We start from the raw sequence: 72089 nt of genomic DNA on the forward strand, positions 1-72089 counted from the left end.
TTATTCTCTATGGGACCTTCCATTGGAATTTTTCGGAAAATTTCTTCGTACCATGTCACTATCTGGTCTATGTCATTGCTGGATTGGATATGTTCCAAAACTGTGAAGTCTTTGTTCTTATTGACGCACTTCAACTTCTTCATTGCAATTCGTAGTCGAAACGTCGTTGGATCTTGAGATTGTGTCAAGGTCTCAAAATTTAAGCTATTTTGGTGAAAAAGAAAATTATACCAGAACACTGAACTCTGAATTGAGGAGTCCATGTCATTTTGATCAATGACATTGTAGCATTCCATCAGAAGGGTATCAATTATTGATATGCTTTGCTTGACAAAGTCTATTCCTTGCCAATCATCTGAATATTTCATCCGCAGAAATCCCTTTATTCCTCTGTATTCCCTGAATTCAAAATGCTTCTCAACGAAATCGCAGATCTGCAATCGCACATTTATTTCCCCAACATATCCATAGCAGTTTTCGCGACCGGGGGGTGTGCACTCACGGCAAATTGAAAAGTAATGGCAGGATCTCTCCGCAAGGGGTATAAGATACTCCAACCTACTTTTGACATTCCCACTTTTTGTCTTTTTAAGAGGAACATCATCAATTGTTTGTCCAGTGTACATTGCAATTCGTTTTTGAATAATCGTTCCATACATATGGTAGATATGCATTAGGGACAATTTCCATCTTTCATCTAGATCCTCTATCTTTTTCCCCTTCGTTTGCTTATTTGCTAGATCTAACGCTTTCTGTAGACAATCTTCAGCATCTTGTTGGTCATTAGGTCTACAATATGCATAAAATCTTCCTAAATGAGCAATAAAGTTCGGATCATCGGGAAAAGCCTCTGTAAGCTTTTTCAGAACGTTCAGTCTTTCAGTGAAAAGTGGTTGTTTAGAAGTAATGTCAATTATAATTCTTGACAATCTTGGTTTTCTTCTACCTTGTTCAGCAGTCTCACTAACTTCTTTATTGTCCCGGAATATGAAAGTCCTTGCCAATATGTGTGCTACTGTTCCGCAAGTTTGTTGTTTACCTTTACTTGCATAATCAATGAATTCAATGCAAAACGATTCCAGAGATTGTCTTGCAGAAGAACTCAGATTCGGACCTCTCACGAATTTTTCATTAGGATCCCCCAAAATTTGTTGTAATGTTTCTTGTGCAATGATGTGATGACAAATTCTAACATTGCCCTTTCTTCCCTCGTTTTTATCAACAACAATAAAATCTTTGATGGGGTGCTCAAAATCTGTAATATCCACAACATCATCCTCTTTCATATGTAAAAGAGGTTGAAAAAACTGACAGGGAAGGGAAGCCTGGCCATAAAAGTAAACAAGAGACAAATATCCAAGAATTCTTTGCCAATCCTTCAATTTTCCATCAACGTTGTCATGTAGCCTTAGGTATCCTTTAACATATGCTTCCACGCCTCTGAAGTCGTGAGTAAAAGCTGTAAGTCCAAATTCATAAAGAAAATGGGGTTCCATTTGCTCAACATCCTTACTCAGCTTGTTTAAAGTTTTAATTTTTCCTTTGTCCCCCTGGCACCTGTCGCCATATTTCATAGCAAGATTTTTTGCTTCTTTTGATGAAACCGTGCTTTCAAGAAAAACTTTTGTTCTCATTGTTTCTCCATGTGGTATTTGGTATGGATACTGTTTCACATACAAAATTATTGCTATTGCTCTTGAAGTCAGTAGTCTCATCAAATGTCGAACTCGAGATTCTTCCTCACCGTCAATCATAAGAAGCACTGGTTTGTGTGATTTTTCGTGCAAGAGTTCAATCCTTCCAACTAGATCCGCCACTGGAGATGCAGTTCTGAGCTTGACATGTACACAGGGAATCTTTTGATGGAAATCCCACAAGACCCTCTGTGCAAGTGTCGTGCCTCCAGATCCAGGGGCATGATACAAATAGACAACTTCACATTTGTTGCTCTCTATTATTGTATCTAGCTTAGATATGATAGAACTTGCCAAATCTCTATCTACATCTACTCTGTCGTTTCCATATTCATACCAAGCAAACCAGTGCAAGGTTCCTCCCCTATAAAATTGATGTCTCTCTTCGGAAAGGGCATCTACGTCTCTCAATGTCTTGCAGTACGGATTATCCTGATATAACACCTCCAAATCCTCTCTCAACCAGGATGCCTCTCTTGCTGACAAAGTGCAATTGCCGTCGGACGCTGGTAGAGTGTATTCTTGCTGTCGCACTTCTTGATCACTGTTCATAACCAAATCGATTGATGTACAAATTTCCTCCAGTGAGAGTTTGAAAACGCAGATATGTTGATCCCATTCTCGCCAAAGGGTATTCAGGTAAGATCTTCCCGTTTCTGTTTTTGGTTCATTTGTCATACACAATATCAATTTTGGAGAAGGTTCAACACAATCTTCTAAGCATTGTTGTATAAATTTTTGCATAAATCCAACAAGATCTTCATTCTCTGGCCATAAAATTATTAAAGTAAGGACAGTATATCCATTAACAAACCTCTGAATTTGTTCTGCGTGCATTTGTAATCGTGTAGATACAGTCTTTGACCACATCCGAATATCATTTGGATCTCTCATTCGACTGTCTGGCTCATCTCGCCTCCCAAGTAGGAAAGTCCAAATAGTTGCATTTTCAGAAAGTCCTGGTAAAGGATCTTTCCATGTACATAACTGCAGAGATCTGTTTTCAACAATGCTATTTATGTTCCCCAAACGAAGTTGGGGAACATATTGTTTTTACTCTGTTTCTTATTATTATTATTCTTATTATTATTATTATTATTTTTCTTCCTGGGAAAATTTTGTCCACGAGTGATCTTGTAAACTACACATCCGACTTAGGTGAAACCTTTTTAGGGTAAGTAGGCATGTTATGTAGATTTGCGGAATCAAGGTCATTTTGCGCGCACGTGCTTGCAAGAGCGCGCACGTGCAAAACTTAAAATTACTAATATATAATGGATATAACCGTAACTTCTCTATTTTGTGACGAAATGTTTTGAAACTTATAATGTAAGGATATATTAGTAGTACGCACAAGATAACATGGTCAAAATAGCAAGATCGCACGCGCATGCACGTTTGCTTCGCTCTGATTGGCTAAAACTAAAGTCTCAATATTTTTTTTGTTTTTTGATAAAATCATTTGAAATTTTGAACATAGTCATACATTAGGGAGATCTACAGCCTGTAATATATCTTGTATGATAATAAGATTTTTCATGAAAGCATGTGCATGCACATGTGCTTGCAAGAGCTCGCACGTGCAACACGAGAAATGTCCAATATAATTGATACAGACGTAACTATTAAAATTATTGATGAAATGCTTTGAAACTCATTTTATAAGTATATATTAGAAGCATAGACAAAATGACATGGTCAAAAAAGTAAGATCTCACGCGCATGCACGTGCGCTTCTCTCTGATTGGCTGAAACTAAAGTCTCAATATCTTTCTTGTTTCTTGCCATAAGCCTTTGAAATTTTGAACATAGACCTACATTATGAAGATCTACAGCATGATATATAAGAATTTTCATGAAAGCATGCGCATGCCCGCGTGCTGCAATCTGATTGGCTGAAATTTTAAATGGCTATATCTACTTTGTTTTTTGACGAAATGCTTTGAAATTTAAAACATTGTCATGCATTAGGATATCCTACAATATGATATAGAAAAAAATCATGAAATCACGCGCATGCACGTGTGCTGCAATCTGATTGGCTTAAACTTGAAATGGCTATAACTCCCTTGTTTTTCAACCAAACAGGATGGGATTTAGAATATAGATAGATGTAAGGGACTCCTACAAGAAGGTATGGTCATCATGCACGTGCACGCACGTGCGTGCATTTGGAACGAGTGAAATGAAAAATACACTTGAAAGAGTGATTTTTCATACTTTTGGACTGAATGCTTTAATATATTGTATATTAAAATATGTAGATAGTGTAGACAAGATGATATGATCATAACGCACATGCATTCACATGCGCACGGATGCAATGCTAAAATTTGAATATAATTGGTATCCTTCTGAGAAAACGTTGTTAAAGTCAAAATGCACAGAGTTTGTCTTCTTTAATGAAGCTTACAGGGAATGTGGCACCAAAAAGGAGTTGGGGAGCGTTTGGGGAACATCTGTAACGGTCCCCGTTACAATTAGCACTAGTTTCATTTGCATTTAACAAGCCACGTTCTCGTCCGTAGACATCAAAATCGTACACAGAAATGAGAGGGAGCTTTGAAAATGCATTCAGGTTCTTTGCTTTGCATCGAACATCCCCTATCATGAGAGAAAAATGACCCTTTTTGAATCTTTGGACTTCATCCAAAAACTTTTCAGATGAATTGTTGAATGTCAATTCACTATTCCATGTTGACGAACTGCGAGTAGCATCTACTTCCTCTGATTTAATCGTCATTTCACTTTTTCGTTCCCCTGTGGCACCTGGTCTACATTGAAACCAACTGTATACAGTAGCAATGAAAGGATCATCCATTTCTACAAGTTTTCTCTCTGTAACGCTTCGACACCATAGTTCTTTTGGAATTGTAGGATCATCTATGCTGTGTTTGAAAACTGGCATTTTTTGATTGTGAGAAGAAGGTACCTCTAAAATCATATAGCCCTTTCCTTTAATGGTAACATCTTGATACTCAATGCATGGAAAGTAGGAAAACTTGTTTATTTGATTTGTTAAATGACATTTTAATTTTTCTACATCATCATCATCAATTTCAGACTTTGGAAATTTTACATCTTGTATGATAATAATTCCCATTTCTTCTCTAGGTGTGTTCCAAAGACTTACTATGTCGAGTGCAAGATCTAGAGGCTTATTAATACATTGTTCGATATCCCTGAAGAGTACAAACTGACTTTCACCTCTTTTCCAATGTTGCAAAAACATTTTTTCGCTTGTTTTCAAGTTTTGCTTTTTCTTCTTTTTCAAGATATTTTCGGATGATGTTATTTTCATTTGATAGTTATTCTCCTTTGGCAGGAAGTCTTTATCTCCTTCAGATTGAGATTTTTTTCGCACCATTTTTCGTCGGCGTATTGGTTCTGCAGGTGTATCAAATTCTACACGTTCACGTACAGTATCCTGTGGAGTGACTTCTTTGTCCTCGCTCTCATGTCTCGCTGTTTCATGCATTGCTTGATGGTGTCTTTCAACATCTGACGAGGCTGTTTCGTAGTCTGTTATATTTAGCTCTAAGTCAGAAAAGTCATTTGTGCAGACAGATTGTACCTCGCTTTCTGACTGTCGTTTGCCTTTGACTTTCAACGGTTTCTTTTCAACAATCTTTTTTGATAGAAGGCGTACAGTACTAGTCATGTTCATTTTCCTCTTGATCTCATGTTTTTCGTACCAATCCTTGTTTCGATCAATAAAATTTTGAATAGAATGGCCAGAAAACTCCTCAAAAGATATATGCTGACCCCGTTTCAGCAAACTGATTTGATTTTCTACTCTCTTTTGAAGTTCTTGAATGGGCATCTCAACTGGATCACCTTCGTCAGGACAGAGGATTGCATTGACAAATCCGATTGCCACTTCATTTCGAGATAACTGGAATTCTGTTTAAAATGAGGAATTTATTTTAACCATTGATAGTCTTGTTCTAAAAAAAATGACTAAATTGTTCAAATTCAATTTTCAACTCATCAGAAAACATTACCTTTTGGATGTTCAATTAGGCGTTTTGCGTCTTCTTCTGTCTTTATGACATTATGGTCACCTATTTGGAACGCACTGCTCTTTCTAATCTCGATGTATTTCTCGATCTTTATATTAAAGGTGGGAGGAGCTAAAATAAATTAAATGATAATTCATAACGATGTAAAGGTGTCTTCTAGCTATTCCCACTTTTTAAAAATCTCAATTCCACCTATTCTTACTTGCAAATAACAATAGATGTTTAGATTTATCTGTATTTTGTACATTTTAAGACAGAAAATAATGAGTACATCTATGAGAAAATATGATTTATTTCGGATTTTTGGAATAATAAAAAGATCTTACAAGAAAAAGCAACTTAATACCTAAATTCAAGAACATAGTTAATTTTTTGTTTACACAAAATTCCACCTATTCCCATATAAAATCTTACCTTTTTCTACATGATTTTCAAAAAGTGGGAATAGGTAGAATGAACCCAATGTAAATACAAAAATGTGTTTTCAACATCTATATATGAAGTCTTATGTAACAAAAAATATGCTAAAAGGCCAGTTGTGAAATTTTAAAACCGACCTAAAGACTTCTGATAAAATGTGATGTATTCAACAATACTTTTAAACTTCTGCTTGTCTACGTTACGGTCATACATGTACATTAGCTGGTCCTAAAATATATTTGTCAGGAGTGTGAAAAAATGCCATGATGCCAAAAACATTAATAATTTAAAGAGGCTATGTTAAGTAAAAAAAATAGTGTAAGACAAAAATCGATATACATGTATCATGATAAAATTAGAAGTCCTCACAAGTAGCATTGATAAAAGTGAAGTACATGTATATGTGCATATTAATTTTAGGTCAGGTGTGCAACATTTGATATTTTGCCCCCTAGCGTGGTAAAGCTAAAGCGTTCACAAGTACGATTGTTTGCTTTCCTTTTCGGAAAATAAAGATACAAGGGATATTTTTACCCCCCCCCCCCCCCCCCCCAAAAAAAAAATCAAATACGAAATGGTCGGTATCAGATTAAAATCTGTATATTTCTACAGAAATGAGTGGAGCACACTTTTAAAGATCTCAGTTCAATTATGAAAATGACTTCTAAATTCTATACAAGGTTTAGATATTATTCTTCTCACTTGGGTATTACTTTTGGCATAACGTAAGATTCTTAACTATCCGTCGTTCTTTCCTAACATTTTCGTTCATTGGCCGTCTTCCTGGATGCTGATTAGTTGAAGATAAAAAAAAAGGTATCTGACAACAGGTAACTAGGGATAAGCAAGATACTGTACAAACCGCCTTGGAATCAAATTGCAGGAGGCGGAGCTAGTAACTGCTCTTCTCCATATCGTCTACGTGTATTTATAGCCAAATTCCAAGAAATCTAAATATAGCTTTTCAATTACTTTCTACCGTCCCTAAAATGACCAAGTCACAGGACACGCCCTCCTAAAAGACGTACATTTAATTAAGAAATAAGGTATCATTTTTAAACATCTATCGGGATATAAATACGGGTCGGTCACGAGATTAAATTCCATAAAGCCCGAAGGGCTTTTATGATGAATTTAATCTCAGCGTATTTATAGCCCATATGATACCTTATTAATATTTACATTTGTGACTTATTCATACTTTATATTTACCTGATTGTGACTTTAAGCATGTGAAATGCGTTATTTTTCAAACTCAACGGCAAGTATGTAATCCACTGAACGCGCGTCGACCCTTTATGACGTCACTGAGAAATTACGTCAAACGATTATCCATACGCACATTTCCTTTGACCCCGTACCTGTATTTATACAGTTATAGATACGCATTCCTTTTGGTAGTGTTATATAAAGGAAAACATTTGCAAATGTAAATATTTGTTCATGTTAACCTGTGATTTTAACAGGGACACACATAAAAATAGTATATAGTTCAGGTACTGTAGTTTGTAGTGTAAAGTTTCCTTTGGAATAAATAGTGCAATTTTAAAATATATTTATAACTTTACGTATTTTCTGTTTTAATGCTTCGTTTGATTTAACTCCGCCCATCAACAAATCGGCGTTGAAAAGGTTGTCCACTAAGCGATGACAGTGCTTAACGACGATCGGAATGAAGCTAGAGCGAAAAAAAGCAGTTTACTGAGAACAATCCTAAAACAATTCATAGGAATCACATTTCAGGTAGTCTTTAAGGAGGAGCATCCCTCCCGGCCCCTTTTTCAAATGGAGTTTTGTATGAAAAATATTCTGAGACTTTTTATGCATTTGTCATCTCAAAATTTATATACAGTTTGATATTACAATTGAAAGATATGTTATATAAAGTTGAATTTTAAAAAAATCAAAAATGATATTTTTCTGGTCATTCATAATTATAATTTATGTCCATAAATGCGCGCTATATATATCTCTCTTTCTCTCGGTCTCACACATATACAATGTAAGGTGTATTCCGGAATACCGAATGTTATTTAGCATTGTGTTAAAGATAAATTGGTTTATTCAAATTTTAAATGGCTACACAAATACTGACCTGGTTGTCCTTTCCTTGCACGAGTTTTTCCTTTGTATTTCGTCTTCGATGCCATTTCCTAGTGACAAAAAACATACATTGTTAATATAATTAAAGAATAGTTTCTTACGTTTTCTATAAAGAAAACAGTCAATAAAGCTGTGATTTAGCTCCTTGCAAAAAAGTGACTTTTATTTGAGTTTCTTTGATCTTTTTAATAAAAGTTTCAAGATTTTTTTGGGGTACTTATTTGGATTTCTTGTGTCATTATACCAAAGCAACCCAACCCCCCCCCCCCCCCCAAATGTGTGTAAATGAAAATATCATCAAAATAAAGAAACAAATGGAAATATTTGCTAGAATAAGTTCTATGATTTATTATACTACCTAATAGTATATGATGAAGATACATCATACAATACTTCAAAGTTCATTGAATAAATAATTATGAGCTATGGTTTTTTTTTGTCTTTTCAATACTAAACCACAGTGTATATACATCTTCATGTATATATCTAGTTAAGTAAATTTTAAGTTCAGTCTTACCTATTGATATATACTCTAATCGGAATATACATCTGTCATGGTGATATAGTTTTCATGCATGGTGACGAAAACAACGTACTATAAGACGCCTCTTCATTATACATGTAAGACACTTCTTCATTATATGTATGTATTCTACAATTAAAAAGATTTTTTTTTATGCCCTCGTAATCGAAGATTCAGGGGTATATAGTTTATGTCGTGTCCGTCCCTCTCCTTGCCCACAACTTTTGATGTGGAACAGTGACTTTCATATGTGTATTTCTTGTGACAAGACTTTCTTTGGATACCACCATAGTTGACCTTTTGACCTTGACCTTGGAGTTTCAACTACTTTTAATAAAAAATTCCAAAATTTTACTTTGGCCATAAGTTGTGAACAGTATATACTAGGACTTTCTTACTTCACATATGTATTCTTTGTGACAAGACCTTCCATTGGATACCAACAACTTTGACCTTGGAGATTTATGTACTTGAATAAAAACTTTAACCTCGGTCATAACTTTTGAACGGTTAGGGCTTTCATACTTCTCATATGTAATCCTTGGTAAAGACCTTTCATGGGAGCTTTGACCCTTTGACTTTGGAGTTTGACTTTCTTAAAACTTTAACCTTGAACATAACTTTTGAACAGTTAGGGCTAGAACTTTAATTCTTCACATATTTAATCCTTGTAAAAAGGCCTTTCTTTAAAAACAAACAACTCTGGCCTTGTGCATGGTCTTGACCCTGGAGTTTGCCCTACCTTTCAATAACTTATCTTTGGCCATAACTTTTGAACAGGTGGTGCTGTAGCTTGAAATCATATTTAAGAATTGTATTTCTTGTGAAAAGACCTTGGGTACCAACATATCTAATTTGCATTAAGAAAAGTGTGATCTCCGCTATGTTTCACAAACACATCTTCGAAAATGACACTCATATACCTGTATGTAAACGCATTTAAAATAAATTAGGAATAAGCACATGTATTGCAACAAAGGTTTTGCACAATATCTTATTAAAATTAAATTCTCATTATGTTTCAAAATATTCATTAAACTCTTTCAACAAGAAGTTCCACAAAGGGCTCAATTAACACGCAAAACGAAAGTAAATAGGCCTAATAATAATAATGGATTTTTAAACTAAAGTTTGAAAAAAAATCAAACTAATTAAAGTTGTAGATTCTACAGATTTTTTTTATATTAAACATATATAGGCTAGCATCAACTCTGTGAAACTTTTTCATAAATGTGGGCATATCGACAGTTTCAGTTTCACAATTACTTAAGAAACAGAAAAAAAATCAACAATCATTTAAAGATAAAAAAACCCCTTAATTTTTACTCTTATGTGTAACTAAAATATTCATACAATCCAGGATTTACCTTTTTAACCTTTAAACCATCGCCTTTTGCATGTAAAGAATGCTTTTTCATTCGGAATAGCACTGGTTCTCTGCCCTTGATTCCAGTCGCTGCCGCTAGGAATTACAAGTTGGTTTTTTAGAGCGCTTGTGCCCGTTAACCAATGTCAGGGTACCAGTCTATCATTCGGAATAACTCCCTTCTCGGAAGTTCAAATTATGAATTTAATTTTAGCACGTAAAATTCCCTTCTAAAAATACATACATAATGTAGAATTTATGGCGAGACATTCAAGCCAAAAGAATCATTTTGTTGGGTTTTGTCTGATGTGATGCGTGCGTCATAAATTTTAAAAAATATACAATACAGGTAACATAGAGTAAGGATTAATAATTAGGCTTACATAATTACATGCACGTCAGGCCCCTAGAAAGCATTTTCAGTTGGGGGCAAAATATTTTCAGGCAGGGACACTATCAACTACCAAAAATTCCTTCCCAAGAAAAAAAAGTCATCATATCAGTCTGGACTTTTTTTAATTGAGGAGACACGAAAGTATGGTGACTATGTTTTCAATAGTATACTACAGTCGTTAGGCCAGTTCCGAATTTTGACCAGTTCCGAATAATTCTTTAATTTAAGGGTTGATAATTAATACATTCAAAGGTGTAAAAATAGATTGATACCTATGGTACGAAGGCATATTTATGAGTGTTTGAATTATGCGAAGTTTTGATTTTTTTGCCGTCAGTTCGTTTTCGTTATCGTACTTGAAACAGTCGACATACTTTTACAATGCAACAAATATGAATCATCGCGACGCGTAAGTCTGCAGAGAAACCTCTGTAGAGACACTAATTTTTCACATAAATTTAACAACTTTAAATCCAGGTATCAAAAGTAAGTTTTATATGTACTCTAACAAATACTAAAAACTTGTCTGAAATAACTATTTAAAACACTGGAAGATATCGAAATATTTTCGTGTTGTCATTTTACTAGTTCCGAATACCCATTTTAAAAACTTTTATAAATTCATTCTTCGTTGTTTTCTTCATTGTTAATGTGACTTATTAATATACCCCTCCCTCCCCCTTGAAAAGCAGTGGGAAGTGGTATATAGTGTTTGGATGTTTGTCCATCTGTCCGTCTGTACGTCCGTCTGATACGCTTTGGGGTACCCATTTCTTATCCACAACTTCTACCACTGAATGAAATTTAATTAGGCTTCTCAGAATTCAATGAGATTTTCACAGAATCTTTGGTAAATAGTGCCAAAGTACACCTTCAATTTTTAGCTCACCTGAGCCGAAGGCTCAAGTGAGCTTTTCTGATCACATTTTGTCCGGCGTCCGTCTGTCCGTCTGTCTGTCCGTCTGTCTGTCTGTCCGTAAACTTTTCACATTTTTTTTCTCAAGAACCGCTGGGCCAAATTCAACCAAACTTGCCACAAAGCATCCTTGGGTAAAGGGGATCAAGTTTTTGAAGGGCCACGCCCTTTTCCAAGGGGAGATAATTATGAATTAGAGAAAAATTAATGGCATTTTTAAAAAATCTTCTTCTCAAGAACCACTGGGCCAGGAAAGATGAAACTCATGTGGAATCATCCTCAGGTAGTGTAGATTCAAGTTTGTTCAAATCATGACCCCCGGGGCTAGGGCAAGTTTTACATAGAAATATATAGGAAAAATCTTTAAAAATCTTCTTCTCAAGAACCACTGGGCCAGGAAAGATGAAACTCATGTGGAATCATCCTCAGGTAGTGTAGATTCAAATTTGTTCAAATCATGACCCCCGGGGGTAGGATGGGGCCCAAAATGGCCGACCCAAGTTTTACATAGAAATATACAGGAAAAATCTTTAAAAATCTTCTTCTCAAGAACCACTGGGCCAGGAAAGATGAAACTCATGTGGAATCATCTTCAGGTAGTGTAGATTCAAGTTTGTTCAAATCATGACCCCCGGGGCTAGGGTCAAGTTTTACATAGAAATATACAGGAAAAATCTTTAAAAATCTTCTTCTCAAGAACCACTGGGCCAGGAAAGATACTCATGTGGAATCATCCTCAAGTAGTGTTGATTTAAGTTTGTTCAAATCATGACCCCCGCGGGGTGGGTGTGGTCAAAATGGCCGATCACAGTTTTACAAGTATGTAGGAAGAATCTTTAAAAATCTTTCTTCTCAAGAACCACTGGGCCAGGAAAGATGAAACTCAGGTGGAATCATCCTCAGGTAGTGTAGATTCAAGTTTGTTCAAATCATGACCCCCGGGGCTAGGGTGGGGCCAAATTGGGACCCAAGTTTTACATAGGAATATATAGGAAAAATCTTTAAAAAAAGAACCACTGAGAAACTCATGTGGAATCATCCTCAGGTAGTGTAGATTACAGTTTGTTCAAATCATGACCCCCGGGGCTAGGGTGGGGCCAAAATGGCCGACCAAAGTTTTACATAGGGATTTATAGGGAAACCTTTTAAAATCATCTTTTCAAGTACTTCAAAGCTATGATTAGTGATATTAATATATCACTTATAGTGTAGATTCTAATTAATCAACTTTTAAACTTTCATTTCTGATCTGATATGTGCTTTTTCCAAGCCAATGTGCTAGTATGTGGCCCCTGGGCCTCTTGTTTTTTTGACCTCGCACATAATTTGGGCTCCTTAGCTTTACATTGATACTGCCATTCTTTCTAATATTGAAGCGTATATCCATCTCTTATCCGCAATTCCTCCATTCCACTGAATAAGATTTAATGATATCTTCATTCTTTATTACATTGTGCCATTGTACATATGACCTCTTAATTCCTCTTAATATACTTTTTGACACTTATTTCGGGTCTCCCAGAGCAAAACATGGACTTTGTCATGATAATCATATAGTAGGCGTTGAATATCATTAAAGTGAGCTCAGTGCTTACAGTTCCCCTAAGTTTCTCTTTACCCTTTGGAAATAGAAATAACTTATAGGTAAGCAATTAATTAAACTTTTCTTAGGCATACCAATGGATAGTATGTGGGGCGTATATTTTTTAATTTAGGGTTGAATTGAATGGGTACTGCTAGGGTATTCGGAACTCGTCGGCTTATTCGTAACTGGTAAAATGAATACCTTTGTTAACTTGCGAAATAAATTTTTTTTGGGGGGAAGACTGAACTTTTATAAAACAATATTTAATTCCACAAGTCATTGAACTACCTTGACAAAAAACTTAGATTTTGAAATAATGCCTCGTATATTTATGTAGCACCACCAAATCCGTTTCTTATTCGGAACTGGTCAGATAACTGTAAATATCAGCAAAATTATTGGAGGGGGGAAAGGCCCCCTCCCCCCATGCCCCAGTTCCTACGGTCATGTATGTTTCCTGCATGGTAAAAAGTCGAGTATCAAGATCTACGAATGTGTATCCATTTTTTTAAAAACACGATATCAACCTAAAGATTTGTTTGTGCTTTTAAGACTAAGTGTATAATTTAAACAAAATATCAACAATAACTAACATGGAGGTCCTGACACCATGTTAAAAAAATGTAATTGTTGATGATTGTACGGAGGTGTGACCTGAGGTCATTTGATGTCTCATGACCTGAGGTCATTTGATGTCACCTAAAATTGAATATTACATGTGGTTGATAACAACTCAATCATATCAATTCATGTGTCATTTATGTCCAGAGTTACTCAAAGTACAATACATTAATTTTAATTTTTCTTCTGAAAGAAACTTAATCATTTTGATCTGGCACTGCCCGGCATATCTTATAAACAGGAAAGTCGTGATGAAGTTCGGATCGTTTAGACGTTTGGGAATCTATTTGTCTTAATATCAAAGAAATAGTCTTGTTATCTGGGCGAATTTTTATACTACTTACTTAATACCCTACAAGTGCAACAATTATGCATAAAATCGTTTAGTTGTGTAACTGACAACACGTGCCCTAGTTTTAGGATCAAGGCAACGCGAGATAACTCTTAAATACTCTAAAAATTTGATTTTTACGTAACCACAATTTTTTAGATGATAGGAGTCGACAGAAAGTTGTTGCATCAATAACAAGGGCGAGGAAAACAATATTTAACAGGTAATTTCGTTTTTATGTTTTATTTTGATCGTTTATTAGGTTGATGTTCACTTTCACTAATTACTCGCATGCATATTTTATCATTCATTGTTCATGTTGTTTATATGATAGGTACATAGTACATAGGCAGTACACAACTGAGTGCTTTTCATGCTGTTAAAAAATTGACAACATGAAAATTTTTCTTGCAAGACCACAAGATTAATTTTATTTTATAAATGTATAGAAGAACTCTCAATCCCATTCTGCAACTCACATGTAGATCGGCACCAGTCCGAAATCGACTGGCTTATATATCTGGATATATGGACAATAAGTTATTGTATTTCAAGATAATTGGTAAATGTTACTTTGGAACAAAAAAAAAAATGTAAGATCAAAATAATCGATGATATCTACTAAGCAGTTGTTTAAGAAAAAGAAGAGCCCGACGAATTCATAATGAGATTAACTAAAAATACTCGACCTTGTGGGGTATCAAAAAAAAACAAACAAAAAAAACACTATGATAATTTGTACCTCACACTTTTCTTTTGAACAAACAGTTAACTCTAAAAAATAATAGTTATTTTAAGAATCTTTAAATGTTACTTTAAATAACACAAATAATTAAAAACATCTTTTTATATCTTTATTAGCGTGGGATTTTCTATATTACATTTATCAATTGTTTCAAGTAGGTCATATCTGTTAAAATAGAAATGAAAGAGACGGGCGAATTCATGATGGGTTTCTTTCTTCAGCTTTTCACATGCTTGACTTTGACGTGTGGTGTCAAAAAACTTTAAATCGCCGACACGCAAGGTTAAATGTGCATGGTACAGTGTATCTAGAACTTTGGGAGAGGTCAATGGGCATCATGTTTATACCTTCAAACATTTGCTTAAGATGTTTTTTAAAAGGGAATGTGTGTATTGCATCCCAGAGACCCATTTGACTCGTTTGATGAATTTCGTTTTCCAGACACAACAAGGGTATTTAACCACCGTGTAAAACATGTGTGTAAATTTATTCCTTTGGTTTTTATTGAACTTTCAAAAGATAATATATTATTTACACGATGATTTTCTGGAAAATGAATACTATTTTAAGGGGATATTATGGAACCCCTTGGGAAATTCTATGAAGTTTGGATAATGTTTTGTGAGAGATTATAGAACGTATGACATGTCTGCCTTATGGACAAAATCTAAGCCTCTGGACAGAACTAAACAGAAAGCTTTATTTTTTTTTTGTAGTGAACATGACTATACTAGGTAGTAAACTAAGTATGAATTTCCAGCCAAACCAGAAAACTTCGGACATAGTCGTAATATTGACCGTTCTGTCAGCCATCTTGGTTACCATGAAACTCATTCTTGGATGGCGGCGCAGACCGCCTGGTCCATGGGGACTTCCGGTTTTGGGTCATCTCCCTTTCCTTGGATCTCGGCCTCTGAACAAATTCAAACAGTACCAGAAAGAATATGGCGACGTTGTCTTTTTACGGTTTGGAACCTGGCCTACTGTTATAATCAGTGGAAAAGACACCGTAAAATCAACACTCGCCCTTGATACTTTTGCCTCGCGACCACCCTTCTTTTCAATAAAAAGTCTCAGCGACATGAAAGGTCTCAGTTTCTGTTTTTTCGATGAAAGATATTTGCTTCATCGAAAAATTGCCAGTAGTGTTGTAAGAGAATTTGGAGGTTCTGAAAATAGTGTTCTGAAAGACGCCCTGCGCGAAGAATCGAATATCTTAGTTTCCAGCTTTTTAGCAAAAATTGGACCATTTAACCCTAGTGAACTTCTATATGTTACGACAGGCAGTATCATCTTTCAGTTTTGTTATGGAAAAGGTGAGAATATTCGAGAGAATCCAGCGTTTCTGAAAGTCATGGAAGATCAAGCTATTTTCAAAGAGTTCTTCACTGCCGGAAATTACTTCGATGTTCTACCATGGTTGAGGTACATAATGCCTGGAAAATTTAAAAGATTTCTAGAACTAATTGACCACTTCCAGAAGGCCCGTAAGGAAATCGGCGCTCCGATAATGGACACATATGACCCGGCTCACCCTCGCCACGCCTTCGATGGTTTCTTAAACGCTTGCTTAAAGTACAATATAACAGATACACCAAGCGAAGAGGGACTGACCAAAACCCAACTTACTGAAACACTATTGGAAATATTTGGTGCTGGATTTGAAACAACTGCTTCAACTTTACGATGGGCTCTTATGTATTACGCAGAGTACCAAGACGTACAGATGAAAGTCCAAAAGGAAATTGACGAGAAGATAGGAAGAAACAAAGTCATATCTATAAAAGACCGACTTATTTTACCATACACCGAGGCAACTATTCTAGAGATCATGAGAGTAGCACCAGTTGTTCCCATGGCATTACCGCATATGACGACCACCGATGTGGTCCTGAAGGGAAACCTGATCGAGAAGGGGACGGTAGTTTTCTTCAACATTATGTCGCTTATGCACGACGACTACTGGGGCAATCCTAACGAGTTCCAACCGGAGCGATTTCTGGACGAAGATGGGTGTCTTCTAAAGGAAAAAGTCGATAACGTCCTGGCATTTGGCGCTGGAAGACGGATTTGTCTGGGCAAGATGATAGCCCAGGCGGAAATATTTTACCTGTTAGCTACGTTACTTCAGAACTGCAGGATTTGTAAACCTAAGAATGTGCAATACGACTTTGAAGGAGAGTATGGTCTTAGTTACTTTCCAAAGGAATATGAAATATGTGTTCAGTCAAGATAAAGTGGTTTTGAACAACTTTCTTATTTAACATTAATATCAATTTCGGACATTAAATTTTCGCCATAAATTTCATGTGCCTATGTTAACGTTTTATTTCGTTAATCTGTTTCATTGTGTATGTGTATCCGGTATATGTATGATTTCATTACTCAAATGCAGTGCAAATAAATGAAATAAAATATTTCTGTAAACTTTTTTTTTTCTTTTTTTTGAAAAAGTTGTGTGTACATGAATACATAATCTGCTTAAAATTATAAAATTTTGCATGGAAGTCAGCATGAATGATAAATGACTTAATTTATTGTATAAAATATCAATGAATTGTACATTTAAAAACACTGCCTATAAATAATTATACATGTACCTGACTTTGATTTATGCATAAAAAAATTACACATAGAATTTTGAAATAAATGTTTTGTATTTATTCTCAGAAGTTACTATGAAAACACATTTCTGTCCCTATCTAACATGACTAACAAGATAAGCTATCTCAACATGCAGCCACACAAGTTACTCTAAACTTTATTTTAGTTGAAATGACAAGCAGAAAATATGTTACATTCAAGTTTTAGAATTTCAAACTACTTAGTTTTCAATGCGCTAAATTCTGATACTTTAATGGAACAAATACAAGGCAAGTACTAGTACAGAAAATCTTGAGTTAAATGCCTGTAGACAATTTTCAAGTAAACAAAACATAAGCTGAAAATTCTTATTAGTCCATTTGAAACACGCTGAAAAAAATACAAAACAGAAAAAATCAATGTCTGCTTCAGTCGGAGAAGAAGTTATCCCTCTTAGGGTTGTGATTTCATAAGCTAAATGCATGACCTATTTTGATGTTCTAAAAACATTATTATAAGAATATGGCTTGCTCTTGATGTCTCATTGTCTTCAATTAGCTTGTGATACAATCAATGTCAGAGTAACTACTTCCTAGGTAAGAGTTTCATTTCTTCATACAATATTTCGTTTTTTGAAAGATGTTTTAAAAGCATGTAAAAGCTCTCTAAAAAAGATGAACAATTGAAGAGAATTAACAGTGATATTATATTTAAAACTGCATTCATTTGTATTGTGAAAACCTTAACAATTAGATATTTAAATAACTGTCAATTTAAATATCTTTTAAAGTTAATAATGATAGTGGATTACAACCTCTAAATGATGATAAAATGACTTGGGTAATTAACAAGTCGAATGGATAACATTGCATTTCTTTATTAATCTTTCCCTGTTGCTGTTGCAGCAAAAAATGCCCCACAATTGCGCCTGAAATTGGAAATTAGATTTCTTCCCAGTATAAGCACAATAGTGATGAAAAGTTTTTTTTTTTTTTCGATGTTTCAATCACTGTAATATAAGAGTAACTAAATAGGTACATATTTGTATGCCAGGGGACCATTATATATGAGTACAGGCGTGCCTTTACATAAATTACCATGTCGACTTTATATTTAAAGTGTGCTATTGCAAATACATTTATTTAATATGAAGTTGGTAATTTTCCTTCATGTCTTGAAAGTTTAATTTGCAATAATATTTTTATTGCAGTATCATACAATCTTATTTTATGAATCTCAGAGCAGGGCTGCTATCAAAACTTTGTTTATTTTATGTGTCAACCATACGATAGAGAATGTAGTAGTGGGGAGGGGGGGGCTAAAAGATGTAGTCAGCCGTTTAATTCATAATGCATTTAAGGTGAGAAAAGGTTACCTTTGGAAATAGTTTCTGCCTTTTCGGAACTAAAATATATAGTGTTATTTTGTTGCCATTTCTAAATTTACATTCATTTTCCTAGCATCCGTTTTCCAAATTATATATACTGGTAGGTACGTATACACACATTTTACTTTAACACACATTATTCATGCAGGAGAATGATTACCCCCCAGACCTTTATTAAATGGAGCATTTTAAATTTAATGTCTTATGAAACGCTGAAGTTCTGTTACATCACATTTCTTATACACGAAATAGGTAAACATGATTTCATAATTATTTCTTTTATAATAAATGGCCTTTTTGTTTGCAGATACAAAATGGAATTATTGGCAACCCTTTCATCACTGATACATAACCTAGACACACTGAAGTTCCTTGCAGTTTCTTTGATAGTGTTGGTCATCACTAAAATCGTAACCCAAAAATCACCATCAATTCCGGGACCATGGGGTTTTCCACTGATTGGTCACCTGCCTTTCCTTGGAAAAGATCCCATGAATCAATTTCAGCGTTACAGAAAACAATATGGCGACGTTTACAAAATAAATCTCGGTGTTTGGCCAACTGTAGTAATAAGTGGCTTTGATACAGTAAGAAAAGTCCTGAGTGAACAGTCTGACAGCTTTGCCGCCAAACCAGAATTTCATTCCTTCAAACATTTAACTAGGATGAGGGGTCTGACATTTGGATATTTTAATCAAAGGTATCTTCTACTCCGCAAAGTAGGGAGTTCTGTTGTTAGAGAATTCTCTGGGAAACAAAACAATCAAATGGAAGAAATTCTTCAAGACGAGGCAAACAGAATGGCAAGTGAGTTTCTCAAAGAAAGAGGAAAACCATTTAATCCGTACAAAGCCATCATGGAGGCAACTGGAAGCGTTATATATCAATTTTGTTATGGCAAAGGAGAAAATATAAGGGAAGATAAAGATTATGTTCGATTTATTCAGAATCACAAGGCATTCAAAGAAATCGCAAAGGCGGGAAACCCCACGGATGTTCTTCCTTGGACACGCTTCTTTTTCCGAAAAAGGCTGCAAAACTTTTATAAATTAACCAAAGAGGGCAAAGAGGCACGTGAAAAGAAAATAAATGAAATATCAAAAACATTTGATCCAAAGCATTTGCGGCATGCTGTAGATGGTTTAATATCAAATGCTATAAAATATGAGTTAAAGGATGAACCAAACGAAGCTGGGGTGATGAAAGCAGACGTGTTGGGTATTACTGGAGATTTTTTCGGAGCTGGGTTTGATACGGTAGCGACAACCCTTCTCTGGCTATTTCTCTACATGGCAGAATACCCAGAGATCCAATTAAAAGTCCAGAAAGAAATAGAAGACAATATTGGAGGAAGCGGTATAATAACTACGAAACACAGAGAAGCTATGCCTTTTACTGAGGCCACGATTTATGAGACAATGCGTTTATCGGGAGTGGTTCCATTGGGCCTTCCACACTATACAACGGAGGACGTCTGTGTTAAGGGCCATACTATAAGTAAGGGAACATTGGTCTTTTTCAATCATTACTCCGTAGGTCACGACGAGCAATGGGGCAATGCTTCCGAATTCGATCCCGAGAGATTCCTTGACTCTGAAGGGAAACTGCTTAAAGACAAAACGGAAAACGTTTTAGCTTTTAGTGCTGGGAGAAGACGGTGTCTCGGTGAGGTTCTAGCTCGGAATGAATTATTTCTTCTCTTTGCCACACTTCTGTTGAAGTGTGATATCAAAAAGCCAGAGAATGAAGAATACGATTTTGAAGGAATATTTAGTCTTACATACTCTCCAAAACCCTATAAAATCCGTGTCGTCTCAAAAGAGTTTTAAGTTTGATCTGAATATGCATATGAAAAGTGTTTTGCTATCAAAATGTATTATATTTAATTTTGTACTTTATTTCCCACTTTTTACATAGTTTCGTGTAACTTTCGTATGTATATGTACATACACTTTCAGAGTAGATCATACTGCATCTCATATATACATGTACATCGAAAATTTTCATTTTTGTATTTGTTAGGTACCTTTCATTTTCAGAGCGGTAATATCGCTATTTCATTAATCACTGGTTTGCCTTTAATATGTCAATTTATTGAAATATATTAAATGATGCACATATTCTCTTTGTTTATTTTTTTGGTGGTTGTGGGGGGAGGGGATCATGTCATATATATTTTAAGTAAACTGGTATATCAATTTGAACTTGAAATCTAAAGTTTCTTTTAATTTTAACAATATAACGGTAAACCCGAACTGGTAACATAATTGTATTTTCAAATTGAATTAGCAATAAGCCAATATTTATACCATTTTCTTTTTCTTTCCTCAATATTATCTATTATCACATCCATTTCTCTTAAAACTTTACCAATACGCAATTAATTCGAAAAAGAAAATGACAACACTCTTAAAAAAAAACACACCACAAACTTGTCAATAACTAAAGGCACGGTGTAGTACCTAAACGGCTGCTATCGGAACAAAACCGCGTTCAGTGTTGCTATTCGAAAATTGTACGGCTGCTAGCAGAAAGAAATATGTTGAAAACTCATAGAACAAGTTGTAAAACAATGAAATCATGACCCCAAATCAAGATAGTCTCAGAAAAGCCTGGGTGCACGGAACAAGTAAGGTAGATGTTGTCATGTGTAATGTGCAGAATAGCCCTGTAATTATTTAGAATTAGTAAAATTTCCGAACCCTGTACCAAATCTTAAGTTAATAAATACCCAGTTTTCATGCTTTTTTAAATCATGTATTATTCAGATTGTGGGTTTTTTGGAATTTGAAGATGCGTCAATCTATAATAATTCTTAGAAATAATTTAAAAAAATTGAAAAGTGTATTTTAATAGAGATTTTTGGACAAAACACGATTTTTTAAAGTTACGGTTGCTATCAGAGTCTTAGTATATATTGCACCGGTTAATAACTGAAAACATCGCATCGGCTGCTATTTGAAAATTTTCCTTATTAACAGAGATATGAAACAAACTTATGGCAGCAAATGTCTAAAATATACATTTTAAATATCCAAAATTGCATGTGAAATAAGATGTCTATATATGCAGTTGACTTTTACCAACTTCACTCAGGGGTGTAACTTCGATTTTGAAAAAAGTGGAGGGGGTAGAAAAATTCAAATCTATTTTTAAAAAAGCAGACATGGAAAAAAGGAAGATTGTCAAACTTCTTTCAGTGCCATTTTTTCTCACGCGCTACTGCCTACCCTTCTTTGACTATACTGCAATAAAAAAAGGGGCCTTCAATGAAAATTTTCAATATAGTAAAAGTTATGCTTGGATGAAAATCAACAGACCTTTCAATGAACATTTTAGAAAGTAAAGGTTATACTGGAACAAAATGTGGAGGTGGGGGGGGGGGGCGTCTGTAACTCGAATGTTTCGTATTTTTGCAAAGTACAGCTGATCTTCGAAAAGTATTGCTATACACAAATCAAAAGGAAAGCTTCACGAAAGGACTCGTAAATCAATTTGAAATAGCTTATAATATATTTTTACTCTCATTTACAATCATTTACAATCATTAATTTTCTTTAAAACCTTTCTTAAGTTAGAGTCTTTGGGGATTTTTGTAGCCTACATGTACACTTAAACATGTATGATATCTAGAAAAGTATAAGTATAAGCTTTGTCAAATATTTCTAATTCCATATTTCTTTTTCGAAGTACGGTGATGCATTGGTTCGCTGTACGACTAACAAAGCAATATTCAAAACATCGACCCCCCTTTCCCCATTAGGCTTTTAAGAGTTCTTTTAATTATATAGGCAAGAAAAGACAAGCCCCCCCCCCCCCGAAAGAAAGCGTGGTTTTTATATTGATGTTTTCCACTTCTTTTTACTTACTTCTTTTTACCGTCATATTTCTTGAAATTTGACTTAATATATTTTCATTAAATTTATAATTGTTGGACTCTGGGAGTTTTGGACACTACTGCAGCAAAGATTATTTTAAAAAAAATCGCAGAAAATTCTCTTAACAAAAAAGGGGAAAGAGGAGCAGAAACCCCCCCCCCCTTTTACCTTCAACGTGCTTTACTCGATGTACATGTACAGTATTTGAACGTCCTACATATACATAATAAATGTAAGCTCCTATGTACATACGTTATTGTCCACGTTTTACTCTTATGTACATTGTGCACTTTACATGTACTTGAGCAATTATCAACGTTGGACAGCAAAACTTTATAACTTTATAACTTTATGTGAGCTTTATTCATTTTTCAACATATTGAATTAGGCTTAGTCTCCAGCTGTTCCAAAGCCTATGTGTACAGGGTACATGTACACGTATACAAACTCCACTATTTACATCATACATATAAATATACGATTAATTTGTCATTATATGATCGAAAGTAACATACACGACAAGTCAATCATTAAGAAATAATATATATAGTTTTCTTAACTATAATTGCATAACATATGTAAATTGAGGACGTGATTTCATGAAATTTGAAAACTTAAACCTATTCCAATAGTAACCGGTGCCGTTATCTAATAGTAGCCGCAACATGAGATTCTCCTAACAAAAACGCTCTAACTTTTAAGAAACCCATCAAAGTGGACAATGATATAAAAAAAACCAATACTATTTACTAATACACAACGAACTGTTGATTCATTTTTATCAAATATCTAAAACTTCTGACGCAATTTTAAAATATTTCTCATGTGCATGTAAATGTGTCCAACGCTTTCGACAGTTTTCGTCTTATATATCAGCAATTCTTTAATTCATTAAAATTCTAAATATGCATGTTAGTTTCAAGATGTATGTAACGTTCCGTAAAGGTGAAATACCAAGCGGCTAAACTTTAATAATTGAATTATTGACCATTTTGTTGAGCCAGCGAAGAAAAATACTTACAATTTCGTCCATTTTTTTCCACTAGCAACCGCTCAATTTTCAGATAGCAGTAATGAACGAGCAATTTTTTCTGATAGCAAGCGTTTAGGTACTACACCGTGTAAAGGGAAACTATCACCAAGAGCAAACTTTAGCAGAGTATCAAAATGCACCAACATCAAGCGGGAGAATTAAATATAAATTTCGTGTAACAAATTGATAAAAATACAGTAATCTAAGTAAAAATAAATGTTAAACAAGTCTTAAATAACCAGAACATAATACAAGGTTACCAACTATACTCCCTCAGGCAATTATACTCATGTTGATTGTTCTATACTTTTAACAGATTATAATAAAAAAAAAGTCCTCAGCTCAAAGAATCATACTAATGCAAATTGCATACATTATAAACAAAATACTACATTGTAACTAATATCCCGGATCATCAATTATGCAACCTCAAAGATTCATTCCGATGCAAATTGTATTTACAGTACCGTCCGGACACAACCTAACACCACAGCAAACCCGAACCCCGAGTTTGCTTCCGGTTCGCTCGGGGTCCGCTTCCGGTTCACATTCAGAAATTTTGGGACCGCTGTGGGTGCGCTACGGGTTCGCTAAGCGTTCGCTCGTGGTCAGCTCTGGGTCCGTTAGAGAAACCGGCGCTCACTTTCTGGGATAGCTTTACGCGCTCATGCGTGAAGCGGACCAAACTTTAATCTAGCCACAAGTAAGCCATGTCCTGTGTATATTCCAATACAGTATCGGAATCGTGGAATCGATCATTGTTGGTTTTGCGGCGATCGATACATGTACACAAATTTGTAATTGGTTTCCTTCGTTTTTTCAGTTTCAATCCAATTTATTGCATAAAATATACATTTGTAAATTTTAAAACAATGCCTATAATTGATTATACATGTATTGAATAAAAAAATATATATATAGAACTCTGAAATAATGTTTTTGAATTTACCTATATTCTCGGAAGTTATCATGAAAGCATATTTCTGTCACTTTCTAACAAGATAATTTATCTCAACATGCAACTAAACAAGTAACTTTGAACTATGTTTTATGTGAAATGTAAAACTTTAATGGAACAAATATAGAAGGCAAATAGTACAGAAAATCCTCATGTGCAGTTAAAAAGGAATAGTCGATTTTCAAGACAATTAGTGCAGTTGTACTAGTAAAAAAAAACATGGGATAAAATTTCCCTCTAGACAAATTAAAGACACACTGAAAAAATTCAACGCAAAAAAAAAAACAAAAAAAAACAACAAAAAAACAAAAAACAAAAAAACAAAAAACAAAAAAAAAAAAAAAAACAACAAAAAAAAAAAACAAACAAACAAAAAAACCCGATATGTTTATAAGGGAAATTGTCTGCTTCAGTCCGAGAAGTTATAACTCTTAGGGTTGTGATTTCGTAAGCTAAATGCATGACCTATTTCGATTTTCTAAAAACATTAGTATAAGATCTAGAGGATGGCTTGATGTTTCATTGTCTCAAACTAGCTTTCAGAGATACAATAAATGGCAAGGTAGATTTCTCACAGGTAACAGTTTTTTTTTACTTCTTTATTTGATCTTTGTTATTTGAAAGACGTTTCTAAAAAGAATGTTAAAAATTGAAGAGAACAGAATGATACTGCTTCACGCGCATTCATTTGTTTTGTGAAATCTTACAGTTAAATAACTGTCAATTTAAATACGTTTTTAAGTTGATAATCATCGTGGATTACTACTGCTAATTGATGATAAAATGATTTGGGTCAAGTCAAATGGAGTAAACTGCATTTCTTTATCAGCCTTTTCCTGTTGCTGCTGCTTAAACTTTAAGCGTAAAAGCGATGAAATTTTAAAAAAAAATGTTTTATTCACTGTAGTATAAGACATTAATTACAAACGAGTACATATTTTTATGTTTGGGGACCGTTATGTATGAGTACAGGTGGGCTTTTGCATAAATCAACATATATATTCTATTTTTGATACCGCATATTTTAGATGATGTTAATATGTTTTCTTTATGTCGTAAAAGCTTCGCAAAACATTTTTCCTAAAAATAGTTTATTATATCTATCCATGATTCTAGTCTACTTTTTGCAAAGCATAAAATAAAAATTCTAAAATTGTGTTTTGATTCAATATTTATTATAAAATATATTTAAGAGTTTTAAAAGATTTTGCCAACATGCATTCAATATGACAATTCTAATCCACTCATTTGTTCTTTTCGCTTCAGTATAACGTCAGTGACGTCATAGACGTAGTATTTGAATTCTCAGTGTAGCAAGATCAAGTAATAATTAGTTACACCCATTTTTATTTATCAGATCTATTTCATAATAAACAGGTCACAGTCTTTGTATCGTGATGTATTTCTGAAGCAGATCTTTTTTTCAATTAATATTTTTTACTTGTTTAGTAGCATAGATTCTCCGTATTTAGATAATTTTGCTTGTTTAAGTTTCCGTGTGACGTTGATTCCCCGTGCTCGGAAAATGTGAACGTGAAGCGTTTTTATCATATTAAGGTCTTATTCATATTATTTAGTTATTTAGCTCGAAGCTGACATAAATCGGTATCAAGTTTAAGGTCTTATCCAATGGGGTTAATTATGGAAATGTACAGTAAGGAGATTGTGTACTTCAAATTTAAACAGTGCCACAGGTAGGACAATTTGTTTCGTGCACCTGAAGACAAATACATGTGTGTCTATTTTTGGCTTGCAATTAATTAAAAAAGAATATTTATTTAAACAATATTTATTTACAGATCTATAAGTAAATAGGATTGGGCAGCAGACTTAGCATATTTCAGCCCTTTTCCCATAAAAAAGAATATTATACGAAGCCCAAGAGTGTCCAGGAAAGAAATCGTTGCATCTGGAAACAGCAGTACACAGTATATTTTTCCCTTTGTAGACAATAAAACATGCCTGTATACTTACATAATGCTCATAGTTTCATTTAAACGGTACCTATGTTAAGAAAAGGCTCCACAAGAATTGTTTATTCCTTTATATTCCAAACTTCCAAATCTTGATAAAGAAGCGTTGTGCGCTCGAGTAAATTCATTAAATTGACCTATAGGTGAAAATCGAGAACGAAATCACTGAAACATATCAAAACAAATATTTTACATAACTCAGTATCTCTATTGGGAAGGGTTCTGCATTATTTACAGGAAATCTAAACTCACGACACAGGTAATCATTATTCTTCATTATACATTCTTCATTTATTGTCTTCATTATACAATTATTCAAGTTGTTCTTAGTTCCAGCATTGTAATATCGCTTCTGTTTCAGTCGATCAGACAACTGTGATAAATCTTTATATGCATTTGAAGAAAGTACAAACAATTGTACAGCAGGTAAAATAAGTGTATAAAACTCTTATTTTTAAAAGTATTATTTTTTAAGGCGCGTGGGGAGGAGGGGATAACTTATCTTAGATGACTTTGACAGGCAAAAAAAACCCCGCACATTGTCCAACCTCGAAAATACTACTTCGGAGAAACGAGGGTGAGCAGAAGGGGTTAGGTATCGGTAGATTCCACCTTTTTTGCAACATATTTTTGTACAATACGTTCACGTTACCACATTTATCTGTACCGTTATCTGTTAACTTTAAAAAAATGGTTACAATAACGACCATTGTTTGATCTAAAAAACTCAAAACAAAATAAATCCGTTAACAGGACATAAACACGACAATTGCCGTTGGGGGACTGCAAACTTAGACTTATGCTCCGCACTGACTGTCATTGAAGGTTCTCTTTCGTACTAGTACCCGGTAACGCCTCCTGCAACACAGCAACTCGGAGTATATGGTCATATCCGAAGGACCGGTCTCCACGTTTCTTTTGAATTCAGTGTAAAAACAAAAGCCTAGCAAATGGTATGAAACATGTCAGTCAAAATACAATTATAGGTTATAATGAGAACCATAAACTTATGAAAACTTAAACCTGTAACATGAATTTAGCTCACAGTAACTTACGTCGTTTTAAAAATGAACGATCTCAGAGCATGCTCTTAGGTATCGGATTAGTATTCTCTGAGTCAACTCCATACTATGCATTTTCGTTTACAACCTTGAAAGAAATACTTTGGCAACTGGACGAGAGAATTTATTAACTGCTTTTTAAAAGAATTAAACTGAACACGACCCAAGGTAAATTCTCAATGTTATAGATCATGTAACAGACTCTCTGGAAAAACGTTACAATCTCAAAAACCTTTGAATTTAGTGTAAGTCTATGATAAATCTTTCAAGATATAAAGATCGTAAAATCTTATTCATGGATGCTTAACAATATCTTCAACTTTTTTTCTTATTTAATCTTTCAATTAATAAATCATGCTGTGATAATCCAGCATTACAAATAAGGAATCTATTTCAAAGATAACTTTAATAAGAGTTCAATGATTCTTTCTTAGAGAAAAAATTCTAGTTTAATAATAAATAATAATACAAGTATATGTACATGTATTATATACTTTATTTCAAATTGAATCGATTAATAAAATGGTGTATGGTATGCTATTGCAATAACGTTCCATGAAAGTTACTTTTTTGAAATTGGTTACAAAATGTTTAGATTTGTTTAATATGTTGTAAACCACTAAATTATATTTTTTGCAGAAAAGATGACGACAATCTCTTCAAAAACAAATCACCAGTTTGATCTAAAGTCATCGGAATTTCTTTCATCGATAGCAATATTATTGACTGTTTTCTTAATCATAAAAATAATTCTTGGTTGGAGGCACAGACCACCTGGCCCTTGGGGAATCCCGTTGTTCGGACACCTGCCTTTTCTTGGGTCAAGACCTTTGAATAAGTTCAAAGAGTATCAGGAAAAGTATGGAGATGTCTTCCTTTTACGATTTGGGTCCTGGCCAACCGTTATAATTAATGGTCTGGACACCGTAAAATCGACGCTTACTAATGACTCAGATAGTTTTGCCGCACGACCGCCATTATTTTCAATCAAAAGCTTGAACGACATGAAAGGTCTCACTTTTAGCAATTTTGATGAAAGATACTTGTTGCATCGTAAAATTTCGAGTAGCGTTATAAGGGAAATAGGAAGTACAAATAATTCTGAGTTAGAAGAAATAATGCAGGACGAGTCCAGCTTACTAGTGTCCAGTTTTATGGAACATAAAGGCGAACCATTCAACCCCAGAGACTTAATATACACTGCTACGGGTAGTATCATCTACCAGTTTTGTTACGGTAAAGGTAATAATATACGGGATGATCCGGCCTTCTTGAAAGTAATGAAAGACCAAGCCTTAATCTTAGAATTTCTTTCTGCTGGAAGCTATTTTGATAATCTTCCATGGCTGAAATATATCTTTCCAGGACGTTTCAAAAGGTTTTTGAATTTTATTGACAATTTTAGGAAAGCTCGAAACGAAAATGGAGCCGAGATGATAAAAACGTTTCACCCGGGTCATTCTCGCCATGCCATGGATGGTCTCTTAAACGCTTGCTTGAAGTACACAATAACAGAAACTCCAAACAAAGTAGGATTGACCAAGAGTCAGCTGGTTGACACACTTCAAGACTTTTTTGCAGCTGGATTTGAGACGACCGCTACTACTTTAAGATGGATTTTCTTATATCTTGCTGAATATCAAGATACTCAGATAAAAATACAAAAAGAAATAGACGAAAAAATTGGAAGAAACAAAATCATATCTGTGAAGGATCGTCGCAATTTACCATATACTGAGGCAGTCATTTTGGAGATCATGAGAATAGCACCAGTTGTTCCCTTGGGATTGCCTCATCTTACAACTACCGACGTAATTGTAAACAATAATAAGATAGAAAGAGAAACAGTTGTCTTCTTTAACATTTTCTCGGCTATGCACGATGATTACTGGGGTAATCCTTCTGAGTTCCAACCTGATCGATTTCTGGATGAAGATGGAAATCTGATAAAAGAAAAAGTTGACAATGTACTGGCATTTAGCGCAGGACGACGTGTATGTATCGGCAAAATGATAGCACAAGCTGAGTTGTTTTACCTGGTGACTACTTTACTTCAAAATTGTAAGATTTACAAACCTAAAAATGAGAAATACGATCTTGAAGGTGAACAGGGTTCGAGTTACTCTCCAAAAGGATATAAAATATGCGTGGAAGCCAGATAAGTTATTCGTGTCGATTTCTACGATAGCGCAACTCAGGAAAGAACATCTCATGTACAAGTTTTAGTCAAAATACTGTTTTAAAGAATTCATGGATATCATATCATCTCTTTCATAATTTAATCAAAAATGTTCGTGATCAATTATCTTAGTGATAAGGAATTAACGTTTACTTAATTACACGCCTAAGTTTTGTGTATTTTTTTTATGAATTATAAAATAAATGTTATCTGATCCTTATGTATAGTACATGTATACGTTTCCTTGATATGCCATATATATCTAGTTGGATGGGATGGTCGAACTGGAATATATGTATGATGTAATGCTGTTGATGCTGTTCTCAGGATATAAACCACACAGAAATGAGTATAAAATATTGATAAGAGTTTTGTTTTTTATTGAAAACAACAGAATCAGGTATCATTTACGACCTGTGTCGTGCTATTTTTCTATATATTTTTTAAATTAGAAAAACACCGTAATTTATTTGATGTTCCCTTATCTAAAAACTTAAAATTGCAGATAGACGTTATTAAGGTCTGTGTAAAATTATGGGCACACACATATTGAAAATTTTATATCTTTTATGTGCAATAATTTGAAATCAAAGTTTGAAAAGAAATTTTGGTCCTTATAACACTATAACACATGACAATTCAAATTTATAGAATAAATTAGAGTTTTGAAATTTTAAAGGTGCATGGACACAGATTTGAAGTTAATATTTTTTTAATAATATTACGACTTATGTATTTTACTAGCATTTCACACAAAAATATATTTAAAATCTTATTTCATCTAAAATTTAAGAAAACTTCAAGTTTCAGATGGGTTTGATTGACACATCCTTGCACTTTCACAAATTTTGATTTTATTCTTAATACATAGGGGAAGTGGCAATCTTGTTGTGTATAAATAAAAAAAATAGTAAAACTATAATCCAGAAAATTCAGAGTAGAAATGTTTGAAAGCAAAACATACACACAAAATATAGTCAGTCCGTGCAATTGTTGTGAGAAGACTTTAACAATGGAACGCACCCGGTGAATCGTAAATATCAACAATAACAGAGCTCGTGTCCTGTTTACAAAAACTGTGTACGTTTCACGGGTGTGATCAATTCGCTAAACATTGTACACAACACTTAGCGCGGAATGAAGACACTTTTAGAGGGGTATTGCTTTTTAACATTTCTACTCTGAATATAATTAATTTCTGGATTAAAGTTTTAATATTTTTCATTAATACACAACAAGATTGACACTTTTTCTAAGTATAAAGAATAGAAGTAAAATTTGTTAGGGAGCAAGGATGTGTCAATCAAACCCATCCAAAAATTTGAAGTTCTAATAACTTTAAGAAGAAATATTTTTTTTATATATATTTCTGTGAGAAATGCTAATAAAATATATAAGTCGTGATATTATACCGAAAACCTTTACTTCAAATCTGTGTCCATGCACCTTTAATACATTAGTTCAAATTTCTGAATTCCGAAAGCTCAAACTGATTTCAGATATAAAACGTTAAAGTTTTAGCTCGATAACGTTAACTTTTAAATTCTCAGACAGGTTTTAAAGTTTCGAATTTTTATGTTTTTACCTAAAATAGTCGCAATTATATTTTTCAAAAACGATTTTGATACTCTAAACTTTTGAATGTTAAAACTATCGTTAGTTCAGATGGTTTACACTTGACAATCTAAAATTCTGTACCGTTTAACGTCTTTTGATATTTTAAAATTTGCTTCGAACCTCTAAATTTCAACTTTTAAAATGTTTTAGGTTTTAAAATTTAGAATTTTGATATATGCATTCAAAAAAAAACAAAACAAAAAAAAAAAAAAAAAAAAAAAACAACAACAACAACAAAAAACACATACCATTAGTTTTTTTTTTTTAATAGAATTTTACTTCAAATATCCAGAATATAATTTGTCAAACCTGATTCTATTTCTGTATCAAATTGATATTCTAAATATCTGAAAAATATTTTGCTAGCAAAAAGCGATTTCGATATAGTTTCAAAATTCAAACCGGGTTTGGAATTTGATATTAAGGATATCAAAATATAATTGTTCTTGGGTTAATCAAAATATGAGTGTTTAAATCAAATTTCTCGATTTCTAAAAATCTAAAACATTTTGGAAGTTGAAATTTAGAAAATTGAAGTAAATCTAAAGAAAAATCAAAATATAGGAAAATGAATCTGAATTTTAGATTGGTAAGCGTAAACTTTCTGAACAGACATAAAATAAAAACTAAAGTTTAAAATGCCAAAATTGGTTTTTGAAAAATCAATTTTGAATATTCAAGGGAAAAAAAAATCTAAAAACTCGAAATTTTAAACCTGTTTGGATATTTGTAATTTTAGGCTTTTCAAGTGAAATACAAAATTTATGATATATTAAATTGGTGGAAAATTTTAAGTTTCGGAATATAAAGTAATATTTAAAATTTTTAATCTCTAAATCATTTTAGAAAATAGATGAAAAATAGAAGCCAAAGAGAATAAAAAAAAACAAATTGATAGTATATGGCCAGTTGAAATAATAATGCTTGTTTGTTCTTTGTTCAATGGTCCTATAGTCGATACAATGACCTTGTCAGCAAATACAATTTATCATTGAGTCAAATGCTGACTGACATTTTCAAACTAATTGTTAGTCCATTATTTATACACTGAATTGAATTGACGACGTAATTTCGCGATCATGACAAGGAGCACACGGCTTGTGACCGGTCGACAAGGGATGCCTTCTTCTCCATGGCTCCTGATCCTACCTCTGATGTTTTGGAGGTCCGTGTTTGTTCTGTTCTTACTATGCATTGTTTGATGGACTTTTGATCTTGAATAATATTCGTTATCTCCATTTGTTTCATTCAACGTTTCATTTGGGAATTTTCACTCATGTCGAGAAACCACCGATAGAGGCTGCAAATCAAGACCTATTCCCAGCACTCTGAGTCATTGAGCAGTAAAGAATCGTTTTCGTTGCTGCATCTACTTCAACATAGAAAATCAATTTATGAGATTTCACCGGATTGGTCTCAATGTACCACAGTTGGGAGAAAATACTGTAATATCCACTTAGCATGGATATAATGGAACAATATCCTAAACCTGAACATTGTTATGTTTCATCAGAATTTTCGGCTAACTCAAGAAATCTTTGAAGTTTGAAAAATGGGCCTAGTGCCATTGACAAGATTTCAACTGAGTCTGTTTATCACAGAATCTGTGAACAAAGGAGTTATTGTCCTTGTAATATGAAATTTATCTATCTACATTCTTATTAATGTCTATTAAAACGATGAGTATTTTGTTGGCAAGGACATTTTATATCTTTTACACGATAAAATTAAAATTAAAATAATAATGACTGCTGTGGGGATCTTTTGTCATTTTTATATAAAAATTCCTTCACACCAGACATTTTGCGTCGATAGGGGTCTGTTGATTCCCCCTCATGTCATTTCATCCTACTTTCAATCCCATCCCCTACTTTCCCCCAACCTTGATACTAATTGAAATTGAAAATATTATATTAATTCAAAGACCCGTAGCCCCATTTCTCCTTTTGTTAATTATTTATAGTCGATTTGGAAGTAAACGAAACTTGAGATGAAAAATTCCCACTGGTGAAATAAGGAGGCACTGAAAAAAATACAAAACAGAAAAAAGCCTGCATAAGTCTGAGAAGCTGTTCCTCTTAGGGTTGTGATTTCGTAGACTATATGCATAACCTATTCTGATGTTATAAAAACATTACTATAAGATCTAGAAGATGGCTTGATGTTTCATTGTCTTAAACTAGCTTTCATAGAGATACAATCAGGGTAAATTTTTCCCAGACAAGAGTGCTTCATTTCTACATATGATCTATGTTATTTGAAAGACGTTTAAGGAATTTCTAAAAATAATGTTAAAAATTGAAGAGAAGAGAATGATATTGCATCACGAACATTTATTTGTATTGTGAAATCTAAAAGTTAATTGTCAATTTAAATACTTTTTTTTACAGCGATAATCATCGTGGATTACTACCTCTGTATGAGGATGAATTTGCTTGGGTCATTTATTTACAATTCAAATAAATTATATTGCATTTCTTTATCAACCTTTCCCTGTTGCTGCTACGGGATGAGTATCCCATGCACAACATGCACAACCGCGCCTGAAACAAAATTTTTCCTCTATAAGCGTAAAAGTGGTAAAAAGTTTTTTTTAAAAATATTTCAATCACAGTGATGTAAGTCGTCACTAATCGAGTACATATTGGTATGTTAGAAAACCATTATATATGAGTACACATGCCTTAGCATAAATTAACCGGGAACATGCTGAACTTATGTTTACTATTGTACATATTTTAGATAATTTTGGTAATTTTCCTTCATTTCGTGAAAACTTTTATTTGCAATAATATTTTATTTGATATCATACAATCTTATTTTTATGAATTTCAGAGCAAGCTTGTTATCTTAATGAAGCTCAGAGTAAAGTGTGTTAACTATACAATGGAGAATTTAGCGATGGAGGGTGTCTGTGTGTTACAGATGTACATAAATGTAGTAAGCCGTATTTATAAATACCGCTATGGTAAGAAAAGCTTACCCTTGGAAATAATTTATGCCTTTTCAGAACTAAAATAAAGTGATGATTTGTTACCATTTCTAAATTTACATTTACTAGCATCCGTTTTCCAAATTATATATGCATACATTTTAAAATTTAACACATTTATTCATGCATGGAAACGATTGCCTCACAGGCCTTTTTTAATGGAGCATAAAGTTAAAGACTTACGAAACGCTAACGTTCTGTTGCATCACATTTCTTATACATGAAATACATGATGAAAATATATGGGTTATTTCATAATGATTCTCATATTAAATGGACATTTTTGTTCTTTCAGATAGAACATGAATTTATTGGCAACCATTTCATCACTGAAACATAACTTAGGTACACTTATGTTCCTTGCAATGTCTATGATAGTGTTGGTCATCACAAAAATCTTAATAAAAAATCAACATCAATTCCGGGACAATGGGGTTTTCCATTGTTTGGACACCAGCTTTTCGTAGAAAAGGATCCCGTAAATTAATTTTAGTGTTACAGAACAATATGGCGACTTTAACAAAATGAATCTCTCTGTTTGTCCAATAAGTGTGTAATAATGTTTGGCCAATAAATGGAGTAATATGTGGCTTTGATACTGTAAGAAAAGTTCTAAGTGAACAGCCTGACAGTTTTGCTGCCGAACAGGAATTTCATTCCTTAAAACATATAATTAGGAAGAGGGATATTTGGCTATTTTAATCAAAGATATTTTTCTACCTTGCAAAGTATGGAGTTCTGTTGTTAGAGAATTCGCTTTGAAACAAAACAATCAAACTGAAGAAATTCTTCAAGAGGAAGCCAAGAGAATAGCAAGTGAGTTCGTCAAAAGAAAAAAAAGAGGAAAGAGGAAAACCTTTCAATCCGTACAAAGCCATTATGGAAGCAACAGGAAGCAGCTTTATATATCAATTTTGCTATGGCAAAGTAGAAAATATAGGGAAAGATAAAGATTATGTTCTATTTATTCAGAATCAAAAGGCTTTCAAAGAAATCGCAAAAGCGGGAAACCCCACGGATGTTCTTCCTTGGACACGGTTCTTTTTCCGAGAAAGGCTCCAAAACTTTTATAAATTAACCAAAGAGGGCAAAGAAGCTCGTGAAAAGAAAATCAATGACATATCGAAAACATTTGATCCAAAACATTTGCGCCATGCTGTAGATAGTTTGATATCAAATAAAATAAAAAATGGGTTAAGCGATGAACCAAACAAAGCTGAAGTAATGAAAGTGGACGTTTTGGGTGTTACTGGGGATTTTTTCGGTACAGCAGCGACAACCCTTCTTTGGCTATTTCTATACATGGTAGAATATCCAGAGATTCAATTGAAAATCCAGCAAGAGATCGAAGACAATATTGGAGGTAGTGGTATAATTACCACAAAACACGGAGAAGCTATGCCTTTTACTGAGGCTACAATCTATGAGAGAATGCGTCTATCAGGTGTTGTTCCAATGGGACTTCCACACTATACAACGGAGGACGTCTGAGTTATGGACCATACTATAAGTAAGGGAGCATTAGTCTTTTTCAGTCATTACTCTGTAGGTCACGACGAACAATGGGAGAATGCTTCCAAATTCGATCCCGAGAGATTCCTTGACCAAGAAGGGAAACTGCTTATAGACAAAACAGAAAACGTTTTAGCTTTCAGTGCTGGGAGAAGGCGATGTCTGGGTAAGGTTCTATAGCTTATTTCTTCTCTTTGCCACGGTTCTTTTGAAATGTGATATTAAAAAGCCAGATAATGCAAAATACAATTTTGAAGGACTATTTAGTCAGACTTACTCCCCAAAGCCCCATAACATCAGTGTCGTCTCAAGAGAATTTTAAGTTGATCTGCATCTGTACTATAAAAGGGAAAAGTGTGTTGCTATCAAAGTGAGTTATATATATTTGTACTATATGTGCCATTTTTATTTAGTTTCATTTTTTTTGTATGTAACGACGCTTTCAGAGTATAACATGATGAATCTGGTATATTCATTGACAATTTCCATTTGTGTATTTGCCAGGTACCTTTCATTTTAAGAGACATAATATTTGCTTTTTAATTAATACATGGTTTGCTTTGAATATTTCGGATTATTCAAATATTAATTTAATTGTTCTCAAAATATCTTTCGTTATTATTTTTTCCGGTGATGGTCGGGGAGGAGATTTTTTCATATAATTTTAGTAGACTGGTATCAATTTTAACTTGAAATCTAGAGATAACTCTATTTTTAAGAAATAAGCAATAAATCCCTACTGGTAACAATATTGTATCTAATCAAATTGAATAAGCAATACGCCCGTACTTATACCATTTTTTTTATCTTTCCTCAATATAATTCGAAAACAAATATGCTCATGATCAATAATCTTAACAAGGAATTAAGATTTATGATATATTTTTCCTAGAAATAAAACATTTCTGATTGGATGGAATGGTCTTACTGGTATATATGTTTGATGCAATGCTACTGTTCTCAGGATAAAATGCACACAATAATTATGTTCCCCAAACGAAGTTGGGGAACATATTGTTTTTACTCTGTTTCTTATTATTATTATTATTAGGTCTTTCCACCTTTCTGTGGAAAGACCTATTGAAATTGTTCTGTTTATTATTATTATTTTTCCGCCAAACGTGTTTTTGAGTTTCAAGATTTATCGAAAAGATTTATAGACCATAAGAATGTACTTTGTAAATGATTTTCGCAGTTGACCCTGCGTATATGAACTTTGACCCTTAAAGGAGTTATTGCCCCTTTTGCAAGAAATGCTTGTTATCCCTACTCCTCCAAAACCGTAAACCGTAGAGGTTTGAAACCTTTACCAATGTCTGCGACTACTTGGGAGGACCTTCGGATCTATTCATTGCGAAAGGATTCGTAGACCTCTACTATGAGTTATTGCCCCTGAAAGTTTTTGAATTTTACAAATAATGAAAAAAATTTAAAACGAGAAGTCGTAGAGACATGGGACCAACTGCGTAAGATTCATTGACCCTTGTCCTTAAAATTTATGCAAAGGTCAAAGGTCAAGGTCATTCCAAAAATGAGAAATGAAGGTCTTTTTATATCTCTTTTGCTGTTCAACATATACTTAAAGTCTTTGCAACATTAATATGCCCTCTTAAAACTATTTGAAAGATTTCATTCTTGTCCCCTAACATTAACCCTTTTAAAAGTTATTGCCCCTTACGCAAGAAATGCTTGTTATCGCTACTCCTCCGAAACTGTAAACCGCAGAGGTTTGAAGCCTTTACCAATGTCTGTGACTGCTTGAGAGGACCTTCGGATCTATTCATTGCGAAAGGATTCGTAGACCCCTTCTATGAATTATTGCCCCTGAAATTTTTGAATTTTACAAATAATTAAAAATTTTCAAAACGACAAGTCATAAATACATGGGACCAAGTGCATAAGATTCAGTTACCTTTGACCTTCAAATTTATGCAAAGGTCAAAGGTCAAGGTCACTCCAAAAATGAGAAATGAAGGTCTTTTTATATCTCTTTTGTCTTTTAACACATACAATCAGTCTTTGCATCTTTCATATATACTCTTAAATCTATTTCAAAGATTTCACTCTTGTCCCCTAAGATTGACCCTATCAAAAGTTATTGCCCCTTATGAGAAAAACATTGTTATTGCTACTACTTCAAAACCGTAGACCGTAGAGGCATGAAACCTTCAATAATGTCTTAAGGGTCTTTAGGCACACCTTCATTGTATAACTACTAAAGGATCTAATGACTCCTTATATGAGTTATTGCCCTTTAACTTCTTTGCACTTAATATTTAACCTTCTAACTATAGAACTAAAAGTCGTAGAGGCATGGGGTCAATTGCAATGTGACCCTTGACCTTTGACCTTGAAGATTTGATCAAGGTCAAAGGTCAAGGTCAATTAATTTTTTTTATTTTCACTATCTTTCAAGCCATTTTCCTTAAAAATTAAATTTAGAGAGTAAAATAAAAAACTATAAGAAATTTAAAAATGTGGAAAGACCTCTTATTGTTCTGTGAACAATAAGTCTCCTAGTTATGTTCCCCAAACGAAGTTGGGGACCATATTGTTTTTACTCTGTTTCTTATTATTATTATTCTTCTTCTTCTTCCTGGGTACTTTTTTGTCCGGGAGTGATCTTGTAAACTGTTCATCCGATGTAGGTAAAACCTTTTTAGGGTCAGTAGACATGTTATGTAGATTTGTGGAATCAAGGTCATTTTGCGCGCACGTGCTTGCAAGAGCGTGCGCGTGCAACGCGTAAAATGACCAATATAATAGATATAGCCGTAACTTTTTTATTTTTTTATGAAATGCTTTGAAACTCATAATTTGATTATTTATTAGTAGTATAGACATGATGACATGGTCAAAATAGCAAGATCTCACGCGCATGCACGTGCGCTTTGCTCTGATTGGCTGAAACTAAAGTCTCTATATCTTTCTTGTTTTTCGACGAAATCCTATGAAATTTTGAACATAGCCATGCCTTAATATATCCTACAACATGATATATAGCATTTGTCATAAAATCACGTGCATGCACGTGCGCTACAATCTGATTGGCTTAAACTTTAAATAGCTATAACTCCCTTGGTTTTCAACCAAACAGGATGGGATTTGGAACATAGATAGATATAATAAACTTCTACAACATGATATGGTCGCCATTCACATGCATACACGTGCGTGTACTTGCGCCGTAATCTGATTGGCTGAAACTTTAAACAGCTATAACTGCTTTGGTTTTCAACCAAACGGAGTGGGATTTAGAACATAGATAGATGTTATGGACTTCTACAAGAAGATATGGACACCATGCTCATGTATGCACGTTCGTGCACGTGAAATGAGTTAAATCAAAAATACACTTGAATTAGCGTATTTTTGAATACTTTTGGATTAAATACTTTAATATTTAGTATATTAAAAATGTATAGATTGTGTAGACAAAATGATATGGTCATTACGCACATGCATTCACATGCGCACGCGTGCAATGCTAAAATTTGAATGAACTTGGCGTTGTTAAAGTCTCAAATGGATAGATTTTGTCCTATTTAATGAAGCTTACAGGGAATATGGCACCAAAAGGGAGTAGGGGAGCGTTTGGGGAACATCTGTAACGGTCCCCCGTTACAATTAGCACTAGTTAGGGTCTTCCGTCTCCAGCGGAAGACCCTTCTATTATTCTATTGTTTCTTTTTCACTTTTATTATTATTATTTTTTTCTTTACACATTTTTGTGCAGACGATTTCTCAGAGATGCTTGGGTGGATTGACTTGAAATATTCAGAAAAGATGTATCATGAACTAAACCTTATTCATTTTTTTTATATTTTTCTAAAAATCACTTCCGGTCGGAAGTTATCGCCCTTTAATCGAATTTTAGTGACCATTTTGTCCGGACAAAAACTCAAAAACGACAAAAGCTAGAATGTTGTCCTTTTCAGGACTAATAGAAGACATAATGTAGTTTTGCACCTGTACTTTCAAATCTTCCGAAAGTGCCTAGTATGGAAGCTCGGTAGGGGTCGAAATCTAGGACACGAATTATGAGTGATTTTTTGAGACATTTTGCATCATATCTCTTAAAATATAAATATTTTGTGAAAACATACGGAACAATATTTGTGAAGAATGACAAGATCTTTCATACGATATCAAGAAAAAAGTGCTGACTCATCACACTAGGGGCCAAGAGGGGCCAACAGTCTTTAATCGATAACTCTTTATCAGTCAATATTTTGTTATACATTTCTGAAGCAAAAATGTTTATCTCGACATTTTACAGCTATATATTATGATTTTAATGTCGTATAATACATGATTAGGGGCCAAAAGGGGCCAGAATGCTAAATCTTTGACGATTTATATCTCAAAAGTGAGAAATATTTTGATAAGTAATATTGAACAAAAGATGTTCAAAATAATGTTTTAAACAATATGCAACCTTTCATTTTTCGCTTAACGTCCCCGTTAAGGAGTTGAAGGGTTGGCCTCTAAATATTTCTTTTGCAAATAACTCGAAAACGAAAAAGAATCTCTGAATAGTTGTTGAACAAAAAGTGTTCAAAATTATAAGAGCTTTAAGACGAAATCAAGAAAAAGGGGCTGGGCACTCAAATTTGGGGCAAAAAGGGGCCAAAAGTTTTCAATCAATAACTCTTTATCAGTTAATATTTTGTAATACATTACTGAAGCAAAGATGTTTATCTCAACAATCTACAACTTTATATTATGATTTTTATGTCGTATGTTACATAATTAGGGGCTACAAGGGGCCAGAATGCTAAATCTTTGACACTTTATATCTCGAAAGGGAAAAATATTTTGATAAGCAATATTGAACAAAAGATGTTCAAAAAAATGTTCTAAACAATATGCAACCTTTCATTTTTTGCTAAACGTCCTCATTAAGGAGTTGAAGGGTCGGCCCCTAAATATTTCTTTTGCTAATAGCTCAAAAACGAAAAAGAATTTCTGAAAAGTTGTTGCACAAAAAATGTTTAAAATCTTAAGATCTTTAAGATGAGATCCTGAAAAAGGGGCTGGGCACTCGAATTAGGGGCCAAGAGGGGCCAAAAGTCTTCAATCGATAACTCTTTATCAGTTAATATTTTGTAATACATTTCTGAAGCAAAGATGTTAATCTCAACCATCTACAATTATGTATTATGATTTTTATGTCGTTTGTTACATAATTAGGGGCCACAAGGGGCCAAAATGCTTAATCTTTGATGCTTTATATCTCGAAAGGCAGAAATATTTTGATAAGCAATATTGAACAAAAGATGTTCAAAATAATGTTCTAAACAATATGCAACCTTTCATTTTTTGCTAAACGTCCCCATTAAGGAGTTGAAGGGTTGGCCCCTAAAAATTTCTTTTGCTAATAGCTCAAAAAACGAAAAGAATTTCTTAACAGTTGTTGAACAAAAAGTGATCAAAATCTTTAGAACTTTAAGATGATATGAAGAAAAAGGGCTGATTCCTAAAATAAGGGGCCGTCAGGGGCCAAAAGCCGATTTTTAAAGTCTTTAATATTCAATGTCTTTTTACACACACAGATTGTGGTAAATCATTATTTTTGAATGAAAATCTCAATCAAAATCTTTTCTCATCTTATCAAGAATTGGACGGAAGACCCACTCGTTGCTCGCAACGAGATCGTATCTAGTTATTATTATTTTTCTTCTTCCTGGGAAAATCTTTTCCGCGAATGATCTTGTAAACTACACGTCCGACTTAGGTGAAACCTTTTTAGGGTCAGTAGGCATGTTATGTAGATTTGCGGAACGAAGGTCATTTTGCGCGCACGTGCTTGCAAGAGCGCGCACGTGCAACGCGTGAAATGACCAAAATAATAGATACAGCCGTAACTTTTCTATTTTTTGATTATATGCTTTGATACTCATAATATAAGTATATATTAGTAGTATAGACGTGTGGACATGGTCAAAATAGCAAGATCTCACGCGCTTGCACGTGCGCTTCGCTCTGATTGGCTGAAACTAAAGTCTCAATATCTTTCTTGTTTTTCGTCATAATCCTTTGAAATTTTGAACTTAGTCACACAATATAAAGATCTACAGCATGATATATAATAATTTTCATGAAAGCACGTACATGCCAGCAAGAGCGCGCACGTGCAACATGTGAAACTACCAAGATAATGGATGAAGCCGTAACTTTTCTATTTCTTGATGGAATTTTTTGAAACTCACAATGCATGAATAAAGTAGTAGTATGGACAAGATGACATGGTCAAAATTGCAAGATCTTACGCGCATGCACGTGCGCTTTGCTCTGATTGGCTGAAACTAAAGTCTCAATATCTCTCTTGTTTTACGTCATAATCCTTTGAAATTTTGAACTTAGTCACATATTATGAAGATCTAACGCATGATATATAAGAATTTCCATGAAAGCACATAAATCAACGTGTGCTGCAATCTGATTGGCTGAAACTTTACATGCCTATATCTTTCTTGTTTCTCAACAAAACAGGATGAAGTTTAGAATATGAATAGGTATTATGGATTCCTACATGATATTGCTATCAAAATTGAATGCAAGGACGTGTTTGCATGCACATGTGCACACGCAATGCGTAAAATGAACAATATGTTTGAAAAACGGTAAAATTTATATTTGTATGACTTTTTATTGATTTCTGGAATATAAGGATATGTTAATGGTTTAGACAACATGTCATGATCACCTTGCATGTGCATGCACGTGCGTTTGCGAACAATGCGTTAAATGACAAAAAAGTGATATAATTGTAGCTTTTAAAATTCTTTTATGAAATCCTGCGATACTAAGCATATTGAAAAAACGTTTTAAAGGAAATCTGCACAAAAAGGGAGTTGGGGAGCGTTTGGGGAACATCTGTAACGGTCCCCGTTACAATTAGAACTAGTTTGTATCGATATTGATAAAAGTTTTGTATTTAATGAAAACATTAGTCATAACTTGTATGTATCTATGAAGGATATGAAAATAAGGAACAGTATTCAATATCAAAATACATAAAACAATACAAAATAGGAGCAGAGCAAACACGGACCTCCAAAACATCAGAGATAGGATCAGGTGTCATGGATGAGTGAGCATCTCCTGCCAACCAGTGACATCTGCCGTGTGCTCCTTGTCATGATCAGGAAATAACGGAAAAATCTGTCGTCAATTCAGTGTATAAATAATGAAGTAACAATTAGTAAGAAAAAAAATGATTCAATGATAAATTGTATTTGCTGACTAGGTGATTGTATCGACCATTAAACTTTCAAAATAATGACTTTAAATGAGAGTGTTGATTTTTTTGTTTCATCAACTTGTTTGTCAATAATTTAGCTCGTTGTAGACATTGCTCTTGCGTATCGAATCAACTGAGAGATATAAACTCCGTATGCAGGTGATGAAGGTATATTGCTGCATAAGTAAGGGAAGTTGACGATAGAAAAGTTATAGTCATCACCTTTATCATAGAGCTTGGTTGTTAGATTACCATTAACGTCTTTTTCAAGTAAAATATCCAAGTATGAAACAGATGTGTCAGACTCTGTGGTATCATTTTATCTCAAACTGACCAGGATATATAGTATCGACATAAATGGAAAGTAGGTACCATTGTTGATTGTCAATACGTCCTCAATATATCTAAATGTCGAATTGAAGTAATATATCTATATAGTTTTTAAATTACAAAAATACTGTAATTATATGATGCTCCCTTATCTAGACACGTAAAATTGAAGTCTGTGTAAAATTAGATTTACACACACTTTTAATATTTAATATCTTTTTGTGTAATAATTTGAAATCAATATTTTAAAAGGAATTTTGTTCAGTATAACACTGAACAGTTTAAATTTATAAAATGAATTAGAGTTTTAGAATTTTTATACATAAATTCAAATTTCTAACTTCAAAAACTCAAACTGATTTCACGTATTGAAATTTTAAAATTTTAGTTAAAAAATGTTAACTTTCAAATTCTCAAACAGGTTTTAAAGTTTCGATTTATCGATTTTTACCTTAAATATTCGCAATTCTAATTTCCTTTTCCTTATACTACCGTTTGTTCAGAAAGCTTACCCTTGACAATCCAATTTCTGTACCGTTTAACGTCTTTTGAAATTTTAAAATTTACTTCAAACTTCTAAATTTCAAACTTTTAAAATGTTGTACATTTTAAAATTTGGAATTTTGTTTTAAGGTATAATATCCCTCTGATAAGAGAGATAACATTATTTTTTTTACCGAGAAAATTATTTAAATTTATTCGATTATTTGAATGATTTGAGTTGTCAGAGTTTAATAATGAGAACCATTTTATAGTCAACTCATTTAAACTGAACTACGTACAAGGGTTAATTTCTAGTTTCTATTGCCAATACTTTCATTAATTAGGTCTTTCCACTGGATATATGGAAATCAAAAGTTATTTCGAAAAAAAACCCAACGAGTGTGACCTATAACCCCTTTCGGAGTTCTTGCCCCTTGTTATCGCTACTTCACCGAAACTGTAACCCAAAGGGGTACGAAACCTTCATTAAATTCTTCGACTAATCATGCACGTTCTCGCGTCGTTGATCATTGCGAAAGTACATGTATTCATTAACCTATCAACGCGTTATTACCCCTGAAAGTTTTAAAATTTCAAAATAATTAAAAATTTTCGAAATGACATTTCGTAGATACATGGAACTAACCATATAAGATTCACTTACCTTTGTCCTTAAAATTTATACAAAGGTCAAGGTCATTCAAAAATGAGAAATTCAACTCTTTTTTTTATATCTCTTAGGCTTTCGACATTTACTAGAGAGGTTTAGCAAACCAACGTGTGCGCGTACGTGTACGTGTAGCACCAGAAATCTGCGCATTACGTCATTACTTTTGCTAATGACGATTTTCTATATGTATCCTCTTACACAGGTTACGTGTAGATTGCCAAGTACACGTAAGTCCAAACTCGTAGCTTTTTATTCTTTAACTGTTGTTTATTTTTCAAAAGTGTGCTTTTTTCTAAAACCTGAATATTTAATGCAAATACTGATTAAAATAACAGATCATCACTAACTGATAAACATATGTTTAAAGGGAGTTAAAATCACAACATCTAGATTTTCGAAACATGCTTTGACCGATTGAAAATATAAGAGCTCTGTACAATCATCTTTTCATAAGTACATGCATATATTTCAGTAAAAAGGTGACATAGGTATTAAAATTATTTCTTTTTGGGATGATTTGTCAATGTAAACCACTTTTACATTTAAAATGAGTACAAGTACATGTTACACTTTGTTAAACAAGAAAAAAAATGTTAACCTGTACGTGTAATTCTAACTTGTAGTTTACACGACATGTGCACGTACAAGTGAGCTTGCTAAACCTCTGTTTTTGCATAATTAATATTTACAGTAAAAACTATTTCAAAAATTTCATTCTTGTCCTCTAAGAATGACCCTTTTAAAAGTTATTGCCCCTTGTGCGAAAAACCTTGATATATCTACTCCTTCGAAACCGTATACCATAGAGAAATGAAACCTTCACTAATGTCTTAAGGGTCTTCATGCACAATTCCATTTTATTCAGTGCGAAAGGATCCGATGATTCCTTATATGAGGTATCGTCCTTTTATGTCTTTGCACTTACTATTTACCCTTATAACTTTAAAAGTATAGATCCTACTAGAGGCATGGGGTGAATTGTAATGTTACCCTTGACCCCGAATATTTCATCAAGCTCAAAGGTCAAGGTCAATTCGATTTTTTTACTTTCATTTTTTCCCCAATTTTTAAGCCATTTCTTGTTTCTTTCATGAAATTTAATTTTAAAGAGATAAGTATCAAATGAAATTGAAATTGAAATTCAAAAAGGTGGGAAGACTTTTAATTGTTAGAGAACAATTAGTCTCATATTTACTTATAATACTGGTTGCTACAGACAACGTTTATAATCCGTTCATTTCAACTATTAAAATCAAGATATTTCAATCTCTTAACAAGTGATCCCAATAATTGTTACAGAAATATCATATGCAGGATTTTTATAATCAATTAATCATATTTTTTTCATAAAAATTTGAGGGCGATAATGGAAAGATAACTCTTGTAGATAGATGTATTTTATTTAACAAGCACAGAAAACAATGTGATATACTGATTTAAAAAGCAACGCTTCACTACGTATGCTAAAGTGAATTTGAAAGGTAAATATTTTTTTCATATATACCACATATTTATATTTTAGTGCGAGATAAAGAAAATATAACTGATCTTTTTATTTACCATATCTAATTTTCTTCGCATCATGATAAGAGATCAAAATTAATTCTGAAAAAGTAAGCAACGCTCCATACTTCAGGCTTTTTTCCATTTGAATCTATGTTATTGTTGAAGAAGAAAATCAAATTTTGGAAAAAAAAAATGGTGAAATTTGGAGCAGAGGGATATATTTCACCTTATAAAAATATTCATATTTAAAAAAAAAACCACTCTGTTATTAATTCAAATATCCAAAATATAAAATGTCAAACCAGCATAAATTTATTTTTTGGTGATTAATCATTAGAGCCCCTGTACTCCTAACCAAGTTGCCTTGAAAGTAACACTTTTTTCATATAACAATCGCAGAGCGAACAGAACAAGGAATTGACCTTTCGTCTCGGTTTCAAATACCACTTTCAGATGATAAGACCAGTCCTTTTGGTGAGACCGTATATCGATGTACATTGTCGTAGCAGGTGTTGTCACCCCTGCGTAAATGACTTAAGTATCAAGTACAAATCTAAATGTGCTATGGGCAAGTCCTGGCATCTAATTATAAACAAGAGTGAAAGACTCTCGAAGAGATTTAAAACAAACAAGCAAACACACAAACATGTGGAATGTTAATACATACATGCATTTCCATTCTAATTCTGGGTTACTGAGTTTTATTACTGAAGGCACTAATTCTCCTACTTGTGTTTGTGTCGAAGAACCTTGTTTATTATAAAGAGTATCGAAAAAAAAACAAAACAATGTTTTAAATGTAACAAGTAGATTTTTTATTCTGAATTTCTGAAGTATTTTAGTACCCATTATTTTTAATCCATAGGGGATATTAATTTCCTGCCAGCACACTATTTTGCCAATTAATATTGATTAAAATAAATATTTCAATCAGTTGATTTTTTACAATACCCTAGAACCCGGTAATATATTCATTGAAAGTTTGCTTGATAATCATCATGGCCGTATATATATAACTATTTTAAAGCCATATTTAGTAAGCTGAACTATCCAAGTAACGAAAACCATGATAGTTCGAGTGGTGACAATACTTTTATATTTTTTGTGTTTTTTCACATCCTCCTTGACTGCAGACAGTTGTTATTCTCTGCATTATGATGGTGAAGTTCCTAAATCATCTGATATGTATGTTTTCGAGACAATAACAAGATTTCCATATTCAATGATGGCATTCTGTACCAACAAATGCGTAGATAATTTAGAATGTTTGGCAGTGGACATCTGTGATTCTAATGGAGAGAAAAGCTGTAGACTTGTCAAGTTTTTGAAATTCAATTTAACAAATACGGATAACGGCCAGACCTGCAGAAGATATAAAGTGGTAATTATATATACAGTTACAATAATCAGTTGTAAAAAATATATATATTATTTAGAATCTAACGAATTTTTTAAAAAAAAAGAGTTTAAATGTTTTGGGCTTTAACTTCATTTTCCTCACTGCATTTTGATTTATTCATCAGGATAAAAGGTGTGGAGATGGTCAACATTATGAGGAAACCCTTAAACAGTGCATGTGTAAGTTGTTTTTTTACTTTGTTAGATCACATAAAGTTTATGCAATTAGTCTGCTTTTTTGTTAAGTATCGTTTCTCATTTTTAAATATCTGAATTCCATTGTGGTATTTAAGAAACTATAAGAGGGTTGATTGTATATTGTATAACGTCCCATTCGAGAATCTTTCACTCATACAGAGGAGTCACCGTATGCCGGCGAAGGGCTTCAAATTAAGACCTATATTTGGCGCTCAGAACCGTTGAGTAGTGAGGGTTCTTTATAGTGCCAATGCCAACCGTGACATAGGACTTACACTTTTAAAGTCATACCCCAAATTAATGACCCATGACTTTCATTTCTAGTGCCGAGTGCTAAAAGGAACAGTCACTACCTGTGAGCATTTACGAACTAAGCTCTAAGACCTATGTGATACAATGACTTTGTGAGCTATAACCATCTTGGCTCCGAGATCTTTGCAATTGAACTTTTCATGTACCATTGTTTTTGTGACTTTGCAATAAAGCTATAAACTTGCAAAGTCTTCTCAATCTAAACGCATTGGCTAATTTTGTTATACGTCATATATTGGTGACTAAGAGAGGAAGAAATATTGTAAAAGCAATTTTTACCCAGTTCAGTGCAAAATTATAAATGCAACTTCCTATTACCTATAAAAATAAAATAACATATAGTGTTACTGAATTGTATATTTGTTTCACTTTGTTAAAGTAAAAGAGAACAAATTTACCCATTGAAGAAGTATATAAATAAATTTATTTCCCACTTTTAATTTAACTGACTTGAAGCAATGAAAAAAAATGTAGCTCTGTTTCTGAGATCGCACGTTTATAATTTCGTTATTACATGTAAGAGTTACATCACAAGTAATAACAAATAAGTATTGATAATAGTGATCAATAGAGCTCAGGCTCAATAGTCATTCAAACTACAAATTGTGAGAAAAGCAACACAGACCTTTAAATAAAATAGTAGTGGGATTAGATGATAAGATGTCAAACTTCATTTATATTTCTTTAATGTTGTTCTTTTAAAAATTCTTAAATTCATGATTTCAAACACACACATACAAACAATCAAAACAAATAAAAGGGATGTTCGAAAATGTCATGAGCTCGATGACATACAACATAGAAATCATATGACATTAACCTTCATTATTGAATCTTTAATGAGTTGATTTTAATTTATGTGACCATTTTTCACTAATTACATAGTTTCATTGTGGGAAGCTGGAAAACAAGGGCTATTTTGAGACAATAACAAATAAATGGTAAAGAATCGGCAAACAAAATTGAAATTAAGCTCTTCATTAAAGCTGTTATAAAACTTGTGAAGGATCCCAAAGAAATATTACTTGAAATATGGAAAATTTACAGCAACCAATGTCTGTTTTAAACACACATGAACAGATAGATTTCAATGAACAAAAATGATATAATGGGCATCAAAATGGGTACCGTCCTTGGCGACAAAGACTTACAACATTCAATGTTCTTTTTGCGAAAATTCAACAAATAATCATTATGTTGATTAGGTTTGATTAACTTTGAGGCACAGAGCAAATTTGATAGGCATCATTTTGGGGATAGTTCACAATATTTTAAAGAATTATTTAATAGTAAAATAACTAAATGCTAAAATGTCACCCTATTACACAATAACTTAAAAAAAATCAAAAAATGTTCTTATCAACGTTTGTCTGAAATTCAAACAGATATTGAAACTTGAATTCAGTGCTTTAAACCCTAAAACAAATTTTCAATAAGATGCACTTGACGAAATCGGCAAGGCATGAGAAGGTCAAACAAAAAAAATTACATAAAAACATTTTTTTTATGCTATTATCTTAAATATTAGTGGTCTCGTTGTTCAAATTCTTCCTCGGGGAGGCAGTTCAATTTGTGGAGGAGTGAGAAAGCTAACATTTTGCAGAAAAATCGAAAGGTTTGTGAGAGGAAGGAACCAGATTTAATATTTTGTCACACCTACATGTACAATATTCGCCAGACCTTTCACCCTTTGACTTGTTTCATTTCCCAAAGTTGAAAAAACACCTTTCAAAAAGAAAAAAAAACAAGTACAGGAAATCATCACTAGGATCTACCATATTCCGGTATATATATTCCGAAGGGTCATACTCAAAAATGTGTTCTAAAAACAATTAGAAACTTTACAAAAATGATACCGACATCTGGTTTGATTTAATGAGAATATTTAAGTAAAATCATTAAGACGAAGTTATTGAAGCGTCCTTCCGTCTGTCTGTTACGCTTTCGGATACCCATCTCTTATCCGCTACTCCTCTCATACCACTAAATGAAATTTGATGAAACTTTCACAGAATTTATATTACATATTGCCATTGTGCACCTCCTATTTTACTTTTTGATCCGACACATATTTTGGGTTTTCCGGACACAGCAAAACATGTACTTTGCCATTAAAACTACTAGCACATGGAGGCGGGGGGTATCATTTAGTGAGCTCATCGCTCACAGTACCACTAGATTATTGAACAGCCCTCGCAAAACCTTGTATACAGGCCCTCTACCAAAACATAAATGTGTAAATATATATACACTATGGCCTTACCGGGATTTGTTTCATTAATTTCTTGAATTGTTTACTTCTAAAATTGAATGTATCTATACAATAGCTTTAAAAATCATTTCATAAAGTTTGGTTCTTGTTTGTAGATTATTAAAGATTTTGCATCATTAAACAAGAACTTAGATTGTCTATTCATTTTTTTCTATTTCTAGATCTGTGTGACTTTGAGACAAATACAGAACCATCATGTTTCTTGGAGGAAACAACAAATGACAAATTCAACTGGAGTAGACATTCGGTAACAATAACCTTTTCCTCAATAAAGAAAACAAAAAAGTAAATTAAAATTTTAAAGTTGACGAACGAATTGAATTCGTATCAAGATTTTTTTTTGACCAATATATAGTAATTTAGCTTTTAATATAGACTTCATGAAGTGCAGATGAAAATGTATAAATGCCCCCCCCCCCCACCAAAAAAAAAAAAAAATTAAAGGAGTAACTGTACGAGCATTTTTACGGTGTTTTTTTTATGATATGTATCACAAAACCATGATATTATGTAGATGGTTGTCAGTAAAAATTGTAAACAAGTTGTTTATGGTGGAAATAGTCAAATGCTGCTTTCCGATTTTTTAAAAAAAAAAACAAAAACGTTATTCCACATGACTCCTCAAATAGCATTCAAGCAAAGGATGACTGCACTTAAGGATCTGCGAATTTTACGTTAACATGAATTTTAAAAACAAACATTTTTTCTTTTATTTGCAGAAATGATCAACATCTAATCTACAACTTTACCCAATTACAATAAATAAAAGTATGTATTTACGATGGACGAATCTGTTTGCTAGGGCGGGGGTTATCACAAGTTCTTCAATCTCTGTACGATAATGAGGACGCCCACTTTTTTACTGACTTTATACATGGTCAGCGGATGTTTGTCTATTGTTCTATCCTAACATTAGTTGTATATTGCGTTAGTTATGTTGTGTTTAAAGGAGATTAATAGACAAACATGCGCTAATGGTTTAAAAGAGAAAAAAAACCTGCTTCTTCTTTCACTTTCTTTCTCTCTCTCTCTCTCTCTCTCTCTCTCTGTTGTAACTAAGGGCTGTGACGCATTCAATGTTATAATTCAGCACGTTATATCTTTCCTCGGTTAATTTTGTGAATACAAAATTCCGACTCGTGACTTATGCGTAGCATGTATTTAGCTATAAGTAGGATACTGTGCTCGAACACGTTAAATCGTTCACGGTAGCTCAGTCGATGGACGCGCTCGCTCCGTGATCGGGAGGTCGTGAGTTCGTATCTCAGCTGCGACTTACCGACGTCGATAAAAAATGGGTAGCAACTGTTCCTTTGCCATGCGCTCGGCACTTTGAAGTGAAAGTTGCGGGTCCTTCGGATGAGACCTTAAAAACCGAGGCGACTTCTCCATATAAGTGAAAAATTCTCGAGAGGGACGTTAAACAATATACAATCAATCAATCAATCAATCGAACACGTTAAATAGTCAGACTTCGATTTAAAATTTTCTGTAATTACTTTCATGGATTGGCTCTTACGTTTTAAACCTTCGTAAATAATGTACTTGCGCCATAGAGAATAAATAAGAAGATGAAATAAGGAGATTTCATATATTTTATTACATGTCATCATTATTTATCCTGTCTAATTTGAGACCTATTCTTACAATTTTCAATCAAGGGCAGGTAAGTGTAAATTCTCTGTATTTGGAAAACCGTAAGGATAAAAATCATGACATTAGTTATTGTATTAGAGTCTAAAATTATTTTGACATTTTAATCGGATGTCATATTGACAGACCACTGTAGTAAATATATAAAAGTGAAATTATGTTACATGTAAGATATAAAGCAACAAAAACGACCGAAAAAGACCTAAAATCACAACGTTAGGTGCAGTCATCCTTTCATATAAACTGTAGATACATGTATATGTCCAGTTATGCAAAATATTACATTCATATTATTTAATACGTTATGATTTCAATATTCAGATTAAGTTTTTTAGTGCATTATCAAGGACCTCTTAGAATAATTAACTAAAATGGAGTAAAAAAGCAATCTTTCAAACCATTTCCTGACACTGCATGTGTGTTGGAGGTACATGTATCTTTTATTATAATTGCAAGTAGTCATTTATTAAATATTTATGTTTATCATTTTTGCAAGTAGCCATTTTTAAAGACAAACAATTGTCTTACATTTTCGTTTTTTTAACGTTATAAATCAGTCCTTAACTTCTCCTTGTGTGTAGTATTATCAAGCGAGTCCGGGTTCGTCTTTTGTGCTTACGGGTACTGCGTTTTTAGCTCAGAAAACTGTAAAAACTTTTTTAAAAAATATGCAAATTCTATGAATATCTCAAAAGGACGTTGTAGTAGATAGTGATTAATATTTATATTTGCTACCCTACTTATTTTAAACTTTCATTTTTGAAAAAAATGTAAATTTGATCATGAGTTGTAGGGCTATACCTTGCGCTTTCGCGAACATATTTCTTTTTTAAAAAAGGAAGAATTTTATGAAGAAAAATTTCAGTCAATTACGTCAAAAATTTTTGCAATTCTTTATAAACGACTTCGTTCCAAGATTTATTTCTGGAAATCTATTGTGTATATACATGTCACTGAGGAGAAGTACTTTTGCACTGCTTGATATGTTCAGTCAACACCCGTTGAGATCCTTGATATTTTATTCAATAACTTTTTTTATATCTTAGACTTTTGACTCATTCAATAATTAATAGACCATACTTTGCTGTTCTATCATTTTATATGTAACAGTTTATTCTGATGAAGAACGACAAGGCTGGATAATTTTAATGTGGCATCAAATAAATAATAATGTCGTAACAAAGATTGCAATTGCAGTTGAATTTTGGTTTTACAAATACTGATATCCCGAACACCATGGATATGTCGAAGTGAGTTGGAAGTCCCAGTCACCTATTCTTTATGTATTTTAACATAAATATCTCGAACCTTTTGAGATTGACAAATCGAGGTTTGAATATACAGGTATTAATCACTTTCAATACATATTGTACAGAAATTATAAATACAGTGCAGCTTATATATTCCTTCTAATTCACAGGGAAATACTGCGTCTACTTATACTGGTCCAAATGGCGCAAAAGTCGGTAAATACTACAAATACATAGAAGCATCTTTACCTCGAGTTTTTGGGGACAACGCGAAATTGGTCAGCAATAGAGTTTTCAAAGGTAATTTAGATCGAGACATGTTTACACATTCACTATCACTTAAGAATAAATTTTAAAATGTAAAATGTAAACTCAAAAAAGCCTTGGCAGTGCCGTAGCAACCATGAGTATTTGTATGTTCAATGAAAAATGGTGAAGAAAACAAACAATGATTGACCTGAAAAAATCAACAAACAATAATTCTCTGTGATCAGGACATGCATAAGCATGAACCCCTGAAACAGAGGTTGAATAAGGTGACTAAAAAAAGTAAGTCTACTGTTTACTGGTCACACCTACCGTTAACAATATGTATTGATCAAGTAGATTTCCGCAGCAAATTCTAGCATTAAAATCTAAGAATTAGTAGGAAAAAAGTAAGCCAACATACACTGGAATCAATAATTCACATTACCAGACATGTATTTGTCTTACAAGGCTATTGATATTTACACGAACAAATGAATTACAAACCTGACTTTAAACAAAGTTTTAAAATTTCTGTAATGCCAACTTATTTGAGGGTAGCCTGTCTTTATTTAAAATAATTGAACTCAGAGCAACTTATTATTAATTTTAAATTATACAATTCATGTACTTTAAAAATATGATAATAGCTGTAAGTTAAAAATAAAAATCAAATCAGAAATTCAACTCGATTAAATTTTTAAAATAGATACCTCTTTCACTAAAACAGTAATATTCCCTGAGTTAAACAACTTAATATTTTGCCAAAAATATAATTTGTGTGAAACAAACTTAAAAAATGCAACTTAACAAATCGATGCTATTTTTTTTAAGTTTAAGATATTTATTAAGTTTTTTATAAGTATTTGGAGACATTTCTAAGAGTGTACTTTTGTTCCCCGCTTTCACTGAAACTGTTGGTTGTTAATTTGGATCTCTCTGTCGGTCCGTCAGCCCGTGTTCTATAACAATATCGTTTCCATGCAAAATATTGAAGAAGACGCTATTGATTTTGAGGACAAAAGGATTGATTTAACACTTTAGTTTCCGTGCAATATCTCGATAAGTGTGCGAGCTTTTGCGAAAAAATGAATACTATTCTATGGGTTAAGGAAGACCCTTTGGATTTTGAAGTCAAATGGTCAAGGCCAAAAATGTATAATCCTATTTGTGACTAAAAAATTTTTTTTCAAACTTTGCAAAAAATGATTGTAAAACTTAAAGTATCCCTGAATCGGTGGTATAATTTATGTTGTAATATCTATGATAAAATTGTGTTTAGTTCATCTGAAATATAATTCTAAAAAAATTAAAGAAAATAATGCATAAACTCATTTTAGATAAATATTATTAAAAGTTAGAATTTTTTCCTAAAGGTGTGTGTGTAATGTAAAATCAATTTGCTAATATTTTCAGTAAAAATCATTTTTAGCAAATGAGTGGTTTTTTGTTCTCTTTTCTTGTTTTAATCTAAAAACCAGAGTTATGTGAGGTACTGTGATTAATAAGCCCATTAATATATCCACCTGGATATAATGGCAGTATGCATGTTCTGCTTTGGGAAACCCAAAATATCTGTCGGATCAAAAAGTAAGATAGGAAGCGCACAATGCATTATGTAATAAAAATTCTCCGAAAGTCTCGTCAAATTTCATTCAGGGGTATAAGAGGAGTTGCGGATAAGAGATGGCTAAACCAAAGCGTAACAGACGTACGTACAAACAGGCGGACAGACGAACAGACACCTTTCAAGAGGGGGTATAATGAAGTAGTTTTAAAGGCTACAAATTCTAACCTATACTCGGCACTTACGGCAACTGAGCAGGGAGGGATCCTTTTCGTGTCAGCACCTACTCTGATTAGGGACCTCGGTTCATTTAATTATACAGTCTCATTCGAATGACCAATCTTCACGTACTGCAATGGGTAGAAGAGTAGAAAAAAAAAATTAAGATGGTGACCGTGACAAACCTTGTTATTAATATGTCCAACCGTGAAATCATTATAACGCGCACAGTTTCATTTTTATAATAAATATTTTACGACTTTATAAAATTCTAAAATGTCCTGCATTCTGCTTATGATAGTACAATTTTAAGTAAACTCCTAAATTAACTTTATGTTTTTAGCGTCTCGTAAGTTAAATTCAAAAAAGATACTTGTAACAAAATAGACACATTCCCTTCCTTTCAAATTTTCCTTCAAATTCGGAAGTACGCTAGCCGTTTAGGTGGCGAAATTTGACGTCATATTCAAATTAAATCAATTAGTTTGAAGATGCAAACGATGAATTTTAGCATGTTTTGGTATTATTGGTAGGCCCCGCAAAGGATTATTTGGAGTAATGTTTTTTGGGTTTTTTTTTTTACAATGACTAGGCACTTAATAAAATTTCTATTGAAAAGACACAAAATTTAAACCGAATTTCCTCCGTCGTACACTTTGTCATTGGAGCTAGCTGAGCGTGCTTTTATAGTATGGCCAAAAAATTTTTCCAGATAATCATTTTTATCAATGGAGAGAAGGATTTTAAAATCTCAAAAGCAAGGAGAAGCGATAATTAAATTTTTGAGTTTAATTTTCAGATGAGACATACTGTCTTTCCATGTACTACAACATGTACGGATCAGGGACCGGAACTCTGAAGATTCAGACAAGGACCGGAAATGACACAGTGACACATTGGGAACTGACGGGTGACCAGGGCAACCAATGGTACAGCATCGATAAACTCAACCTCCCTCTTAACAACAACACCAAGGTAAATTAACTTATTCTTGTAAAAAATTGGACGATATAAATATTTCAACATGCTCAATGCTTGCTCACAGAATATTGATCTAAATGTGTACATTCCAAATATAATTAATGCAGTATACTATATTGTAATTATTTTCCAGTTAAATCCAACTTTGTTCCAAAATGCAGTTGAAGTCTTAATTTCAAAATACAAATATAATCTTTAAAGGTTCGACTAAAAGAATATCTAACATAACACGGGAAACGATTGATTTCACAATTTTGATTCACAGGTGAAGCGACGTGCATGAATTTCGTCTAACTATACGTATTTTTGGATTGGAAATAATATGTAACAAGATGCATTTGTGAAACACTATGCGCCCGGCGGCAACAAAGTTAAAAAAAAATTATGTTTAGCATATAGGTCACAGGCAAGGTCACACGGTCATTGATCTAAAAATCATTTGAAAGAATTTTACTAGTGGGGTATGCCTACCAAATATGAAGTCTCCATGTCATATGGGTTAAAAGTTATGGTGAAAGCTCGAAAAAGCTATTTTTAGCATATAGTTTACAGTCAAGATCACATGGTCATTGAACTTGTTGTCATTTGAAAGAACTTAATCAGTGGAGTACGCATACGAAAAATGTAGTCTATATCTCCTATGGTGCAAAAGTAATGGCGAAAGTAAAAAAAAGTATTTTTAGAATAAAGGCCACAGTCAAGGTCACAAGGTCATTGACCCTGGTGTCATTTGTATGCGTTTAATTAGTGAAGCATGTATACAAAATATGAAGTCTCTCTCTCTTATGGTTCGAGAGTTGGAAAAAGTTCGAAAAGCTATTTTTACCTTGTAGGTCACAGTCAAGGTCAAAGGTCATTGATCTTGGTGTCTTTTGAAAGGATTTTTTTTAGTAGATTATGCATATCAAATATCAAGTCTCTATCTTTCAAGTATCAAAAGTTATGGCGAAGGTTAAAGTTGACAAAGGACAAAGAGACAAACAGATAAACAGACAAACAGACAGGATAAAAACAATTTATTTCCTATCTTGCTTGTAACACGAGCTTTGATTGGTTACAAAGTCGGGTGTAAAAGACATGACGTCACAATGCATAGTTTCTCTATGATAAAAAGCAAAAACATGACGTCACTTTGGGCATTGAAGGAAGTAGTAGATTTTATATCGATAGGTTGATGAACAGTTTTATAAAGAATTATTTGGGTACATAGGAATGAATTCGTTATCCAGGTCCAATCAAGGGTGTACGGGGATTTAACCCGGGTTGTATTCCGTGCACACGTATTCCCCGTGCACCCTTGTTTGGACCTGGATAACTAATAATACGCCTCGGACCTATCGATCCAGGCGCATAAAAATACAAAATAGAACTACAAAAAGGAAGTGTATACATGTTACGGCATTACAAGAGTAAAATAAGGGAAAAAAAAATAAAAAAGTGTACTTTAAATTATTTTTATCATAAGAAGTCTAATAAGTTTGCGATATTCAAGAACATATATTTTATTTTCGTGCATGATTTGGGAAATTGTGTGTTCAGGTATGATTGGTTTCTTTTTATTCCCTTTATTCATTAACAAAAATACTTTTGATACTTATATTTATGCACAAAATTACATTTTGCTATTTTTCCTCTCTCTCTCGTCTTATTTTTAAAAACTAAATACAATGAGAACATTGTTTATGAATAACCTGTAAGGGATGCAGAGAATACGTTAAAAATCCTTATCAAAAATATTAACAATATTAACATTCAAATCGTTTCAGTTATATAGAATTTATTATATAGAATTCTTCACTAGCCGAATGACATCACTTACCTTTTATACATGCAAACTCCCTGAGTCATTCATAACACAAAAGAAATTAAATTTTTTATGAGATCAATAAGTTGTTAAAGAACAACTTTCAGTAGGGTAGTTTTTTTTTTTTTAAATATTTACCGTTTTTCAGAAATAAAACATTTAACAGTTCAAAGGCCCAAGAACCCTAATTTGAGAGGCCATCCCCTTTTCATTGGTGTCAAATGCGTATGTGTTTATTTCCTCACTTTTAGGCATTCCAATTTTTTACCCCTATCTAGCGCCATTTTGAACACAGAAATAAAAAAGAAAAACCAGTGTCCACAACTTCATGTATCTTTCAATTAAATTCAGTGGTATTTCTGCTCCAGCTTTTGTAGTCTCGGAGCCTAGAAACGAAAAGCCTAAAATGTTCCTTTAAAATAAAAATAACTCCAAAGCGGAAGAGGATTTTTGAAACGTAAGAAAACACCTTGATGGAGTTTTGTAACGTCTGAAAAATTGAGCATAATACGTTGAAAAATGAGCGGAATATGAGGTCTCAAATTTGGCGTCCTGGAAAAAAATAATAACACGGAATAATCTTAACCATCAGAATCAGTAGAAGGTCTTCTGTTGGAAACGAAAGACATTAATGACATGGAATAGTCTTAACCATTAGAATCAGTTGAAGGTTATCTGCTGGAGCGGAAGACCTTAATTATCGTTCCTCTGAAGAAAATATTATAGGATCAAATTCTATGATTTTTTTTAAATATATTGTTAAGAGGGCTTACAGTATACAGAAAGAAATGTTAATTTTTATGCTTTTTCTGCTTTTATATTTGTCTATTTCGTTAAGTTTAGATGATCATTGAAGCCATCATGGGGAGAAATTTCACCAGTGACATCGCTGTCGACTACATAGTGTTATGGTCCATTGCTTGTCCATGAAGATATTATTTTTGTGACCAGGATCGACAAAAATGTACAAGCATCTAAATAATACTTTTGATATTTACTCTCATCAATGTATTACCTACATCTCAAGAAGTAAAAATCTCTTAAGACTTTGGGTTTGATTTATTCATCCTATAGTCTTTAGATATTTACTTTCATCAATGTACACTTAACAAAACTTCTAAGTGTTCACTTTAATAAATGTATTTATTTAAAAACTACTTTATAGAATGGTGTGATATTTTCAAATTATTACAACAAATGAGTCTTCTCAACAATTGTTGAAAGAAAAATAAATATCACGGATGGAAACCATTGTTCCGTGACGAAGCTTAAAAACAATAAATATGTAGTTTGCGGCACGTGTTTTGTTTAATTAATATCTTTTTGTGATCATTATCAAATTTTAAAAACTGGTTTCACTTAAAAACACAAAACATTGGCAAAATGACCATTGAGCTAGAAAGAAGAGCCGATGGAATGTTGATATCTGAACAATCTTTGCACCACGTTTTACTCACTTTTATCTTAGTGCTTAATTGCACTTGATATTACTTTAAAAAATTAACAACCAGTATCAAAACCCATATAAACACATTTTTCTATAGGCTGTGTGTCATTTTTCATCACTAATTTATCACAATTTGAAATTTTTTGACAAAATTTAACTAAATCGGAAGTAACCTTGATATTCATCTGAGGTTAAAATTTCGCATCATACCATATTAAAAGAGTGTTAAATTGTCCTGAAACAATCTTAGAAACATGAAAACAAATAATTTCAATCCTACGAGAATGATTAGAAAATGGTGTTCGTGACAGTCTAATATCAGCTCAAACAGTCTGAATTATCCTCAAAGAGGTGCACGTACGTGCTAAACACCCTAGGATATTGGCCAAAAGGCATTTGTGTGATGATACACTGTCAAATTCCCGGATCTTAATCCCATTTAACACATTTGGGATTTTTTAAGAAATGTCAACCCCCCCCCCCCTTCACACGCAATTTCAACGGTTTGGAGAGATCTAGGCAGTAGGTGTGGCAGCAGATGGGTAAATCTCCTATTCAGGGATACACACTGTACATGGCATTCAACTGTAATTACAGTCTTGAAGTAATTGGAGAGAGTGGTGGTCTTACTCCATAGATATGTTTTTGTGTGAATTTTCATTTTGAGGGTACTTCGTTTTCTTGACACTTCTTAAAATTCTGACGAGATACACTCATGAAATTTACGCAACATCCAACACAAATATGCATCATTAATCTGGAATTAAAGAAATTATTTATTGTTTGCATTTGTTCTTTAAAACTCCAAAAATGTTAGGTGAACACTTAGAAGTTTGGTTCAGTGTATATCCTATTTAAAGAAATGTGCATTTCAGTGAGAAAAAATTTCTTAAGACTTTGGCTATGATTTATTCATCCTAAAGTCTTTTTCCGAATGTTCTTGTTTTGTATACTGTATATTTTCTTCCTTTAAAATTCTGTTAAAATCAAAATAATTTCCTCAAATCATATATATGTGATTTTAATGACTTTAAAAGTGTGTAAATGTTCGGATAATCGAATTTGACGTTATTTTGCTATGTAAACCTTTATATATTTTGTCTTTTTGTTACCACTTTTACTGAAGATAGAGGGATATAAAATTGGGTCTGTCCGTCCGTCTATAACATCTTTATTTCCGCGTGATATCTCGAGAAGCATTTCAGCTTTTGCAAAGAAATGTAACACAACTCCGTCTGGTTTACGAAAGACCCCTATCAATTTTGAAGTCAAAATAGTTAATTCATAGATCTGTTTGTTTGGAGAACTTTCATTTCCTAACAAGTTCTCAAGTCTAAGCTTGTGAGCTTCTGCTATAAAATGTTTTATATATATATATATATATATATATACGTATATATATACCCCCTTATATGCATATATATATATATATATATATATATCGGAATGACCTTATTATTAATTATTTCAAGGTCTTTAGATCAATAGCCTTGGCCATTAACTTTAGTATTTAGTTCATGAACAGACAGGATGCTATACACTGATGTTTTATTTAATTTCACTGTGTTTATGTGCTTAGATATTGTGTAAAAAATTATCACATATGATAGCCCTTACATTATGTTTAAGAATTTTTTGGGAAAAAAAATCGATTTTTTTTAATTTGAGACATATAGTTTTAAATTCTCAATTCGACTGTCAATGCGACATTTTGATTTGGGGGCAGTTTGAACTTTCTACATAATTGTTACGTATTTTCAATTAAATAAATCAGTTAAATTAACGTCTTAATCCAATCTGATTTAAATCGGATCCTCTGATCCGCTCACATAGATAGCTATACACAAGAATCTGAAGAAACCATTGAGGATCATCTTCTGGTGACCTTTCAATTATCCAATCAAATGTTCGCTGAGAATTTAGAAGTATCTCAGAATTCAGTTACAGAAGTGAAAGCCCGGATGATACACCAATGGAAAATCTTGACCTAGTTTTGCAGCATGCCAGGAGAACAACCACAGCCTTTTCTCTTCAGAAGAAGTATAATATGTACTTGCTTTTGGTTTGTTTTCAGCTCTTTATTTTGTACATTCATTTTCCCGAATGCCGATGAGGTACATCTGTCTTGTCAAAATTCTAATGATATTTTTATTACATAGGTCACCCGGAGATGACCCTGAATGGACTTTCTTCAGATCCTTTTGTAGCGATCTATGTGAGCGGGTCAAAGGATCTGACTTTAACCAGATAGGTCATAAGCATCAGGATAAGAATTTTTTCTTCACATTTCACTGGTATTAGTCTCTGTTGGCATTTTTCTCCCAGCCAGCATCAACAATTATTATATATATATATATATATATATATATATATATATATATATATATATATATATATATATATATATATATATATATATATATATATATTAAATCGAATATTCATAGAAAAAAATGATAGGTTCATTTCTGGTATGTCTTACCGGGTAATGCGAAAAATGCGAAAATATACGAGTTAAAGAAACGTTCCAATTTATTACGAGTATATTTTAATTCCGAGTATCCAAAAATTATTTCTTAGCTATGAAGTTATTATTCAAGACATCGTGGTTGATCAAATTTTTTTTCTTGTCAATAAATAATAACATACTACCGCGATCTTCAAAAGGAAAACTAAAATAAAGTATTCCTTATGAAAAAAAATATTTCCCTAACAGTGAAATGGGGCAATTAACCCTCTTCACCGACTTTTCAATGCATTTAATGTACATTCGATTTGTCTTTATGTGATCAGGGAATACACTGTTTGCAAGAATTTTATAAATTATGAAAGGTCTCGAATCAAACTAAACTTATAAACAAAGTTATGTTGACTATGCTTCTGCCCTTAACTGTTAAAGCAAATAATTCAAAATGAAGTGTGCAACTTTTGTTTTTAGATTTCCATTTTTGCATAAATTTTGATTAAAGCTTTAGAAAATATGTTCAAAACTTATTCATATATCAAATCTTCAGTTTAACTGAACCCATTAACAACAATTAGTTTAATATGTTTGCGCACCTGTACATGTGCACACGCCAGGACTTCTTAAGCGTTTGTCATGAATAGTAATCTTTCGATCAGTTTACTGGCTAAGATAGTGAGTTTTGAAGCGGGGGCCGTATAGATACTTACATACATAGTGAAAGTTACTTATCAATTGTAGATTTAATAATCCTACCTAGTAAATATACCCAATACCCAGTCAAACTACTTTTAAGGTAGTGATTGTATAGACAATAGATTTACTAGTCTCCTTAGTGAGTTTAACTAGCTATTTTTTTTACAGTGTGCATATCTGCGTGCCTGATTGATTATTTAAGTGCTTGTTAATTAAGTGTCATATGTATCATAGATACTAGTAGATCTATTATATGGAAATACAGTAAGTACTGATGAATAAATAATACTTCAAATCACCATTAGGGTCTGTAAAAGCTTTTACATATGCGTTACAAAAGTAATGGATCATAAAATTGTGCATGTTATCATTAAAGGGTTTGACAGTCCTCAAAGGGTGTAGACACGAGAATGAAAAGAATTGCATGTTCGTTTTCTCACAGCGGTTTTTTGCTTTGGAAGTCAATTACAACTCTACAAATGTTACTCGAAAAGCTTAAAAGGCGAGTGGGCTTTATAAATAATTAATTAAGTTAATGTTGATCTTAATCTGCATTACTCACTCACACAAAAAATAAACTGTCTGACACTTCAGACCTCTTACTGCAGTACAGCTAGAATAATATTTTGTTAAGAAGATAGGATGCATATGTGTGGACGTTCAGACACTAATTATTGAAAAGTTATATGAAATCTTCTCTAAAATTACATGAACGTTTATTATTATAAGTAATTTTTTTACATTATTTGAATTATGAATTTCATATTATAAATAGCACATACAATGTATGTGCATGTTGATTTTATCTATCTTTTTAACGTCTTCTATTAAGTCATGTCATTATGCGCTATACAACAACAGTACTGAGCTGTTTCGCAAGATCTATACTTCCCGTATTCTTTTTAACCAGTTAAAAAAAGTCACAAGACAAACATTAATTATTCGCCCTTAAGAGTATTTGAGGCGATTTGATCGCTACAGGCATGCTTACGAAGCTATCTTAGGACTAGGACATATCTTAAGACGGTCTTACGACATATCTTAGTCTTAAAAGAGGCCATAGAAGCTGTCCTATCCTATCTCCGAATCTTAGTCCGAACATTAAGACGACTGCCGACATGTCTTAAGTCATATCTTAGGTGATTTTAAGAAGCGTTGGTGTCAGGAAAACAACTAAGAATGAATTTTTTGTTTAAATAAATCAAATATTTGTTGTAAATTAATGATTTCTTTAATGAACTCAATTAATTTATAAGCATTGTACCGTGTGAACCTGTGCACATGAAAATGGAGAGAACGGTTAATAAAAATGCACTCATTAATTGTTACAACGCACTTTGAAAATTTACGCCCTTTGAAAAAAATTTCAAAGTGAGTTAAATTTGGACAACATCAATGCACTTTGAAAAAATAAAGTTTCTTTTCAAAGTGCGTTAATATCAACCATATTAATGCACTTTGAAAATATGTGTAAGGCTAGGTCTTGCAATATTCTTGCAAATCTTTGTTATGATAAATAATTGAACCTGTTTGATAACTCTTCGGTGATGATGAGGTCACTTCAGGACTTGAAAGTGAGAGATTTGGATTTTTCCATGCTTTGAAAATTCTTTCCAAATTGTTTTGCTGTACTTATTATTCTCCAGTTTGCATACATTTTATTTAAACTCAAATTTATTGAAAGTTTTCAACGTTATAGCAGTTCTGCAAATAAATAAAATTGGTGTAGCATAGGCATCGGTACCGGCTTAGGCACACATGTTTTGCAAAGATATACATAATATAGGCATTGGAAATTGGGGCTTCCCAGTGTATAAGAAAAAAAGAATAAAGCTGAGAGACCTTCTCGTCTTCTCCTTGTTCTCATCGAGGTTAATAATAAATGAGTACATATAAATTAAAAAGCTTTTCGAAAGATATAATTACATGTATTACAAATTGATTCTTTCAGTTACTAAAATCTTAGACTAGAATTTTTGGTTTTATACATTTTTTTTTCAAAGTGCGTTAAATGTCCTCGTGTTAAAAATGTATATGTAACTTTTAAGGCACCTTTATTTTTTTTTTTCAAAATGCGTTGAGTGTGTCCCAAATTTAACGCACTTTGAAAATTTTTTTCGAAGTGCGTAATTTTTTCAAAGTACGTTGCCACATTAATTGTCATGTATGCATTTAAAGATTAAATCATTGAAAAAGATTTTTTTCAAGCCCTTTCAAAATAGATAAAAATATACAACAAATTATTTTTATTGGGGCAAAACAATATTATCACTTTCTCAAACCTGAAGCTAAACCCTAGCGTGTATACAATAGAGCTTCAGATTTCTGGAAAAGGAAGAGGCAGTCACACTTCCATGATTTTTTAAAATATGTGTTGTTTCTCTGCTGCCTTTATTATTTACAGCGGCTAATACCAAGAAATGCAACTGATTGATGCTAAACACAGGCATTAAATTCTGAACATGTATGTACTAAGATCTTTTAAAGGTACCCCCTACCCCTCCGTTTTGACTAGTAGTTAGATTTAGGAGACTTTTTCGGGGGATAAAGCAGGCGTGTCGGGAGGATGTATCCGACACTGGTTATTGTGGGGTGCCTTTTGCATGTCACATCTAACATAGATGTGACCTGCATATCACATCTTGTGGCCTTTTTTGTTTTGATGTGCCATCTATTTGCTAACTTTTTAATATGATGTTTTGATTGTCTTGTCTTACAGATACTTTTTTCTAGTCATTTTTGGGGGATCAGACATTATCATATTTTACGTAACTGATAAGCAAAGCTTGTGAATCTGATCCCCCTTCTTGTTTGTTAAATTGTTCACATTTTTACTGTCATTTTAATAAATGACATTATTCATCAACATGAAAGTGTTTTATTTGACTTTTACAAAATTAGCAAAAACAAGCTGCGGTGATCTTGCCTATAAGCATTAGAAGAAAAAGTGTATTATCATCAAGTACGTCAATGTATATTTCATTTATGGAACAGTCATTGCCCAATAAATCTGTACAGCTCAACGCACTTTTTAAACTCACAAGGTTTTTCGCACAAATTAAGGTCACATTATTCTTGCAACAAAACCTAGCATAATTGAACTTCTACACGAGATTTAACCCCAAAACATGTATGTATAAAATATCTAAGTTCACGGTCATATATTCTTTAAAATCATTATCGCAAGTTTTCAAAATCTATGTTATAAAGGGGACTTTATTAATAAATGGTATGATATTAAATCTGTATGATTCTACAATAGGTATTTACAAAATAATCAATCGAGTTTTTCTTGATATTTTGAAGTTGAAGGTTTTAAACCAACTTTTTTTGATGAGTATTTTTCTGTGAACTTTACCCATTTTCCATACTCGTCTTGGTTTTGTTGAAAAGGATCACCGAAAAATGAAAATGCCGCATAAAGAAAACATGTCAGAAATATGTTTATAAAGTATTTGTGGATGTAACTGGACAGGAATAATCAGGAAGTTATTTTTTTAAACCTCTCACACCAACAAACACAGAAGACTACAATTTTCTAATTCAAATACGTAAATATATTATTCTTTGGTCACACAGATCTTGTCATAATCGCAGCTGCAAAATCACAGCAAAGGAATGTATGAGAGTTCAGGAGCAGTCTCAAAGAATGAACACACGTACCAAAGCCTGAGCGGGGCCTCAAACAAGGCATTCCAGGAACCGGACTTCGAATAAAAGAGTGAGCAATAATTACCTGACCCTCACTGAATGACTTTCTTCATATATACATTCCCTTGCTTTCATTTTCTTATACAAATGTCTTGTGACGAAAGTGTTGTAAAAACTATCATTTATCTATGCTAAAAATTAATTATACATTTGAATAGAGATCTAGTAAATGAATTAGACTTTCTTTGTGTTAGTTGTATATTGAAGTCAAGATCAATTATACCTTTTTTCAGTTTTGTGTAAATTCATTCATGTTCAATACCCGTATTAAATTTATACTTTTCAGGGAATGGATATTAACATATAAATTATCGTTTCCTTAGAGTTTCTAGTCAATCTAGACACACTTTATTTACCCAATATGGAAAAATTCATTTAAGGAAGGATATGGAAATAACGAACAGTATTCAATCTCAACGTCCATTAAACAATATACAAAATAAGAGCAGAGCAAACACGGACCTCCGAAACATCAGAGGTGGGATCAGGTGCCATGGAGGAGTGAGCATCCCCTGCCGACCGGTCACACCCGCCGTGTGCTCGTTGTCATAATCAGAAAATAACGGAAAAAATCCGTCGTCAATTCAGTGTATAAATAATGGACTAACAATTGGTATGAAAAACGTCAGTCAGCATTTCATTCAATGATAAATTGTATTTGCTGACAAGGTCATTGTACCGACCATAGAATTTACGAAATGATGACTTTAAACGAGACTGTTGATATTCTTGTTTCATCAACTTGCTTGTCAATAATTTACCTCGTTTAAGAAATTGTTCATACGTAGAGCATGCTCATGCGTATCGAATCAACTGAGATATATATACTCCGTATGCAGGTGATGAAGGTATATTGCTGCATAAGTAAGGGAAGTTGACGATAGAAAAGTTAAAGGTAAAAATTTAATTCATTCATGTTTTACCGTTTTTAATGAAAGTAACTGTGGTTTTTTCCTTTTGTTTTTCGAAAAAAAAAAAAACCCAAGAACAGCTTATAAGTGAGTTCATTTTGGAAAACATTAGTAAAGGAATTTTTATGTAACATAAGGGAAGCCTCTAGGTACCTTTTATTTACTAATGACGTTTGATCCTGATACTTAAAGTCGTAAACTTTTTTTGCCAAGTATATTTTTATTAGCTTCTAAATACATAGCTTAATTAAAATTCAAATCAAAAATGGGAGTCAATACGCTTCTTTTGGCGCTACAGAACATTTAATATGATCTTTTTGCACTGAAATTTGTGTCTTTATTAAAAATTTATTTTTATCCAATTCAAGCATGAAACAAAATGAACTCTTAGTTTGTTAAAAAAAAACTACTTATATACTTCTGCCCTAGGGATTTCTTTTTCATTCAAATAATTGAAAGTAAATGTAAAAAGTCACCAAATTGTAAAATTTCGAAAAAGTTCACCATCTCGATTGTAATTATTAATTTTATTTTTTTCGAAGACAAATACCTCTAAAATTGCCATATTACTGTATAAATACATATCTTTGCTGATGAATTATTGGTGCAAACAATTTTTTTGGCATAATTAGCAATTTTTAGATTGCTAGTATGTTTCTTGGGAAGTTCTTTCATGAGTTTTTAGTATAATATCCATGGACGTCTTGAACATACAAGCGAGTCATGCGTCATTCTTCAGCGTCATGCATTGCTTACAAAGTCCGAAAATGGTGACGTTGTGAGAACCATTTCAACGCTCTTTGTCCAATAATTGTCGTAAAATCACATTTTCAGATCAGTAGGAGTTACAAATAATGTTAATTTTGCATTGAAATTAAAATAATTTTCAAATGTGTACTGTCACACAAATGACTGCATGAAATTAAAAAGCTGCGCAAAGTAATGTGCACTCGAATTAGACTCGGCCTCGTTAAGTTCGATGAATTTTTCATAATAAACATACCAAACTGTAAATACTACATTCGTAAAAAAATCATTTCAATAGAATTATTTATTGAAATGAAGCTTAATGTGCATGTGATACCTTATACATGTATATTTTTACCGTAACGGTAACGTAGTACTTCAACTTCAAACATTTCCTTCTATTAATGATGGGTTCTCGGATTTTCAAAAAGAATTATACAGTGACAAAAATCAGAACCAAATTAAGACCAGAAAAGGTGGTTTAAATCATCCACTTTGGAATACAAAATAAAACAATACTTACAAACATTAACTTGATAAGGAGAAACACCTTATTTGATTCTTTTCCCCCAATCCTGTCATGTCGTATATATTTGTTAATGCTATGAACATATATAAACACCCGCATGCTATGTTAAGTTTGAATATTGTATGATTACTTAAATATCTACTCATCCACGGTGTATGACTTTAGATTTTCTTGATATAAATAATAATAACAGCATTTGTAAAATAAACAAGAAGTCTTCACGATTGTTCAAACGTGTGGTAATTGAGTGAATTCTTATTATTTCAAGTATATTTAATCTTCATTTAGCTCGTCTTAATACACAAACATGCATCTGAAAAGCGGGCGTTTTGACCAACTACACATTAACATTTTTTTTAAAGAAACACTGAAAAAGATGGTCTGACATCTGACTTACTATACTGATGTTTTTTGGAGACAGATCTTTCAACGGGTAAAATTATTGAAATTCCCATGGATACCAATTTCTCCCCGTTACTAACAGACCTATTTTTGTATAAATGCGAAGAAAAATTTGTTAAAAAATTTCATACATGAAAAGAAGAAAACACTTGCTCTGGCCTTCAACTTTATCTGTAGATATACTGACGACGTATTGTCAATTAGCAATGATTATTTTCATTCTTATGTCGATACGATATATTCCGGTGAGCTGGAAATAAAAGATACTACAGAATCTGCCATATCTGTTTCATATTTAATTTAATTGAAAAAGACGATAATGGTAATCTAACAACTAAGCTGAATGATAAATGTGATGTGAAACTTTTCAATTGTCAACTTCTCTTACTTACGCATGCAGCACTATATCTTGTTCACCTGCATATGGGGTCTATATCTCCCAGTTGATTCGAAATGCAAAAGCATGCGTTAGGTATGAACATTTTTTTTTAAAAAAGGTAAATTTTTGACAAATTGATGAAATAGGAATATCAGCAGTCTCGTTTAAGATTATTACTTCGTACGTTATATGGTCGATATAATGACTATGTCAGCAAATACAATTTATTATTAAATCAAATGCTGCCTTTTTTCATGCTTATTATTAGGCCATTCTAAACACAATGAATGGTCAACAGATTTTTCCGTTATTTAAGGAACAACAGGCGAAGCCCGTTATGCTAAAATTACCCCATGCTTCCCACTATTGCTGATGTCCCTGGCATACATTCCTAACTAGACCGTGATTCCTTATAATTCCATTTTTACTTGAAAAAACAATCTAAAAATAAATCGAAATACCATCTTATTTAGTAGATTTGAAATGCACCAGGCATTCCATGTTATTTTCCATTGCCCCGCCCCATGACGTCAAATTTTACTATAAAATTAGTCCCATACAAACACGAAACAAAATGTAATGATTATTTAGTTATACTCCGGTCAAATATCAAAATTTTAAAATAAACAACTAAAGAATTTTATATTTTGATCAAAGCAATCTTGCTAATATTAATTATATATGTGACCTAGATTTAGGTTGTCGGAAGCACGAACACGTGTGTAGGCTCTAGGTCACTTCTCCGCCTCCGTATTGAATGCTATGTTGCAGTTGATGAAACGGGAGTTGGTCAGCATGGTCAGGAAACAGAACTGTGTGTGTTAAAATAACAGAGGACGTTGAATTGCGTAAGAAGTTAGATGGTAATGACTGAGGGATGATGTCTGTATCAGATGATGGAGTATAGATCTATGTGCCGATGCCGATTTCTCCACATGGTTCATATGGGCTGTTTACCATGTTTACGGAAGAGGAGTTCTCGGTCTCTCGAGTCCTCGGTGGTAGTGGACTTGGTGACTTGCTTTTGATCCGGAGATAATTTTTATTTATTTTGTTTGAAATAAATATATATCATATATACCTACAAAGTAAACAATTAACCAAAACATCTATTTTTTTCTTCAGTGTTTTTATAAGCCAGTCATGTACAATACGTATACATGCAGGTTGAATTTTGACCCTGCAGTATTATTTCAATTGAGAAATTTACATGCCACAGGAATCACGGAGAATAAATAAGATTTACTTTTGTAGTGTTTATCATAGGGAAAACAATTGGAAATGGAAATATTTCCTGTTCATGACAAGAAGAAGATGGCAGGCGTGGACGGTCGGCAGGGGATGCTCACTCCTCCATGGCACATCATCCTTCTCTTATGTTTTGAAGGTCCTTGTTTGCTCTGCTCCAATTCTGATTTGTTTAATGGACTTCTGAGTTTGAATACTCTTGTTTTCTCAATATGCATAAATTTCCTCGGTTCATTACAAGCAAAGAGCCTTCTTTCATTTATTCTTGTGAAACGTTTGACAGTTATATTCAGCAACTGTGGGTGTCTTCTTAAGAAGACAGAACAGAGATGTATCTCCGTTTTTTATTTACAAGTAAACACATAAAGATGATTTTCAATGGACCTTCAGTCCATAATTCATTTTTAAAATAGTAGGCTGTAAATAACATACAATGCTCACATTACAGCGTATAGTAGGTCACATCTGAGTAATTCTAAAACGGTTGAGATCAGCTGGCTGAAAGAAAAATTCAACATTTACAAGATTTCTCCTTGATTGCCAACATTTCTACGGTGCATCCATATTTTGACAGAATATGTCAAAGGGATATTCTTCCTATTCCACAAATTACAAAACCTAATCAACCATTGGGCAAGGGCGTAAAACGAAGGTGCCAAGGCCATCACCTTCCATCCTCCTGAACCAAACCACAGAAGATGATATCCAAACAATATCTAAAACGATGTAATCTTTCAATTTAACAAACAAGTTGATAAAACAAGGATATCTAAAGTCCTGTTCAGAATAAACATTTCGAACCTTTGAGTTTGGATACAATGTCCTTGTCAGAAAATAAAATATGTCATTAAGTCGAACGCTTGTATCTAACGTTATTCATACTAATTTTTAGACCATTATTTAGCTACTGAATCGTCTGTGGGTATTTTTATTTGTCTGAGCGAAATGAGATGCTTGCTTCTACATGACATCTTATCCAATAACTCATGGTTTTAGAGGTCGAAGTGTTTTCTCTGCACACTGTGTGTATTGGTTCCATTGACTTTTGGAGATAAATAACTGTTCGATATCTCAATTGTTTACAATAAGCTCTTACATCCAGAGGTTGGTTTTTTTTTTTTACCGATATCAATATTTATTTCACATACCTCCTCCTTTGTAGCATTTATTCTTTAGTGTTATAAAACAAAAGTTTAATAAACAATTTAGACTTGATGAGATTTATACAATTATCAAGAAGTCTCTTAAAAACTACTAACAGCAACATCATTATTATGATTTCCTCTAACAACAAGACTTTTGCCTTAATATTTTTATTTAACGTCGTATTAAATCTAAATTTGGTACACATATTTCATCAACAAATTCCAATAATTTTAGTAAAAAGTTTGGAATATATCTTCATATTTTTAAAAGTTATCGATGATTTAGAACAGCAAAAATGGGGTCACGGAGCATTGTCAAAATTGAGTAATTTACTAATTTTCACTTTATAGTATCTAATGCCATACCCCTAATAAATGGAGC

General features: G+C 33.0%; 4 protein-coding genes across 4 annotated transcripts; all 4 read left to right on the forward strand.

Moving 5' to 3' along the window:
• The first annotated feature begins 14105 nt into the window (after positions 1 to 14105).
• On the forward strand, positions 14106 to 17140 carry LOC134269098 (cytochrome P450 1A1-like). Its single transcript, XM_062751322.1, has 2 exons — positions 14106 to 14198; positions 15437 to 17140. Exon 2 carries the CDS (start codon positions 15442 to 15444, stop codon positions 16954 to 16956), a length of 1515 nt encoding a protein of 504 aa, XP_062607306.1. The 5' UTR covers positions 14106 to 14198; positions 15437 to 15441; the 3' UTR covers positions 16957 to 17140.
• A 638-nt stretch (positions 17141 to 17778) lies between these two features.
• On the forward strand, positions 17779 to 20825 carry LOC134269097 (cytochrome P450 1A1-like). Its single transcript, XM_062751321.1, has 2 exons — positions 17779 to 17899; positions 18998 to 20825. Exon 2 carries the CDS (start codon positions 19005 to 19007, stop codon positions 20517 to 20519), a length of 1515 nt encoding a protein of 504 aa, XP_062607305.1. The 5' UTR covers positions 17779 to 17899; positions 18998 to 19004; the 3' UTR covers positions 20520 to 20825.
• A 5910-nt stretch (positions 20826 to 26735) lies between these two features.
• On the forward strand, positions 26736 to 30103 carry LOC134269091 (cytochrome P450 1A1-like). Its single transcript, XM_062751311.1, has 2 exons — positions 26736 to 26791; positions 28233 to 30103. Exon 2 carries the CDS (start codon positions 28238 to 28240, stop codon positions 29753 to 29755), a length of 1518 nt encoding a protein of 505 aa, XP_062607295.1. The 5' UTR covers positions 26736 to 26791; positions 28233 to 28237; the 3' UTR covers positions 29756 to 30103.
• Positions 30104 to 35260: 5157 nt separating this feature from the next.
• LOC134269093 (cytochrome P450 1A1-like) lies at positions 35261 to 35872 on the forward strand. Its single transcript, XM_062751313.1, has one exon. It carries the CDS (start codon positions 35261 to 35263, stop codon positions 35870 to 35872), a length of 612 nt encoding a protein of 203 aa, XP_062607297.1.
• The last annotated feature ends 36217 nt before the right edge of the window (positions 35873 to 72089 follow it).

This window comes from Saccostrea cucullata, unplaced genomic scaffold, assembly GCF_032062105.1.
Source record: "Saccostrea cucullata isolate Sc308-1 unplaced genomic scaffold, CSIRO_AGI_Scuc_v1 ctg402, whole genome shotgun sequence".
Lineage (NCBI taxonomy): Eukaryota > Metazoa > Mollusca > Bivalvia > Ostreida > Ostreidae > Saccostrea > Saccostrea cuccullata.

Coding starts and splice junctions, on each gene's coding strand:
- LOC134269097 (XM_062751321.1), top strand. CDS start 19,005: ATGGAATTATTGGCAACCCTTTCATCACTGATACATAACCTAGACACA.
- LOC134269093 (XM_062751313.1), top strand. CDS start 35,261: ATGGAAGCAACAGGAAGCAGCTTTATATATCAATTTTGCTATGGCAAA.
- LOC134269091 (XM_062751311.1), top strand. CDS start 28,238: ATGACGACAATCTCTTCAAAAACAAATCACCAGTTTGATCTAAAGTCA.
- LOC134269098 (XM_062751322.1), top strand. CDS start 15,442: ATGACTATACTAGGTAGTAAACTAAGTATGAATTTCCAGCCAAACCAG.